This window comes from Synchiropus splendidus, chromosome 3 (assembly GCF_027744825.2).
Source record: "Synchiropus splendidus isolate RoL2022-P1 chromosome 3, RoL_Sspl_1.0, whole genome shotgun sequence".
NCBI lineage: Eukaryota > Metazoa > Chordata > Actinopteri > Syngnathiformes > Callionymidae > Synchiropus > Synchiropus splendidus.
Genome location: NC_071336.1, coordinates 29,709,212 through 29,778,706, shown reverse-complemented (window position 1 = coordinate 29,778,706; position 69,495 = coordinate 29,709,212). Strand labels below are relative to the sequence as shown.

The window sequence follows — 69,495 nt, the reverse complement described above, 5'->3', positions numbered from 1 at the left end:
CTGAAGCAGATGAAGCAGTGACTCATGAGTTAATGTTGATTTAATGACTAAACTCTGAGAGTAATTTGTAGCGTCACACATCGGTTCGATTCCAGCCATTTCCAGCCGGACTGTGGCGGTGGATGTAGTTTACTGACTTGCTCCTGACAGCAGAGTGAGGCTCTCTGATCCCCCACTTTCTGTCTGAGGTTGGCAGACTATTCTGAGCGCCAGTGTTTTGTCTCTTCATTTGACTGAAGCCTCGAGCGGAGTTTCTGCCATCATCAGGAGGCCGGTGTTGACTGTGAGTGGCTGGTTTGAGACAAGGCTCCAGGGGTCCTTTGAGCTCCTGTGGAAACATCAAAGACCATCTTGCTTCCCACTCAGACAAGCAGACGACTCATCACCGCGGCTGCTCGTGTGTCTGTGAGCTTAAAGACAGACGCAGTAATTTGACTTCTGCTACACCTTCTTGCTTGGCTTTTGATTACTAATGTGGAACTCTCAGTCTCAACTACAACCCCCGCGGACTGGGGAAGAGAAAGATGACAGTGATGAATTGCTTTCCATAAGCTTACTAGAAATTTGGATCTCACTGTTCTCACCTGAAAGATCCATCACTGCTCCCTGGAGCTGTCGCCGCCTCAAGGGTGGTCGGTATCTTCACTCTCATTACATGTGTTGAGTTCCCAAAGATCAAGGAGGATTTTGCTTCTGTTATTGTGCAGTCTTAGAGCCAACTTTCAACGGACACTCTGGTTTCTTCCCACTTACATAGGTACTCAACTCTTTTATATTGACTGTGTGAGTGTATGACTGTGACCCGCGATGCACTGTGTGGCTGGGACTGGTCTAAGCCCCATTCACATTTTAAAGCATGTATCCAACTCAAGGCCCCAGGGCCAAATCTGGTCTCCTGAATCATTCCACGTGGCCCGCAAAGAACCAAGCCAGATCACCCACCAATGCATGGCCATATCATGACTCTCGATGGTCACAAGCTTCACTATTTGATGGGCTGAGATAAAAGGCAAACACGTATCTGAAAGTAATGCAAACAGAAGGGAGTTTGATTTGCGGTGGGAAAGCAGATGTTTGTTTTTGTCAGAGCGTGAGCACAGTTAATGGATTTTGAAACTAAGCAGATCAAAGTTGTTCAATTAAATAAGAGTCCGCTCTGACATTAGATTTAGCTCAAATATTTCTCCTTCCTTTTATAACTGAGTTTGACACCAGTGCTGTAACGGAATAAGCGAATAAGAAAAAAAAAATGAAATGATCATTCAAGTTTTGCTGAACCTCTTACATGGCAAAACCTCTTACAGACAAACTCGAGCATTGAAAAAGTAACATTTTAGAAAAGGTTACTTTGTCAGCTGTTTTGTTTTTAACGCTAGCATACCTCAAACGAGTGTTTCCTTATCGTCAGTGGTGGTGTGTGAGAACGAGACGGGTTGAGTTAAATAGGGGGGAAAAAAAGCTGAGAGTTTGTGTTTGAGCTGTGTACTGCTACTGTTTTTGGAGCAGCTTTTCTGTTCTGGTGATGTCCAAGAGGGAAAATGCCTTGAGACAGCCCCATGATGTGCTGGAGAAATATATGTGAGAACACCGTGATACTCCCTCCAGAAGAGCTGCCTTAGGTTTCAGGGACTTCAACAGCTGTACCTGCAACCCATTCTTGTAGCAAACTTGTCCGAAAGTTTTTGATGGCACATATGAGACAGTTTAAAAGGGACCAAATTCCTGGATGCGTCTTTTTTGTTTGACTGTGCCAACGTATAAGCTTATGCTAAAGGCTCTGCTAAGATAAATGTTATGCTAATTGTTTGGCCCAAAGGAGCTGGGTTCACAGATTGAATAATACATCAAAAGCGATTCATCTTCCATTTCAGCAGTCGCATCTCAGTCTGCTGGAGTCAATCCACAGCAGCATAAAGAGTTGGTCACGTAAGGCTTAGTCCTGAAAAGATGTCGCTGACTTGTCCTCCTGAGTCACTGGTGACTTTTCTCTCCTTGGATATCACCTTCTCCTACTCCTCCCTTCATGTCCCAATAATGCTGAAGAATGTGTAGACAACAGATGGTATCCAAAGACACCTGATTCGACAGATGGGCCCATTAACACTAAGCGAACGGTAGTTAGATCGTCTAGAGACATGAGTGGTGGTTGTCGGGTGAAGAAGACGAATGAGTGAACGGCGGAAGCAAAGGACAAGAGGATCATCAAACCTTGCCGCAGTCCATGGCTCTTTTACACATTTGTCTGCCAAAGTTTCAGGACATCCATCCTTCATATGGGGAGCAGAGAGGTGGTCCAATCCAGTTCAGGATGCTCCCATCCTGGCACCTGTTCATAGGATCCCAGAAACCCCCTGCTGTGTGCATATCCCAACGTAAGGTAAGGGGCTTATGGGACACTGGGAAAAAGACCCCTGCTGTAGCAACAGATTCAGCTGAGTCATTGCTAAGTATTTTTGCCGTTACATACATTGCTATAACTAGAATGTAGAGCTTGAGCTTTCAGTAGGCCAAACAGTTTTGCTCAAAGTAACTGCGACCTTTCAGAGCCATCGTTTAAAATGAGCGTAAATACATATTATGGATGAAAGATGGTGAAGTCAGTAGGTCCTGATGGGTCATGTTTGGTTCAGACAAATCTATTTACATCCAGAGCTGGTGATCTGAGCTGGTGAGCAAGTTGTTCATTCAGTTGAAGGTCAATAATGGGCAGATTAGTCCAACAGGAAAACCAGTTAAAACAGATAGATGGTTCTCAGAATCTGGGTCACACGCAAGAGGGTAAACAAGACCAGCTCAAGGGTCTGAACCAGACAGGGACGGGGCAGAAGATGGGGTTAAGAGGTCAGAGTACTGCAAGGCAGGACAACAAATGCTACATAATCGAAACATGATCTTCTGGGCCGTGTTTCTAAGGAGTGAATCAGGAACAGGCGTGGAAAAACCGGTGAGAGGAAACATACATTAGGTGAGCAGTGTGCATTAGAGAGGAAAAGAATAGCATGAAAACATTTATCGCCAGGGTGGGTTATAAATTTTCCATTTGGTTGACATATTCCAACACATTCAAGAGGGCAAGTAAAAAAAATCAGAAACAAAACACACTAGTTTTTTTCTTTTTTCTTTCATTTTTGTGTTGTCGTTATTTAAAAAAAAAATTTAAAAATCAATATAATATATATAATATATACAGCTGTCGATATAATTCAGCAATATGGAAAAGGTAATGTGCTACTAAGGATAAAAATTAGATATAGCATTAGAATATATCTGGGCGAAATATTAAAAAGGAAGTTTATATGTAAACTGTTGCTCATTGTTTCTTATTATATTCTTATTATATACAGTATATATTATGTATATATATATATATATATATATATATATATATATATATATACGAGTCCATTTCTGTACTACCTTTGCGAAGTCACCTGCCTTTGCCTGCAGCTCATCTTGTTTTCTTCTCTTTGTCAGTCACGCTGACCTCCAATGCCTTACCTTGCCTACCTTCAATAAAAGGCATTTTCCCAGACCCTCTGCTTCTTCTCAGAGTATGTCTGTGAAGTCAGGCTAATATCGCTAATATCGCTAATATCATCAGTTTCTGTCAACCGATGCCAATATCACCCAACTGCCATCAGCCTAATCTACTGTAATACACCACTAGGTGATAGTAACTGCTGCCTCGCTGAGGTAATGTTTCTGAGCGGAGAAGTCTAAACAGGCGTGTCAGAGTCAGATCACGCCTCGTGGCCTGAACCCATACTGTAAGAGCTTGTTTCATTATTTTCTCCCATTTGGCCGTCGTTATAATTAGAACGCTTCAGCAAGTGCGTCATTACAGTGTTTAAGATGCTGAGGGACACTGTCGCCGCCGGTGGAGGTGAAGGGATTATTGTAATCTGCAGTATATGATGCAATTGCTGGGTGGGCGTAAAAGATTCAAGATATATGTTGTCCCTCTCCTGCATGCCTTACAGGACAAGAAAACCCTCTTCTCCGTAACACACAATAAAGCAGATAAGAAACGCTGTTTGCATAAACAGTGTAAGCCACAAACCCGTCTACTGTACGTACAGTAGTGAGTGAGGACAAGGCTGGTGGTGGAGGAGTTGCTGTGCCCCTGCTGGTAACTGAGATGGAATCTGTGTTTATGGGGTGAGCACTCAAGAGTCCCAGGGCAGGTAGTGGACCAAGCTTCTCAATGTCTGCCACTGACTGAGGAGTTGAAATTTCCTCCTGATCTGCTCGTATGGTCTACACTTCCTGCCGTTTGGGTCCTGGAGTGTCTCTAGAAGAAATGTAACCAAATGATGGAGGACATCATGTCGTTTTGACAGTGGTGGAGCAACCACCACAAATGGCATCTCCTCAAAACCATGATCCATCCTGATCCTCTGGATGTCTCAGATTACTCCCTTCTTATTTTCTTTTCTTTATCTTCTTCCTTAGGACAATACTGGAGTGTTTCTTGTCGTTAGGTTCCTTCAGTATCTTCATGCCTCATATGTGTCATACTCTCGGACAAGAAATCTTCATGTTCTGTTCTGTCCACACCCACTCCTCGTGCCTGATGTCCTAAAATCCAGCAGACGTTTGAAGGTTCTTCACATCCCCACCTTCTGCTGTTCCCCTCATATGGCTGAGCTTTGAGATAAGGTAAGAATTTCAAACCTCCTCATAATTTCTGAGCATCACAGTCACACAGACAATAAAAGGAATCAGACTGTTTAGCCTAGTGGCTAAGTGAGCCCAGGATAGAGGCTACGATGACAAGCTAGACCTTGTCATAGTGCGGCACATGAGCCCCATGTATAGCTCTTTGCCCGTGGTTATACAGCCATCAGATGACCAGCGTGAAACAAACGGTTTAGAATCCATGTGAAACGTCTTTTTCTTTTTTATCATCTGAAGCACATGTGCCAAACGTCTGGAGGCCTACTCATTTGATGTGGCTTGAAGGAACATGTATAAATTGACTTTTGCGCTACAGAAGTCAGCCGCACGTCGATGCATAAGGCGTTCAATGGAACCATGTGTTTCCTGACGCCATTGGCGGCGGTCATGCAGTGTCACTCCTTTTGCACTTGAATTTCAAGTTTATGTTTCTTGGTAGTGATGGGTAGATGAGGTTTCATGAAACAGTGTCTTAATTTTCAGAGGCCACTAGATGGCACTTGGTTTAGCAATGATGTGAGGTTTCATTGAACTAGTTGTTTTTACAGCAGACAGTGCCATCTGGTGGCCTCTGAAAATCAGTACACTGTTTCATGAAACCTCATCTCATCACTATTGCTTGGTAACTACTGTACCTCATATGATCATGCGCTTCACTCATGGTGCGGACTTAAGTGAAGCACATGTCCAACTCCTCCCCTGAGTGTAACACAGTAGGGAAACATTTCACTCCATTGATATGTCAACATGCAACTCTTTTGCATCAGGAATGGCTGCAAAGTTCCACTTACAACGCTCGATATGTGACACTTTAGGAGTGAGAAGAACACAGTGGTCACCCTTATCCGATGGGCAGCTACTTAATAGAAATGTCAAACAGAAACTCCAGAATCTGAAAAATGATGCGCATACGGGGGAATATAAGGAGGATTCATGTTTGTGCTTCAAGGAGAGAATTTCTGGTGACATGAGAGCAGATCAAATAATGTATTCATTTTGAAACTAACCTTGTGGCTGATATAAAATAATAAAAGTCGCCTCCACCGGTTGGAACTTTTGGTCCTTTTCATGCCTCTGGTTTAGCACCAATGAACATTCACAAATATCTATCACCAGGAACTGGACTGTATTTTTCAGACCTGGTTTGAAGGACCAACATCGACACTGAATACCTCCTTCAAAGTCACACTAGTGTTAGCATGAGTGGATACATATGAAGAGGTTGCATATGTTTGCTCTTAATTCAGCGTTTATCATGCACCAAAGCAGATTTTAAATATACTTGCATTTTGATTTCCCGGCCTCTGAGACGTGTTAGCTTTTTCACTGCATTTAAAACACATCTGGAGGCTTTGACGCGACCGCGCCTTGCTGTTTTCGTCTCTCTTTAATGAATGACGGCAACATCTCCATCTTTCGGAGCAGCAATTACTCGCCTTTGTGAGGCTTCAGATTCCTTTTATTCAGGTTTAGGACTTTAACAAGCAAACGATAAGAGATGAGGAAGCTGTGACAAAATCCATCTGGAGGCCATGGAGCATGTGCAGGTCCATGTTGGGCTTGATCACAAACAGAGGAAAGTTCAAACTGATGTCTGTCCAGATTTTGCATTTTTGGTTTTGATCAAAATTGGCATTTGAGTGCGGCATCTGTTTATCGGGTGCCTGTCCATCCATCGCCATTTGATGGACTACAGGTCCCATTTTTCTAAATTCATGCATGTCAGATCAGTCCTGCCGTCTCTGCTGTGAGCCGGTGTGTGTGAAGGTGCGCTCAAATGAAGAGTCTGTGAGGAGTGAATTTTTGCTATCTCTGTGTGTGAGTGACTGGTTCGCTGCACTGGTTTGAAGCCTGTCTGTTTGGATTGCTGAACTCAGGATCTAAACTAAACTGTGGCTCTCTTGGCTTCTTGCTGAGTCTCATTTCTAGGGTGAAATTCTGAATTACCTAGTCAGAATTACTCAAATGTTTTTTACCTTTTGACCTCCGACACCAATGTTTTATGTGCACCAAAAAACAAACACAAAATAGTCATTTTTTATGTAAAATGTACCTGTGATTTTTTTCACTTGTCACAAATATTAACTGGCGTATCAAAACTGGAATATGAACGGCGAAATGTGATTGACGGTTTGGTCCTTTTGAGCAGGGCGGAGCCTGTCCCAGCCACAAAGGGCAAGACGACCTCATCCATCATTAGCTCATCGCAACTTCTTCCATCGTTGAGGCTCAAATCAAAACAAGAACGAGCCCTTTCTACCAGGACACCGCGACTTTGAAATAGACTGTCAGTGTCCTTTCTAGACAGACATAAAGCTTTATGGTGATGATACCTTATTTAGGTACTTTTTATTTTATTTTACTGTCTTTTCATTTTTCCCCTGCGTGTGCTGTGATTAATTTTTGTTGTGCTATTAAAGTGTGTGTGCATTAATCTGGTCTCAGAAACTACTGTAGGGGGCTGAAGGGAACTGCAGGGAGAATTATTATTATTATTATTATCATTATTATATTTCCTCTTCTATACGTTGTGTTTGTCCCGCACTGCTGGTCAATGTGAGGGCGTGTTCAGGCCATCTATATTAATGACCAGACGAGCAACAGCCACAGCGCTGTCTGAATTATTTACTCACTTCATTTTGAAGATCTACAGTGCTGACGGAGTTGGTTTCTATGGCAAAAGTGCTTACTTCACTTTTGTCACTGCTTCTTCTCAGTCAAGGACAAGATGATAGAAAACATTTAAAGGACAAGAATGTGTGCTTGTGGCTGTCACATTAGACTCATGTCTGCTAATGGTGGGTTCAAATGCGCCTGAGGGGGGGGTTGGTGGGCGGGTGAAAGCCACTCCCGAGCAAAATTAGGCATGAAATTTCAAAATGAAATACAGTGTGTGACGCGTCCGGGTCACTTGTCCGGAACATTTTGGTCATCCTACCCTACATGAAACGCCGCTCTGTCCAGATGCTTGTGTATTTTTAGTGCTTCTGGAGCTATTCTTGTTGAAGGCCAGACATATCAGAGGAAATAAAACATGATCCAGGAGATATGATTGTCATGCTGCAGAAAGCAGGGAGGAAAATATTCTCGGAATGAGTTGTCAGGGACCTTTTAAAATCCCAATTGGAAAACTCAGGTGCTCAATTTTGGGGTTTTAAAGAGGCTGCTTCATAATGGAAGCATGGAACATATGATTAAATATGTAAAGTAGTTGATGATAAATAGAACATATCACTGTTATTTTGTTGTGGATCAGCCGATATAGCACGAGCAAAAATAGAATGGAAATGGATTTTTTTTTTTCTATTTAAATTATTTCATGTTTTTAATGGTTTGTTTTGACTAGATAAAAATATGAAACATATTCCTGAGGAGCTGCAAAACATTTCGTCTTGACAAATTCATGTCAGTGTCACCATCAACCCACTTTTTCCCACCACAAAACAGTCCTCACTTTTGAAGACAGTCTATTTAAAGGATGAAAGGCTGCAAGTGTTATGATCTACTTTTTTGTCCTCATATCTATCTGCAGTTTGTTGCTGACCGTCTGGATTTATATACAGTATTTAGTGGGTAATTTTGAATATGATCACATTGTTTTCATGTCACTTTATTACATCCATGTCTTGCTATTTTATGAAATGTCTGATTTAAGTGTTAATAGTGTATGAAAACACTTTGTGACTTGTGGCTATATTATCCTACATGCTCCAACAAACACGGGTTCATATTTTTCAACCTATTTCCAACAATCTGTGACGAAAACAATTGCACTATAAATAAATAAATATATTTATTTATTTTATGTGATCTTGTTCACTGCTGTTTCCTCATAACATATAACATAATTTTTACTATATTCAATTTGTAGCTTTTTATGTCTATTATACATTGTCCTTTTAAAAAGTTGAATTCCACAACTTGGTCTTGTTTTTTTTCTTTTGAAATGACGCGCCAAACACCATGTATAAATACTAGTTATTCACACTGATCCTAAGCTTAATAAAGTCCTCATATGTAATGTAAGAATTTTTTAATTCTTATCCTCTGATTTACTTAGAATAATTAACAGTGTAGGCTGTTTTCATGTCTGAAGAAATGAAAGAAATGTCTTTATTTAAATCCCACCATTTTAAACAAATAGGATAAATAAATAAATTCATCGGGAATAATAAAAAATAAATAAAATTGACTTGATAAACTAATAAATATCAAACAGGTAAATATGTTTAGTGAGGTCTTATTAAAAAAAATCTTGAAATGTATTTGAACAATACTATTTGCAGTAGACTTAGCATCGCTTGACTGATGTTTTACAAGTGTTAATGTGACTATTGTTCATCGTTTATATAATATTATCGCTTTTTCACAGTGGAAATGAGCGTGAAGAGCAAACATTAATCTGGTGGGTAAATGAAATCTTTGTCTGGTTTGTTTACAGCCACGGTAGAGTGATTCCATCAGGGAGGGGTGTGGGACGCGCCTCGGCCAATCAGAACCGCCCATTGGCCAAACCACCGCTGATTGGGCGGGACTAAAGTCTCACTCGGCCAATCAACTCCGACCCTTCACTGAGCCATAGAGAAGTTCAACAATCGGCAGCTAGTCAGTTCCCTAGCCACGATGAATGCAATACCATACCTGCTGTTCGGACTCCTGTTCGGCTTAAGGATACAAGAAAACACCGGTAAGTGTTTTTCGCGGACAAAGGACGTGTGTGTTTGGTTCTCTTCTGGCCTTTTCCCATGGAGTTGGAGTGTTTGGTCCGGCCAGAAAAGCTCTTTGTTGAGGAAGCCCGAGGAAGCAGTGTGTCCAACTAAGATGGCGCGGGGGTCGGCGCTAGCCTGCTGCTGCCTGTCTGTGGAATGTTTATTGTCTTGGAAAAAGAGAAGCCAAAAGTCACCGCGAGCTGAACGGTCAGCAGGGTGTTGGTCAGAGCTGTCTAGTCTTACAACCGTGACTTTTTGCTCCCTCCCCGGAGAGCACGGAAAAGTCTGACGGTGGCTCCTGGCTGGTCAAACAAAAAAAAAAAGTTGGAATCACTCGTTTGTTTGTTCGGCTGTGTGGGAATATTTGCTTTTTTGTCTCTTTCCTCTTCCATTTCGAGTTGGAAGTTGCCGTTATCAACTCATGTCACCGCTGCGAGGGCTCTCCGTGCGAGCGTTGTTGGGGAAACAAGTGATTATTCACTCTTTGTGATGTTTCGTTTGACATGTCTCGTAGTCTTTGACAGCGCTAGTCTCTGCCTGGGTCGCACTGCACCATCGCCGTGCACAAGTTGAGCGAATATCCGCGATAGTACCAGCTGCTACTACTACAACAAGGTGTCAGTCATTTGGAGACTTTAAATGAGCATTCACATCGTAAACGCTGATGTCAAGTATTTTTATTCAAGCCCAAGCAGCCGGAGGAGTCGGCGGATTTCAGTGTGAAATCTAGTGCTGCGATTTGTGCATCCTGACAAAGTGGGCTGTTGCAGGTGGCATAGAAATGCATTTTCTACTGATGGATCAGACTGACCTTTTTCCTCAATCCAGTCATCTTCAATTCCACTCGAGCCCCCCGAACCTGACTCCCTAATGGTTTCAGATACACCGAATTGTCAATGGAAATCACCATTCACTCCCTCTCACAGAATGGAATGTCCACAGTGTTCCACTCTGTCTTTGTGATTGCATGTGCAGCAGAAGCGTGCTGGTATTCTTTTGTCTCATTACCCACCATGTGATGACAAAAGAGAGACACGGCTCTTCTCACTGAAACGGGGGGATGTATGTTTTATTTTGGATGTGTATGTTCCGATTTTTTTTTAAATCTTTTCTTTTGTGTAGCAGGACAGCACACTGCATGCATTACACAGAGGCATCAGAAGCTCCCCGTAGCAAACGAACAGCCGTGTCCTCATATACACCCCTGCAACCCTGGAATCAGGCGACTCGTTCAATTGATACATTGGCTTTGAGACACGAGCGTTTTGAATTCCTCTTTCTTTGTCTGGCAATGGGATTGTCATGGCGGGGCTCCACGGTGGCAAAAGCTGCATCATTTGCACCAGAAAAGAATCCAATACTTTTGAGGCGATATGTATAAAGGGAGATGATCGGTCCGTCAGTGTGCGCTTGCATAATGGCAGTGGCATGAGTGTCCCTCTCTTGCAATAGGCTTCGCCTAGCATGGTGTAATATGTGATTATAGTACTCCTTCAGTGATGCGTTTACATGTCACATGTAGCTAGAGGTGCTGCACCACATCCGTGCAGCTTGCACGTGTCCTCAGCCGCATACAGAGTTGTACGAGTTTGAACGGTAGTAGACTGAATTAGGCGGTGTCACGACGGCACAATAGCCACTGCCCAATCTACGCCGTCACCCCACAGCACCCCCACCTCACATAACCCCACCCCCCTTAGTCGTTTGTCTGCGCTGAAAATTATTGGCAGGGATTAGGAAGCAAAGCCGACCTGAATGCTGAGTGTGGTCAACGGCAGTGATGTCAAAACGAGGAAACAGATCTTCCGAGTACGTGGCACATCAGGCGGCTGTAGTTTTACTTGTAGATTTCCTAATCTGTCTCAGGACAGAGCCTCTGTTCCCTGATGTGACGCTTAACTGTAAATGAGCAGGGGGGAAGGCTCAAGGTGTGTGTCAGCATGTCCAACGGGCTGCACTACTCCAACGATACACGTTTTCACAGCAACTCGACAGCAGTTCTGTACGGCGTCAAGACATTATTTCATATCTGAAATCATACATGAGTCTACACTCCTGTTCGTGAAGGCAGGTTATTTAATACATACCAACCTTGAATGTGATAATGATTACATAACATATCAGCCACAGCGTGTCAACTTCTCAATGTGATAAGGTGTATTGTGATGTGTTGTTCAGTATTAATCCACACAGAAGTGCTCGGCATTGCCATCTTCCATACCGCTGTTTGATCGGTAAAAAAGCACAGATTATACATTTTTGACTAAAAATAGCTTAGTTGACCAATGATCCTTGTCAGAATGAATGTCATGAGATCTGTGTATGGTCATATTTTTTTTTTCTGCTGTGTGTTGAATGACCTTTAGTTTGACTAACAACGCTGCCTTTATTACAGTGTTGGTTTCCTAAGAATCTTGTCCCTATTTAAGCAAAATAGTTAAAAAATGACAAATACCCCGAGCCAAATTGAACTCAAATTCAATTGTGATTCAGATCTATTTGGGAAATCTGAATCAATACCCTTCTGTATATTCTCACGACACCATACCCCTCTGGGTATTGATCCTATCACAAAAAATGTCTGAAGGTCTCTGCCGTATGAAAAGCAACCTTTGAGCGATAAACAAAAGTTTCTGCTGACAGAAATCCTTGGAACAAAACACATAAACAATGTAGACGGCAAAATGATTCACTACATGCTCAGTAGTGAGGCTACTGATGAAGCTCTTTTTATTATACAGCAAAACCTAAGGGATGCTTCAACGGCCAGCTCATTTAAAATTAGGCCTGGAAGCGTTATTTTCTCGTAAATAATAACACTGAGTTCTTATTTATTCTTTTCTCTCAGTATATGTAGTATTGCTATAATTGTTTTGCCTCAATGTATTTCTAAGCCCATGTGATGCTTGAACGGTTCTACCTCTACCCCATCTGTGACTATACATAAATGCATCATACAGAAGTATGTTTGCCTCGACAGGAGCAACGTGTTTATCTTCCCTTTATTTGATTCAGTATTCTATCAGTACTACTGTTCAGTGTCCATGACAGATTATTCTCATCCAGCTGCTGTACAATCCTATTTGATAAGAATGTCAGGGCTATAAGATACACAATTTTGTTAGAAATCCACTGTGATTTTTGTCGTGCTAAGTGGTTCTACATGGAGTAGGGACAAAGTATGATTGTCAACAACATCCCAGAGGGACAGGAAGATTATACATAATGGCCCAGCGTACCAAACAACAATGGCTTCAGATTGGGATTAATTGACTAATATTCTGCTTCTTCAATGAGTTTGAAAATCATTCTGGTCGTTTTCCCATTTATATTTGATATTTATAATGGCCACTGGTTTTTAAGGGTCATTTGCGCTTCTATTACTCATGGCTTGTTTTGCTTTTGAGACTTTTCTGTTTGTAAGATGCGTCAGCAATAAGTTTCACTCTGTGAATCCGTTTTACTCCCAGTTGGAGGTGAAATATCTATATCCACACAATTGCCACACAAGTGGTGGATGCAAACATTTCCAGTGCCTTCCACCTTTCCTCAAGCACCAACTCTGCCAGAACACACCCTCTCTGCATCTGAAGGGAACCAAAACCACCGTATTTGTTGCACAATTCCTAATATTCTGAAAAACAACACAACACTGCGACCAATATGTTGTTGCAAAACCCAGCCTTCAATTGGCATTTACTTCCTTGAAGCCAGATGGAAGGGAGAAAAAAATGTTTTTCTATTTTATTTTAGATGGTTATCACTTTTCTTCAGTGCAAGCCATTTCTGTTTGTCCAGTGTATTTTGTGTAGTTGAGACACCCACATTGGTCAATGAAAACAGACTTAATGGTTCCATGAATTTGCCTGTGAGAATGTCCTGGTGGCACAAATATGCTACATAACTGAGATTGTTGGAAACAGAAAGTATTGTTTTGTCAGTTTTCTAGTGTGAGCTGATGGACACCGCCTTTGGTACATAATCATAGACAGTGACAGACAGATTCAGTATATGCTGCTACTATCTATATGCTGTACATACAGCACCCTTGTCTGTTTGGGAAGGCCAGACGCACAGTTCATGTGCACTCGCTGTCAGGTCCGGCGTTGAATAAATGCAAAGCATTTGGGTGACCTTGGACACCCGTTGTCCCAGCTCAAGGAACCACAACTAATTTAAAAGGTTGCCGCCAAGCCACTGACGGCCCGATTCAGAGGCACCAATGCGTTAACGAATGGCCTCCCACTCTCTATTTGATGGGGCCTTATGGGTTAACGGATGACCTCCCACCTTGTCGCCATCACGGGGAGTCCTACATCTATATCCTTTTGGATGCCGTGATTATATATAGATATGTTTTTTGGTGTTGACTTGGTGTTTGAATTAGACAAATTAAAATAAAAACCTGCTCTTGGGTTGCAACAATGTCCTCTGCAGTGGAGAACACTCTGCTGCAAAATGTTTACCATGTATGCATTACACCAGTTACGTTTCTATCACATTTTCTTTTTTTATGCAAAATAAAAAGCACTATTTTTTACATTTAATTTTGAATACTTATATTGGCGTGAAACTGTGGGAAACCATGTGCATGAGTGGCTTTGCGCCCATGTAGTCAATATCTTAAGAGATTCCTACTGAATATCTCGACCAATTGCCACAAGAGCGCTGGGTTACACAATTAGGCTGATATGTCCTCAGGAGCTGATGCTAACTTCTATCCCTGCTCTTGTAGTCAGGCTTTTAGCTTGAGAGCAAAGCGAAAAACGTGAAATTGGTTGCCCTTTTTTCAGTGCGACGTCTTAAATTTCCCATCACGAGTGCCTCTCTAGTGTCCATATTGTAGAGCCATCATCAAAATGGCATTTCTCCCCAGTTATTTCATTGAATTCCCATACCTTCATGGACACTCAGTTTTCCAAGTGAAATCTTGCAGTTATCCTCATCTCGCAAGACTATTTGTTTGATGCGGCATAGATGCACACAGTTGTTGGTGGGATGTCTGGTGCTGTTGCGAGTCTTAGTAGTGATATTTTCATCCATTCTCTTCGCGTGTGAGCCCTCAAATTGCTTATGTTGATGCTGTGCTTAAGCTTAAGTGTAGTCTTGCCGTGGTACACTAGCTCTGACCTCTGCTGCTTACATTCTGCATCAGCGCATCACATGACGTCCAACCTATGGCGGCCGTGGGATAACCATTTTGAAAATGCCAAAAAAAAAAAGAAAAGCCCAATTGCATGTTCTTAAATGAGTGTGTAATACAAAATGATAATGAAGATGACAAAATGACTTGGTATTACTGCATATTTTTTTTCCATCGTATTATCAGTCAAACAAACATCTGCCTGTGAGGTAAATATTAAGTTGCTCTAAAAGTCTTGTGCATTGCATTATTTTTTTGCCCCATCTGCCCAACTGTATTTTTGTTCTTGGTCAGATCAGGACAAGTTGAATACATTTGTGGTAAAACTTCCATCTTTCAAAGTTATTGTATTGTTGTGAAATTTAGGGAATCTGTATTGGTACCTGATTGGCCAGCGCCCATGTTCAAGCAAATGTGTGTGATATTCCAGGTTGTACGAAAAAGGCCTAATGATTACAATAAGGATGTCAAAAGGCTTGATGGAAATCCACATCCTTTTTTGAAGCTTAAAAACATTCCCATCATCTGGAGCTTAAACTCCTGTTCGATCATGTGACAAGGCTTATGGCTTCTGGAAATGTGGCATGAACATGTTTCGTGGAACAAATGAAATTATTTTAAGAAGATTTAGTTTTATCCCATCATTTCCACAACAAGTCACAGTAACTTATGTTCAATGCTTTGAATGAATCGCTCTGACATTTACCAGTTGTTGTGTTGCACATGTTTTGCCCTCATTGTTTATTCATGGATTTCCATATGACGCAACTATGTCAGTAGATGAAAGCGCGGTGCTACAAGGACATTGTCAATGTGGGTGAGACTGCACTGATGTATAAATCAGTGTGTCACTGTTGCGTTATGTGGAGCTGAATTTCTGTGACAAACTGTTGCTGTTGTTCACACCCCAGGGCAGTAATTGTGTATGTTAGTGCATGTTTCTGCCTGATTATTTAATCTAGGTTGTTCTCTTGATTTCTTCTTGTCATGTGTGTCTGGGTGTGAGCAGCTGCCAGGGTTATAGTTCTCTGAACTTTGGATCAAACTGCTGCATATTTATAAGATGGCCGCTCCAAACAGATGTACGGCTAGCCTCCCCTTCCATTCTCAATCTGTGTGACCCCCGAAACCTTCCCTTTTGTTTTGTCCCACACACACTTGAGCTGGTCCCTTGCATTGTGGATCAATTGTCATTTCTTTTGAGGCACGTCTGCAAAGCTTAATGTAGCCGTTCTGTTTGAAAGGTTATCTGAACTGCCTGTGTATGTTAGTTATTAGTTAAGTAAGTAATTAGTAATTAAGTAATTTGTCTGTTATTAATATGTAGGCGACATCGAGAAACCTGTACATTTTTAATGATATTCTTTCCTATCATGCGTGCCATTAAATGGTATATTTCAATATGATGCTGTTGCGAGAAAAGAAAACAGCTGACAGCTTACTCTTAACATTTTAAATGCCTTAGTGCTTTTCATTTTATTTACTATTATTTTATTATTATTATTCATTGTGTGCCTGGTTTATACTTATCTTTGGGGACCAGTTCTTGACAAAACACCTGACCAGTTCTTGACAAAACACCTGCAGTGAGGCCTTTGTGAGGACCGTTTGGCCGGACCCCACATGATGATTAAATTTAGGTTTGGTTTAGAGTCCTTGTTAAGGTTAGCCATGTGTTAGGTTTAGAGTGAGAGGCCAGGGAAAGCATCGTACCATTGAGAGGTCTCCACAAAGAGAGATACAAACGTGTGTGTGAGTCTTGTGTCTGATGTGATTTATAGGATGACATAACACATTGCCTACAGACAGCTTGTTGGTCATGTCTCTTAGTCTAATTAATTGTCTAATTTAGAATTTGCTCAGACTGTCATTGTGTGAGCTCCAGAATAAAGCAAGATCGTTCTCAGTGTTGTCTGTTGTTGCATTGCTGGATGCAGTGTGCAGTGATGTCTTGACTTCGCGGGGTCAATCCTTACCTTTTGTTCTTTTTATCTTGTTCAATCAGAGTGTTGATTGTTTGGCACGTTGTTTATCTCCCCTGCCTCGAGCCGCCTTTTTTCCAATATCAAATACGCTATTCTGAATCTCTCTTTTTCCCACTGAGTGGGCATAACATTGCCCAGCTTTGGCTTCACATTCAACATGCAAGGCCTCAAAAATGTATCTGCCAGACGGCCGGCCTTCTACATCTTAACCTTCCATTAATATATAGAGAGCACATCTGGTACTCACAAAAGGCTGGACATAATGGAATAGGGGGGTAGGGAGGTTTGGCTGCGTCGGGGGCCGTGACCCATGGAAATGACTTGAAGCTAAAGATCCTGGACAAAAAAAGACAATCCTCTGAGGAACACTCAGAATGATAGAGTTGAGTTGGGGGCAGGGCAAGTGCACAGCGTGGTGAGTGTGATCAGAGCTTTGTAGTATTTACACATATCTGGCAGCATAGACATCAGACACCTACTGATGGTTCTTCTTATTCACTGCAGTTTTTATGAAATCTGATGGCAGTTGAATTGTACAAATCTCTTGGCGTTTTCCCTCCTTGGGACCTAATCTTTTTGAAGTCAGGTCCCCGAGTGGATACATTTGAAAGTTCTGGTTTTGTGTCTTTGTCTTAACAGCCAAGCAACAATGACAACAGGGTGTCGCTCATTCAATAATTCAATATATTGTCGTATCTATATCGTGATATGATAAATAAAAACATTTACAAACCCAACCCGCCCCTTCATGTGCAACTATGGCCAGCCAACCACAGCCTCCTCTCAAGTTTGCTGTTGATTGACAGCTGAACGCAACCAGTGACAGTCACCTGGGAAGCAGTGCAGCTCGAGAGACACTTACACATACATAGTGGAGAGCATGAACATGAGTGCAGTGTGTACTGTTGTGCGGAGTCTGCACATTCATCTGATATAGTGGCCAAACAAGTCCTCCTCCATAATATGGAGATTTTTTTTTAAATTAAAGAACGGTGACACTGAGCAGAGCAAGGTGTTGTACAGATGTTGCTTCGTAAAAATGGCGGCGATGCAAAGTGGAGCAACAAACTAGTTCCATCACCTGAAACAATTCCACTGCCCACAGCAGACATGCAGGAGAGGGTTTGTGTAATTGTGTTGTTGGGTAGAGGAACATCAGCTTCATTCCTAGTTGCGCTGTTGAGTTGAGTTGATCGCGCCAACTGTGACTGCTCCGTGTGTGTGGGAGGATTGGCCCGGCACTGGTGACTTCAATGAAGCATTGAAGCACTGTCTCTCACATGCGCACAGTAATATAATATAACTGCAGTAACTGTAATATACTGTTGTCCCCTTCCAAAATCATTTAGGAACACCTTTGTGTTTGAACACTGGTTATATTAATGACACTCACTCATATGCCTGCTACTTTGCGGACAGGTTAGGTCCTCCGGAAATGCTGCGTGACATACCTTGATTACTGCTACTGCGCATGTGGGTCAAGGACTGAAAGGCAGACAAGACAGCGGACAGTGTGGCAGCACTGCTGATAGTAAAACTAAACTTAAAAGAAATTCATTAAATCGCTTTTGTTTGTTGATGTCATTGTCATGTGTCATTTGATCTTGGCAGTCCTGTATCGTCTCGATATTGAAATATATTACATGTAATATGGAGATTTTAAATGTTGTCCATATCGTTCACACTTTTTTATTTTTGCAAATGTTTTTTTTCTTTTATTTAATTGCTATTGATTTGAAATTTTTCATCCCCAGCCGGCGTCAATGGCACTTGTTGAGGTCTATTTCAGGTCTGCAAAGCTTTGGTTCTTCTGTAGCTTCCTAATGCCGATGCTTCATGCCGATTAGGTTTGCTACGGGAGAATTGCAATGCCACATATGGGCCTGGCGTGTACACTACACAGGCTTTGCAATAGAAAATTGGTGCATCAAGGTGGTGTCTGGGGTGTGGTACTTCTGTTTTTTAATTGTCTGTCTGCAATAAGAGGTAAAATATTTTGAGTTAAATTGCAATGTGCAATAACGTGTCTAGGATGCCTGCCTTTGGCGGGAAACCCAGCTAGAGAATATTTGGTCGTTTTTGGCATTTCGAGTGGAAATGGTTCAATTTTTAGTCTTTTGTCTGGTTTTCAAAACAAGACAGATTCAGAGAAACCATTCACACACATCTTTGTTACTTCTAAATTTTGGGTTGTTCATGGAACCGAAGTGCGTATGCATCAGGTTGGTGGTCCCTTGACTTCATCTCGATGGCATAATCTTTTTGACCCGGACAGGAAATTGTAATTTAAATTGGACAACAGCTGCACCACCTGATTCTTAAAGGGATAATTTGATTTTAGAGTTTGTCATTCTACAACCATGTCTTTCCAATGCTGAGCCATGTCCACAGGGGACTGCTAGGTAGGGGACAATTAGATTGACAGAAAGGAAGCTGGAGTGTTATTCTGCTTGGCAGCAACACTGTTCAATTTCCAGGTGCAGATGTACACTATAGTGTGAAATTCTCTTAGCAGCTGGAGGGCTAGCGTTTAACATAAATGATCAGCACAGAGCTATCAGCGAAAAAGCATTAGTATTCGACTGACCTGTTTGCGATATGTTATGTTGGTTGACACCTAGAGGCCAATGATGAGTACCTTGAACTATATCTCATGATCCGGCTGGTGTGTGTGTCTGGGTTTTGTTTTTGCTTTTTATGGAGGACTGATGCCGAATCAAAGGTTGTGCTCAGGTTCTGTAAATTGTAATGCATTATCACAAAATTGGCATGTTGCGCTAAGATTCACCGACAAGATTTTTTTTTCCTTTGATGGAAGAACAGGCGCCGGTGATGACAGAGTCTGCAAAATAGTCGACCTTCTGCAGCCCCCATTCTTACGGCCTTAAATGGTTTCATCATAAAGACAATGTTTCTTAAACTAAATGTGCAGAGAAAAGATCAAAAAGCCACGTCTTGATGTATTCCTCCTTCGTGATTGAATCTCACATTACGATTTAATTAATTATTGATGTTAGCTTGATCCTCCTGATTAATTTTGCTCACTCTGCCTCCAGCGGTTTTCGACATCTTGGTGTTGAATGAGCAGCAGAAGAGCGTGAAGCCATCTCAATTATCAAATTATATTTAAACTGCTCCTTTACATTCGCCGATAGGGATAATAAAAGGGGGTCGAAAGGGAGGTGCCGTTGACGTGAGTTGAGGACAAAGGTGAGCTGAGGACAGCTCTTCATCACATTCTTCCAGTCCCCACCGCGTCCAAGTGAAGTTAAGAACTAAATGAAGCTCCGTGGTTGGTGGATTGGTCAATTTTCTCCTGATAAGTGCCGCTTTTTGTGTTTTCTTTTTTCCTCGTGCATTGAAGCTGTGTTTCTATGACAACAACATCTTTCCGTCTTTTCTTTTTTACAGCCTTACGCTTCTTTATGATTTATTCAGACCCTGCAGGGCTTCACGATCAGCTCTCACCTTAAAGCTACCTGAATACTAACTCAAACACGCTTGTGGACTTGGAATGTGCTCCGACCACATGCCTCTTAATTGAAGCAACTTGGAAAAAATCTTTTTACAGGAGAGCAACAACGGGACACTGTTGTGTGCCACCATGTAGTTTCACCTTTCATTTAACCTAATTAAGGTATCAATGTTTACCTTTTAAATCCTCTCCACAATTTTGAGATCCAGATCAGTAGTTTTGGGGTGACAGCTTTGTACGTCTGAATGTCCTGCCTCATGTGAAGGATTTCCCCCTGTTCTGTGACACTTGAGATTCCCTCACCCTGCTCCTTCTTGGAGCTTTATATCGACCCACCCACTGCAAAAATTAGCAAGACTGTTGCATAAGCAAAGTGCAGATCTAAATCGGCACAGAGAACCACATTGTCAGCTTTATTTTTTATTTACTTTACATTGCAATGTTTTTTTTCACTATGCCATTTGACCACATTAAGGTGGTATGCTACTTTCCACACTGTCATTTTACTGCTGCTAACAAACAGCTCTGTTTATGAAATTGGCCAGTTTTTAATGAAGTCCTTTTGATGGATTACATTTGTGTGGACCCAGAAGTGGTTGAAATTCATTTTACGCTTGCATTCTCTTGTATAAGGTTGCATGTCCTAGCAGTGCTGATCTGTCAGCTGTTTTCCCTCCATTGTTGGACGTTTGCCGGTTGGGGGTTCTTTGCAGCTGGTGTATGTCAAAAAGAAAAAGGGCGAGTGTAAATGTTGTGACTGAATATGGTGTAATTATGGATAATCTGAGAAATGAGGAAGAATTGATGGTAATAAACAGGGCCTTGTCTTGCAACAGATAAGCAATAGATGGGGGAAAATAAAATGACAGGCTTCTTGCTCCACTGGCAATTAGTGGGATCTCTGCTTCAGACTGTTGAAGTTTGATGCTTGATCTTAATGATGATGGGTAGTAATTGATGAATAGCTGCACTTGGCATCAGTGTTCCATAATGTAACTATATATTGTTTTAGCCTGATGAGAAAAAGATCAAAGTAGCATGCTGTAGCTGCTGTGTATGCATGAGTGGTTCAATTTGTATTTGAGTTTAAAGCATTTTTGGTGGATGTAAGCATGGTGAAGAGATGTATAGGAGCTGTACCATTTAAATCAGTGTTTTTTTTTCTACTAAAAATATGTTTTCGAGTGTACCGCCGCCCTACTTGGTCTTCAAATACACTCATGAAGGCAAATCATTTACTTCATAGTGTTGTGACTACACAGGACCTAAAACGGTATATTACCAAGATCGTCTATGATTATGTGTGTGGCAGCATTTGACTTTGTCATGCAGTCTACTCTCACTCTGTCTGGTGATGAACTTGTGACCTGGGTTGGTCTGCAATCCCATTATTAATCTCACCTTTGCAATAAATTCTGTTACTAATTGTGAAAGTTCCCAAAAATCAAGAGACAAGAGACGTCTTTGTTTGTCAAGGATCTCATTTTTAACAGCCTTGAGGAGCGTTGAAGTGCTCCGACCCATGCAGCCTAAAATAGCATTTTTTTTGTTGCTTAAGACTTGAAAGATTCACAGATAAAGTGAAAATACTTACTTTCATCAAAAATATTTGTCGGTGCCTAATTTAGAAGCCAGCAATAAACCAGTGCCCTACTTTATCTTCCTCCCACTCTTTCACATCCTTCGATTTTTATAGGCACCAGACTGAAGTGAGAACGCAGCAAGTGTTAAATGATAGAGAATTCAAATGTGACCCATGTAACCCAACAGTTGCGCACAACTTGGCCAGTCCATCAGGTCTTGTCAAATTGTTCCACCAGACGTAATCACACAGACATTTATGTCATGTCACAAAAGTGACAGCCTTGGGGGCAGTACGTCAGATCGGTGTTCTGTTTGTTTAGTCTGGCACCCTGCCTGGCGTCATCCAATGCATTATCTAAGATTAGTCAATCACATTTTGTCTGTTCACTGTACAATCCTGTCCTTGCCTTTCCTCTATCTTCGTAAATGTAGTGCTTTGTGTCTCTTGAACTGTAATTGAGCCATTCCATCAAAAGCCATCCTCCGTCGAGGATCGTGGTTCCCAAGAGGCAAATGGAAGGTGAAAATAGAAAAACACATATGAAGCGTCTCAAACATTTCAGTTATAAAAGCATGAGTAAATAATGCCTGCACTTGTCACCGTAAAGTGAGAGTGGCATATGTGATACGTTCCATGCAGCAGGGTTGTTTCGTGATTTGTCAAGACAGTTATTCTGGTTCAAAGCATTGAATGTTTCTGGTAAAAGCCCCTCTGAAAGGCAGGGGCACTGCATAACTGGTCGGTGAACATATCTGCAGATTGCCTTCACTTGGTCAACAGCTTAACAGTCATGATGGTGATGGTAACAATCATTGCTCATTGTGGAAGATATATTTTAATGAAACAGCAATGAAATTGAGAACTATGCCCTTAACTCACTTTGGACTTAAACGGCTTGCATCCACACGCCACCACGTACCTCTTCAGTTCGTCTTGTATTATGGCAGAGTAAGACAAGGTACAGAAAGTGGGTTGTACATGACAATGTATTTATGAGGAAAGTTGTCTCCTGGAGACCGTATGACCTGAGTTGTATGCCAGCAAAGTTGATTGCTCTATATCGGTCCAACTGGAGAGCAGCAGTGTGACCCACTTAATGCCGTTAATATTTTAAGATTTTCAGTAATATTAGCCTCTTTTTGCTGTAGTTGTGATGTGAGGATTATTTATATTAAGTCGTGGAGGATTTTTTTCTGGATTTCTTTTCCTGATCATTTAAATTTGTGAGGTCAGAGAAAAAATGTCTTCTGTTGAATTCACTTGGTTTTAAATAACATCCATTACATTTCTGCTTTCACCCACTGACTGCCAGCTCAACCAAATTTTCAGACCTTTGAACTCCAAGTCAGGAGGTGAAAACTTGAATCTTTATGAGCTCTCTCTGGCATTCATGGTATATAAAAGACAAATGTGGATCATCTTGAAATACGTGTCAGATGTATTAAAGAATATATTTCCTGGTGCAGTAATTTAAAACTTGGGTTCTATTCCAGTGAGAGTGCTTAAAAGAGTTTGCTCGCTCAATTTGTAATATCCAAATGTGATTTGTTATTGGTGATTTCATTATTATTATTATTATTATCATTATCATTATTATTATTATTATTATCACAACTGTTTTCTGTTCATGGGATAGGAAATTTTCATTTTGTGATTGGATCACTTTGTTGCAGACGAGTTATTTTAATCTTTGCATTCAGTTGCTTCACTTCAGTGGGTTCAACACAGTCATTTAAAGGGTACATGCACAATGTGTGTTCTTTTGGTCCTACTAAAGAGTAATACGTTTTGAAGGGAAGGTATTGCTCATTATGAGCCGATGCTACAATTGTCCCTGCATTTGATAAAGCTGTCAAAGCAAGAAACAAGATCAGTTAAAGGACACTGTTGTGTATAGATTTGCTGCTTATTGAGCCAGTTTGGAAAGTCTGAAACTTGTCATGTTGAATTGCTTTTCATTTCTGCATTAAAAAGCCCTTTGAGTAACAGAATTTGCACTTTTTCTCTTGATCTTATATTATATGTGCGCTTCCTACAGAGTTTTTTCAGAGTTACTAAGACTCACATTCATATTATTATGATCATAGCTTAACAATCTAACACTTCTTCACAATGTGGCAATGCTCATGTTGTCAACAAGTGAAGGGGGAAAAAAAAATAACTGCACCAGCTCTGCTCCACTTCTGATGGGCGTCTGAGCCCGGCTTGCTCTTTTCAATGCTCAGAGCAGAGATCTGACTGACTCTAAAGCCAGGAGTTCAAGAGTACTTCAACCCAACGATACAATACACATTGTAAGATCTCAACAAGAAAAAAAAACTTTTTGGACAGCTAAGTCACAAAATTCTGACATGCAGCATTGTAACATTTAGAACAGCTAATGTGTAAATACGATGCCTGATGTTGTAGTTACTACTTTACAGATGATGGACACCTATACCTTCAGTCTGAGAAACCTCTGAGGGTGTGGTCCTGTGAATGTTTTATCATAAAAAAGTTTGAAGACAGACCTCGGCTACGAAGACGCTGACAGTTTTTGGGGCTACTGTGGGTTTTGCCTCGGGTGGCACGAGTCTGATTCGCACCATGCTGTGCAGCATCGCACCTCTCATGATGTCCCAATAATGCGAGATATAATAAAATCTAAATAATCGTTTTACGTAAACTTGATCGGAAAAGTGGATGTGATAAGTAGAAACGAAATATGAAATAAATATAATTATGTAGCTTCTGAATTATGTTTTTGTCTGTACCTTTTAAATATATCATTTCTCTGTATGCAGTATAGTCTGCCTTCAGTGGACCGTTTCACAGGCAGGTGCTCTTCACCTCTGTGCATCTTGAGTTATTCTTGTTGTCGAGACAGTTGAAACTGTTGGCTGGCGTGGCGCCCCAACTGCAAGACTGTGGTTGAGTCAGAGCTGGCATTTATTCCTCACCCGTCTTCCTCAGCTCGATCTGTCATCTTTCCTACTTCTGCAGACGCCACCCAAACATGCAGCCCACATACACACTCTCAAGCTGTTGTGATTTATTCAAGCTTGAGACTTAGCCTGTCTGGAATTTACCTTCAGGCGGTGTCGTGAGATCCAGGAGCAGGAAGTGTGCTTCGACATCAAAAACATTCTCAGACTGTCTATGTCTTTTGTCATGCCTCATCTGTTTTTCTTCTCATATGTGTAAAGTGGTTGTAAGATTCTTGTTGGACGTAGTCATTAGTCAGCAAGTAAAATGTTTTGGGATGTCCCATGACACATTCTCACATGTTTTACATATGTTTCTGATTCAGGCGTTGCACTTTTTTTGTCTTGGTGCTTACTTGGTACTGGAAAAGCAATTTTGCCCTCATAGCTGTGTGGTGGCCATTAGCATAAAGTGGATCTATCATTTCTGTTTTCTGCCGCACAGTAAAATTAGTGATGATAAACTGATCTGCAGGAAGAATCCACAGCTTTATCTAATAGATAATATATAAATCCTCTTTGACTTAAACTGTGAATTAACTAATTTCACATTCTGCGACATTGGCCTCATTAACATGCTTGATATATCAGTGCCACTTTGAGTTCATTGAAGCTTGATCCATCGGACACGATTATTCTAGTTCCGCTGTTATCTGCCGGCTCAGAGTCACCGTGATATTATTTTCACGATGTTGTGCAACAGTATGTTAACCCTGCTCAAGTGTTTTCCGCATTTGTCCTTGTCAGATACTCTGCCGCCTGGAAGCCTGTGCCTTTAATTATTTAAGGTCTGTGTTCTGGATGGTGTGTAGTGTTGCTTTAGCTCGGCCAGGCGTACGTGATGCGTTACTGAGCTCCTCCACACAACTGTTTTGCTGCTGCAGTGGGAGAAATAAAGAAAAGTATTGCTCAGCAGAGATCCTCTGTGCAAATGCTTAACTCTGCCAGACCCCATGCCGCTCTGTGCCGGTGTTGAAGTGCATGTTATGTTTCTGTGGTATGTAGCTGCAAAATAAAGAGATTCTTGATGGCCTATTGAAACAGGCTGTTTTCCGTGATATATTGACCCACTCATTCGCGTGTCCTCCGTAGATGAGGTTAAGGAACGTGCGACCAAAGTGGTCATTCTCCAGAGCGCAGTTATTGATAGGATTTTTAGTCTGGGGGGGAAGTGTAGCATATGTTTCTGCTGCTGTGAGCTCACTCAGCACAAAATCTCCATACAGAGATTCAAATTGTGTGAGCTGGGCGGGAGGAAGTCCTGCGAGCAAATGTGTAGTCTTTCAATTTAAATCTGTTATTTCACATCACGTTTCCTGAGACCATTGCAAAAAAAAAAATGCAATGATTTGACATTCAGTATGTCGCTCTGGTGGTTGGGTAAGCGTATAGATAAAGCGTTGAGGCGAATAATATCCATCAGAATGATCTAAATTGAGCTAAAGCTGTCAATATTACCAATCAAATAATTTTTACCATTGTGCTTTTAACACTGACTGCGAATCTTGTCTCACTCTGCAGCTGTTCTCCAGATGTGTTTGCTGGTGCAAGAGCAACACACAATTGACTTGCAGAGGAAAATGAAGTTGTGTTTTTCCACAGTTAACTGATGTAACGTCTCATTTCAAACCACACAAACACGTTCTCACAGGCAATTGGAAGCAATTTGACTGGACCAGAGTTACATCTCCATCGTAATTTTGTTTTTTACAGTTATTTTCTGCCCTTCTTTTTTAGTATTAAACCCAATAAGTTACCTGAGCTGTACAGGTCAATGGATAATTTGGGATAGAGAACCTACACATCGTACAAGAAGCACAATGAGAACACATGATGACAAGCTTCATCATTCTGCTTCAAATTATTTTCCTTCTTAAATTTTGGTTGTCTTCATAGTACAGTTCTCATTCTGCTGGTATTTGTTGAGTGAAGCATGAGGCACGTGAGAAACATTCGAGTATGATTCTTTGTCAATGCTGAATTTCTACAACGATATGTAATCTGAATCTGGTGGTTAGTTTTCATCTATCTCTGATGGTGACCAAGTGCGTAAAGAGTGAATATCCTCAAGTGTACATATACAGTACATTCTTCTTGACAAATATTCTTTAGTTTACTGCATTACATCAGTGTCACAGGATAAAGTGCATAACTGATCATTATCATCCCCAACTGAATTAGAGAAAGTGACGTTGCTTAGTTCATTAAAATGTTGAGAGTGGGAAGCCTCAGATGTCATTTTGTGTCTTTCAATTTACTGTAAATAGGATTTACTGAAGTTTTATTTCAGGTATTGCTCATATTTTTGAAGACTGTTTAGTAATTGGTTCACATTATTTTACTTTAACACTGTAAGATAAGATGTGAGAATATTTCAGAACAGAAGTTTTTTTGTGGGCAGAGTGGCACTTTGGCTGTCCAGCTCGACAGAATACTTCGAGGCCTTGGGTGAAGTAGTTCTTTTAAGTGCACTTTCTGAACTGGCTTCCTCCCTGAAACTTTCATAAACCGACTGATACTTATATCACTGTTTTGTCCTTCCCCTTTGTGTCCAGCCCTCCAGTGTTACTGTGATCGCTGCAGTGCCAACTCCAGCTGCACCACCGATGGAGTCTGCTACGTTGCAATCAGCGAGTCGGGCGGACGGCAGTCAACTGAACGCCGCCAGTGTGTGCGTGAGGTTGAACTCATTCCCAGAGACCGGCCGTTCATCTGTGCCCCATCCACAAAAGGTGACACGGGCATTTATCCACTGTGCTGTACCACCGACTTCTGCAACAAGGAGCCCAATATCACACTCTTCCCTGGTAAAGACACACAAACACACACACACACACACACACATACACATGGTTCAAATGTAAATCAACTAAAGGAGTTTCAGATTTAGAGTTCACTGCTTTTCAAGTTTATGTAACTGATGTGCTTATGAAACTTCATATTGCCTCTCAAGTTCAGTTTTAAGTGAGTTTATGTGATCAGTTATTTGAATTTCATTTCATCCCCTCTTTCACTTATTGCTAGAGCCGCTAAGCAGATTTACTAGTGAAAGCGGTCTGTACTGCATCACAATACTATCTTCTGAGATTCTTAAATATTCCGTTCTCTGCCAGTGCTTCAGGCATGTGTTGCGTCTTACAAACGCAATATTAGGAGTTGTTGCAGCAGATGGAATAAAAACTCTCTCAGCACTTCATATCAAAAACCAAGGTTTCACCGCTAATAAAATTACTGGCACATACTTTCAAGAACTCACTGACCAGAAAAATGTATTAAAAAAAACTTGGAATATGAGATCACAGCTTACAAATCAGAACCTCAGAAACATCTTAGCGTCCCAGCCAAGTGCCTGCTCAGCTCCAAATATTGTCTCCTGTCTCCACTGTTCAGTGGTGCCCTACCATTCACGATCCTGTTAGAACAATGTAAAAGATAGGTCCCCATTGAAGTTTGGACACCCCACAGACCCCACACAGTTTGGCTGTTAAGGGGAATGAAGAGTGCAAGATCTTGGTCCAGTAGTGCTAACTTGCTCTGTAAAATATGAGGTCTCCAGTCAACCAATTCATTGTCCTCCACATTGGGTATATAAATTGTGAGCCGTGATTTCATGTCATACATGATTTAGTTGTCGTCTGAGCTGGTGTTTACTTAAATCAAAGGCCTTGTCCTGATTGAAGCATCATGCATGGATCTGTTGTCTCCTTTGCTTTTATTTACTGATCATTTTCCTACAACTGCGCACCTAACTGAAAAATGTATTGCCATCTGCTGCTTCATAGAGTTTCAGACAATTGGTCAGCTGCAGAATGCTAATAGATGTAGTATTATTATCACTAATTTTCCAAGGAGGAAACTTGGTGTCTCTCCGAGCTACCTTCTCACATGACAAATAGTCACAGCGGAACCGTTAGCGGCAGCCCAGGCAGATATTTCCCTCAGGAGGGGACAGACGGCAAATACAAATCTAAAAGTGGAATATTAAAAGGTAGAGGAGCACTGCTGATGAATAGGAATGTTGGGAGTTTGTATAGATGTACAAGGGATTTTTGCTTAAATGGTCTTCCCTCGGAGCTTCTTTTATTGAAAAAGGTAGTGCAATAACTGTATACACCTCTACAGTGGGGGGAGTTATTGAAACCATTTTGTTTTAATTCTGAGTCCAGTATTCTTTCTTTGTAGACTACACTTTCTATTTCACTGGTGTGTAATTGTTTTCGACACAGGCTGCACTCACTATTGTAAGCATTGTCATTGGATATAAGATTTTGCCGAAAACTTTGTGTCGCATCATTTGTGAGGCTTGTTGATATTCGAATCTGTTGCACATCTGCCAATCCTGATCTCCTCCTCCTCCTCCTCCTCCTCTCTGATTAACCTAACAATCCACAAGCACCATTTCATTGACACTCACTATCCCACTAGTCTGACTCGTTTGTCCCACTACAAATGAAAAGCGGACATTAGCCACTCATCTGTCAAACGTTTGCTTTGTCCAGCGGTTCACACAAAGAAGACCCCGTCTCTTGGCCCAGTGGCTCTGGCTGCAGTAATCGCAGGGCCAGTCTGTGTTCTTTGCCTGCTGCTTGTTTTGGCATTCTACATTTGCCATAGCCACCGGGGTCTTGGCGCCGGGGGCGCAGGGGCCCACCATCATCACCACCATCGGGTACCCAACGAAGAAGACCCCTCAATGGACCACCCCTTCATCACTGCCGGCACGACACTGAAGGACCTGATCTTTGACATGACCACTTCAGGCTCTGGATCAGGTATGCCACATTTTTTTTCAACATATCCTGACTCAATTGTTGTACAAACGTTTTTTATGCTAACAAACTAATGCATTTTTTCCCTTTATATTAAAATAAATATAGGTGTATTGACAGGTATATTGCGATACGGTGCGTATACCGATACAGGAGTGGTAATACAATACATTGCGATATATTGTGATACTGTAAGTTCAGCAACATATTGTAATATTCTTCATTTTAAGGGCAAAAATCAGCTAATATATGATCCGGTTGAAAAAAAACATTGATATGAAATAAGTGTAGTTAGACTTTCAGTTAAATTTCACAGTCCGACAGTGGAATGATCAGTTCCCTTGGTCAACAAAGCAACGCCAGTGCTTATTAGTATGTAGCACACCACAAATGCAGCAGCATATCTGAGTATATATGTATATTAAATATCTACATAGCCATCTACAAGGCCATCTAATCTAAAATATGAGGACAACGTCACAGAATTAAGTATCATGATATTTTTCACTGAGCAATATTTTCTTACACCCCTAAAAATAAATGGCTCTTAGTGACAAAATTGTTGTTTATCCTAGTGTCCTGTTTGGGTCTCTGCTGCTGCCACATTTGTGTGTTTAGGTCAAGAAACTAATTTATTTTGGTCCACATTTGGCCCCGACTATATTTCTCCAGAGATTTTACAGACAAAACCAGGACGCCCATTCCTCTTTTGAAAACACAATATGAGCTTTGCAACGTACCTAAAAATATAAGTCGACCCAGGTGCAGTGTATTGCTGCTTCTCATGTGTCGCTATATTTATGACTTGGTGTTTGCAGAAAATGTCTCATTTTGGAGCCGCCTGCATGTGCTGTTGTCCACTCTCATGACAAATGTGCATCCTAATGCAAGAGTAGATGTGTACCTGTCAAAAGAATGTGCTAAAAATACCCTCTATCCCCAATTAGGGCACTTTTAGACTGAGAGTACCCGGACGCTACTCGTCTCTAAAGAGGTCTAACCTGATTATGCACATTCAGAGACTGGGCTGGGAAAGCTGTTGTATACGAGAGACATCAATTGGCACAGATAATGTCTGTGGGCAGACTAGCACCTCCAGCCTGTTGCCAAGAAAGCACTTGGATTCATTGTGTAGCTTTTTGCACATGCTGCACGATGCTCACAGTGTGTGACTGTGTCAGTTTCCTCATAAGTGTGAGTAACACAGCTTCGTCAAAACCAAGTGTATCAGAATTCAGTGCAGGATTCAAACTTGGTCTTTTCAGTCCTGTGGAGAAGCAGGAGAGGCATATTCGTCCATTTTAATTTAACTCCCAGGCCCATGTTGCTGTTGTACATCAGAAAAAAGCGTGGTGTTAAAGCGGTGTCCGAGTCCTGACATCAGCGCTTCACTTCTGGGAAAGAGGCTCCTTGATGTGCCAGGAGAGAGTGTGCTGGATCTTCCTGTGGGATCATAATAGATTAAATCTCAGACACAGAAAAATGAGCTGAGAAGGAAGGACCAAATTGTATGTGTCTAGAGAGTCAAACAAACAATCGCAAAATATCATTTTGCATCCGCCAATGTATTCATTGTTGCTTCGAATGGATGAGTTTTGATTTGTTTACTGTTCTCTGCGAAGTTTTCATTCCAGACCTTGTGACTGTTTTCGGAGAAAAAGGGTGCGCTTCCTCCATTCATCATCTGCTCCGTTGAAAAGATTTCTGTGGTTTAATGTCGTAATACGCAAAGTGGAGACACTTCAATTACATCTTAATGATTTATGAATGATCACTTTGAGCCAAGCCGCCTGTCTGTTGCCAGGTCACCATGGCAACTGTTCCGTCAGAGATTTTCTGACTTGCCTTTATCAGGATACACCAGTCTGCTCTCCACGAGACATTCCATCTCAAGACATTCCAAAGTTAGAACGGGGATGTTGTCTGTCGGGTTGGTTTAGAGTCTCTCCTGTTTTGGCCTGCTGGGAATTGGCACCTAGTGACTCAACTAAAGATGAGAACAGTATGGTCTAATTGATTAGGTCTTAGAGCTGCGTGATTGTTGCCTGATGATAATCACAATTATTTTGCTCAATAGTGTAATCATCGGTGTTAAGCATCATGGTTTTTTTCATGATGCTTAAGAAAACATTTCTGTTTTTATTTCCCTGCTATAAAAAAAACGTCTGGCTAACATTCAATGCAAAATGAAACTTTAGATGTGAATAAATTCATAATAAGTAACATACAGGAATTTGGAATTTACCAAAAACGAGTGGAATCAATTTGCTCTTACAGTTGCAATTGCCATGTGCTTCTCGCTAGAAGACTAGGAATGAATACAGTACAAATGTCCATCCTTAATAAGCATCTCACACTTGCATGACCATTTAGCCTGTGAATTTGTGAGCATCAATGTTGCCTGTAATCTGTTCCACGTGAGTTTGGGACTCTTTCTATTTAGCTAACACTGTGGCTGCGTACCGACATGTTTTCTATTGTCAGACAGGTGTGGGTCGCATGTCAAAAGTCGCAGCAAGATGCTCTTTTTCTCTCTTAAATTTGAAACTCTGCGAAATGTACAGGTTTATTAAAAAGTAATTACATGACTCCACAGTACAGATACAAGTGTGGTTTGGTTTCCTCACAAAGTCACCAAGTGTCTTTGCTAAAGTGTGAGCATTTGGTCTGGAGCCCAGAAAATTTAGATATGACTGATGATCTGTCTAGTTTAAATCGTGATCACAATGAAAATTCACTGGCTCGTAAATGCCCTATTAGGTCTTACTTAAGTTGACTTCACACCTGGTCAGCGAACAATCATTCGAATTCCAAAAAGATCTTACCTTGGCACGTGTCCCATTCAGCTTTCTGAAAGATTCTATTCGCCTGGTCATTAGCATATACTTGGCTTATCTGTCATTTCCTTTTCCAGGCCTCCCACTGTTGGTGCAGAGGACAATTGCCAGGACCATTATTCTTCAGGAGAGCATCGGCAAGGGGCGCTTTGGGGAGGTGTGGCGAGGTAAATGGCGGGGCGAGGAAGTTGCTGTGAAGATCTTCTCATCCCGAGAGGAGCGCTCCTGGTTCCGCGAAGCTGAGATCTATCAGACAGTAATGCTGCGCCACGAAAACATCCTGGGATTCATCGCTGCAGACAACAAGGGTGAGCGAGTGTAAACGGTGATTCAATCTGCTGTAGCAGGTATTCAATGTTCAGCTTTCTTTCTGCCTCTGTCCCTAATTTAATGAATTAATGGAGCGTTTATGTTCTCTTGGATAGCAGGGAAAAAGATTGTTTTAATTCAGTCTGGTCCTTCGGAGACATAACACACCATGCATTAATGTATAAGGCTAATTCTCTGAGGCTATATTAACGTAGCCTCGTATCTGGCTACTTATCTTGAATTCAACTCAGTGGCTGTGTGTGTTGAGGAGAGTTTGAGTTCTCGCAGGGCATATCGACATTTTTTTTTAGGTATAAAGCTGACTGAGATTACTGACTAAGCCTGAAGTGAGACACGAGTGAATGCGAAAACCTACACACTTCATGCATTAAAATCTGTATTACTAATTGCAGGCAAAGCCTGAAGATCTGACATGGAGTTTCCTGCTCTGATTGTTAAGAAATATTGGGTAGAGAAATCTGTGTAGTCGTTGCTCATTTGTCGTTTTACAGGAGCAGGTTTAAGGAGCTCTCCTCTAATGACTTCGGGAACCTCTTGAGCTGCTCCTCTTCTTAATGACAATTATATAACAACGCAGTACATGCTGTTAATGTCTCCGTTTATCACATGTCAGAGTGACGGTGTGTTCCTGTTGCCAGCTTTCATACACCGTGTTATACAGTTTTGTACCTGCTGCGATTCTCATCATTATTATTATGAGAATATTTAGCTCTGTTAATCTTGAATGGCATCTTGTGATATTGCGTCAGACATTGCCTTGTGACTACACTAGTCTCCTGCATTCACTTTAACAAAGAATAAAGCTCACTTATTCCAGTATAAATGACCAAACATCTGTGACTGATGTTTCCTCATTGCAAATTTCTCCAGTGTTAGCATGACTGAAAATGTAGTCTTACACAGTTGAATTCAAATTTACACACTTAAAGTTGGTTGACCTGTAAGTGGTCACGGCGTCTTGTCTAGTCTGTCTGTTTATCTCGCATTTTCAACACCCATAGTTGGTGCTTTTTCAGAGGATTACTTAAACTGCCTTTTAGAGAGGCATGTGCTGATCCACTTCTTTGTTACTCCCATTTTAGTTAGCAATCTGATGCATAGGAAGACAGCAAACAAACAAGCTACTTCAGTCTGTGCACTTGTATTCCCTCTCTCTCTATATATATATATATCTATATCTATATCTATCTATCTATCTATCTATCTATCTATATATATATATATATATATATATATATATATATATATATATATATATATATATATATATATATATATATGAATATGAAAGAAACATAGTGTGACGTAGTGTGGTAGAAACGTGCAAACAAGATGAAAATCCCTTTGAAATGGTTCAGTCTGTGAAAACTCCACTGGAAATTAAATGATGAACAGAAATCATCTCTTCCAAATGGTTTAGCACAATTGTGAGATAAATGAAAGCCTTTATGAAAGCTGACTAAATCAGTTCAAATCTGTTCCACCTACATTTGACATCCTTCTGCAGCCGTTTGGTAGCATTTTCTGCGGCAGCTGGATATTTTGCAGATGCTCCAGGGGTGAATGTTTTAAGTGCCTCTGAGTCCTCATGCGACATGAGGCAGCGCGCTGTGAGAGAAGTCCTTCATTAATGACTATTCACTCCTCTGATCATGTTGACAGCATTATACCTCCCAATCACATGGACTTCATGCAGTTAGCTGTTTGAGCTGCAGTCGCGTTGCTTGTGTGTAACTTAACCCTGCAGTCCAGGCTGAGCCACCATCAATGTTTTTGGCTTACCATGTTGTGCCATGGCTCTCGGTGGTTAATTAGCTGCCGCTTCCTTTTGGCTTATACCGCTCAATGAACCCAGCATGCTCTTTAGGGTGTCATTTCTGGAGATGCTTGATTAAGTTCCACATGAGTGATCGCTTCCCTCGCTCCTTTTTGCTCTTTGCTTGGTGCTTGTCATTAATCTACACTGAATGGAGCTGCGTCTGTGGATCAGGCCCATTGTCACTGATGCCCAGGCTAGAATTTTCGTCAATATCGGTACCTGTTCAAATATCGAGTCGGTGCACCTCTATTTCAGCAAAAGTTTAGTGTTTATTGTAGTATGGCTGCTGTTTTCAAAAGGAATGCTAACTTTAGTTTAGGTAGTTTAGCAAAATGATCCAATATACAGACAGGTAATTTCACAGATATTTAGCACGTGCGTCTTTTTAAAATTTTGGGAAAACCTTTTTGGATCACCAGCAGCTTGTCACCCACACACATCTCCACTCTGACTAAATGACATGAGGGTGCGTCTTTCTGTGGCACCATAATGGACAATTCATGTCAGCGCGAACTGCACCTCTGACCCTAAATGATTAAGGATAGTTTAATTGGATCTGTCTCTGTCTGTGTAGATAACGGGACGTGGACTCAGCTGTGGCTCGTGTCTGACTACCATGAACATGGCTCGCTGTTCGACTACCTTAACCGCTATACTGTTACTGTGGAAGGAATGATCAAGCTGTCACTGTCCACTGCCAGTGGCCTCGCCCATCTGCACATGGAAATTGTTGGGACACAAGGTAAGATCTAAAATAGCGGACTAGTTGTGCCTTCTTTTTTTAGCTATCATGTCCTTAGCTTTGGAGTCCTCACTTAAGGTGACAGAACTTTCTGAGGAAAATCCTCTTGAGAGATGTGAATCTCTCAAGTTTCAATTCTCTTTTGACATGACTTAAAATACTTTGTGATTTAAGAGGGTATTTATAATTGTCTTAAAAACAGTGAAAGTTGACAAAAAAAAGCAAGATGTCAAGTCTTTGTCAAGTCTGTGCAGTGTCAGATTATTGAGCAGTTTGTGTAAGCTGTGCTTTGTGACTCATGTCGCTGAGAACAAAACAAAAAGACATTATAAATAACTTGATGACAGTGACCTTCCTTTGATGATATATGTACACGTCTATTATTATTTTTTTTATCCATTTACCTGTATCTGCTTTTGCTTCAGAATGCTTCTTCAGAATTGAGTGTTCTTGCCTGAATAGGACTAAACTCTTTGAACTATTTAATTTACATGACATTCCTTTTAAAAAGGAACTTTTTAAGTGGCACCTGTGACTGACCTAAGACTGTATCTTCAGGGAAGCCAGCTATTGCTCACAGGGATCTGAAGTCGAAGAACATTTTGGTGAAGAAGAACGGGACCTGCTGCATCGCTGACCTGGGTCTCGCCGTGCGTCACGACTCAGCCACGGACACAATTGATATTGCTCCTAACCACAGAGTGGGAACCAAAAGGTTTGTGATTTAAACTATTACATTGGATTTAACTGTGCTGGTTAGTGGTGGGCGGGATGGCAAAAAGTTGGCAACATGTACAAAGAAGATAGTCATGGTTTTTCAATTAGCATGTGCAAACTTAACAATTTTGATTTAGAAAAAAAAAAGATCAATCGTCAATTTCTGGTTATTGAGTCTGATTATGCAGCAGCTTTAGAACATATTACTTATCTATTCTTATCACCTGACTCCGGATAAGTGGCAGAAGAAAGTGAAGGTATTCTTATCACATGTTGTTAGCCAGGGATACCATCTGGCCAACTTTATCTTAGTTGCACAGTTATGGTTGACCTACAGTTCCTAATTTTTATTCCAGTTCGGGGGAAATTACAGCTACATCTTTAACATGCATTTGCTCGGTTTGCTTCATAACAGTAACAACTCTTGAGTGTTTTGATTTCGTGGCACATTCATTTAAGCACTGCGTTTAGTTTTAAGTATGTTCTGAGAGTTGGCAGCTGAGCGTCCGCATCTATCCATTAATAGTGTATAGAATGTGCCATTTTGACTGACTGACACGCTCTAGTCATTCACAATCTAATATTGTCATATCACACACCCTCATACTGGTACTTGTTTTTTTTAACAAATGGTATTTTTCTCTTTAGTGTATGAAGTGAAGAAAAGTTGTCAAGTACGATTCAAGTGAAGTGCGTGATTCTTGACAGAACATTGAAGGTCAACCACTGCATTCAGATTTCCTACCTCTTTGATGCGTGGTATTTTCTCGCTCTACAAGAGCATTGTACTTCTGAATTCTTGTTGTATTTGCCTTTATGCCCCCTCAGTTCCTGAATCTCTTGTGAGATCCCTGAAAGCAAGCAGTTGTGGTCAGTGCTTTGTGTGAAAATGGTTTGGATTGGTTGTGTAATAGCTGGTAAATGTGTGTTTTTTGGAGACAACGTGGCTCCTTGTATATCAGGTAAATCTCTATGAAATGGTAAGATATTAAGACATTTTTATCTGGCTGACGGTACCCTTTAGTCTTCCTTCAGTTGGTAGTGTCGTATTTAACAGCAAACTAACCCTCTATTACATGCAGGGAAGAGTCTTAGGCTTAGGTTGCTGTGGTTACATTATGTCTCCTCCGTGACAAAGGGTGGCACTGTGATGTCTCCAACCATTCCATTTCAACTGCAGGACCGATGCTATTGGAGTGACATTTGAATTAGTACAGAGCGATTGCGCTGGACTATCCTCTGAGCACATTCTAGTGGTCGTACCTGAACACAGGCAATAATTCTGGCCTGTCATGTGAACACAGTCATTGCAGCATACGGCTGGTCTTGTTTGAATTAATAAATTATTCTCATCCAGCAATCATTAAATGTTTTTGTTTCACCCTTGCTGAAATGTATGCATAGCAATGGGGTACCACTTGTTGATGCTGCTGTCTACTGGTTTTGTTTCCCCTCCCCTCCACTCTGTGTGCAATGTTGCAGCACTGCAGGGAAGTTGGACTGTAACTCAATGATTTGGTGAGCCTCTGGGCAAACAGGAGCCCTGGCCTTGGCAGCATGAACCTCCAGCTGTCTCCATTTTGCACTTTCCAAAGTGTCAAAATCCAAATTTTCATATGTCCGTTATTTAGATATGTGGTTGTTTAATTTTGCACGGGAAGTCTGTGGAAGGGTTTATTGACCACAGCATGTCTGGATTCCGATCACTCACGAGTTGGACTCGTGCTGGTTTGTAAGTTTTCCAGTCATGTAAATTCACTTGGCCGGTTTGTCAGTTCCACGTTGGTTCAGTAAATGTAGCCTCAAGCTGAGAAATGAAGTTGGCAAATTATTTCAGTTGGTAGCTCTGTCTTTGCATTCAGCAAACTCCATTCATTCTCCGGAGAAGAACAGAAGGACATTGCTTGTCCACAAGATCTCTTTGACCTAGTAGTTTTTCATCTTATCCCTTTATAAAGGCAACTATTCTTTGTCTACAAGTGACTTGAAAAGTTTGGTCTCTTTACCAGACTTTTCTATAGGCGACAGCTGCTTCTTTTGAAGACTGAATATATAACCTTGGTGTCAAAATGGGAAATAAAAATTCTGGTTCCTTATTAAAGATGATAAATCAGGCTATTACCACCTAATGCAGTAGAGAGCAACCTTCTGAAGGGCTTGTAGGTGCCGGATTCAATGAAGTGCAAGCAGGAATGCTTCCTGCTTCTGTTTTTGTTTGAAGAGAGCAAATGAGTGGAGGAGTTCTGAGCTAATGCTCGGATATTACTTTGAAGAAAACTGCACAGCTGCATACTCCTTGAATACCAGAGGGTTCCAGCTGTTTTACATTTGGACCCTGCTGAGTCAGATGTGTCAGAATCAAGACAGCTCATCCACCATGGCTTTATGGCAAACTAAGCCTGGAACATACTGAGACTGCTTTGTGACATAAACATCGTCTAACATTGTCTAACTTATGTAATAAAAAAATAAAATGGTAAGTAAATAAACTTTAAAAATAAGTCAAGAAGTGGGTGGAGTGTGAACCAGCTCTTTTTACTCTCAAGATGGAACAGATGACCAAATTTCACATTCATTTACCAGGGAAGAGCTGTCTATCTCTTTATATCGTGCCATCTAAATCTCTTTTTTTTCCAAGGCTATATGACATATTTGCTTTTCAGCCAGGCCTTAATGAAAAGCTAGAGATTGAAGCTTGGTGAGTTTTTCTTTCTCGTCTCATTGTATTAAAAATATGAATAGGATTTTAATTAAGGACATCTTGTTTTTCAGCGCATAATTTCATTTGCCACACTTGCTGTAACAACATGCTGTAGGCTTTTTTGAAAATCAATGCTTGCAGTGTAGGACTGCACACAAGGTCTATCCGCACTCTTGCAGACAATGAGTTGAAAGGATTCAATTAAGACTGGGTCTCTCTTGCCTCATGTGGGAGTCTATAGAGTGCACTGTTGAAGCCTTCCCGTCTCACTTGCAGGCAGTGGCGCTGGCTCCTCACGCTCGCTCACAGGTTGATGGTAATAAGTGGATGGTGTCAAAGTAAGCCAAAGGTGTGAAGGACTCACTCACGATTTCAAGTAGGGCTGCCACAAATGATTATTTTCGTAGTTGTCCTAGTCATTGATCAATGTTCCGATTGGTCCTCTAATGAAATCATTCATAAAGTGCAGCTTTCTGCACCAGCATGCCGCTGCCCTCACATAACCCTCATTAGTCAGTGCTTTATTCACTCTATAGAAATCTGCTGCACATAGCAGCATTTTGCCACGTGGTGCTGGGAAGTATGAAGGCACAACATTTAAAATGCGTATAGTGGTAGTCTGTAAATAAGGGGTATCAAACCTTTTTAGAAAGGAGCTCTGGCTTCAATGTCATCCGTCCAACTTCATCATCCGCCTGCCGTTCAATGATGGATCACAAGCGTGATAGAGCTTCATATCCGGTGTCTCTTGGAAGCTAATTTTTCTTTTTATTTACCTTCTACTGCATCATTTTGTCTTTTGGGGAGTCTCCACACAATTAACATCCATGATCTTGCTCCTTAACAGTAATTATTCTTATTTTTGTGTATTTTAACACATTTATTTGGTGCTGCATTAATTTTCAACCGAGCTATTTAACATATCGGCTTTTCTGAAATTGATTTTTATGATTATTTTATTTCAGAGGTAATGAAATCCTTTATAGATGCGAGGAAAAGAGACTGTTAAAGTGTGTGGGGGTGGCGAGAGAAACATGCTTGGTCCACTTCATGTGTGACTGCACTTCTGATTTGCTGCTATAATAATAATGTAAAGGGCAGTTGCCGTAGATGTTTTCATCCTCGCTCTGCAGGATTTCATGATGAATTCTGGACACGAACAACACACACTTGATCTGTTACTACTTTTCTTTTTTTGTTGATTTTATATGGTGTCGCTGCTCTCTCTATTGTTTTTGGCACCATTGATTTTTAATCATGAATCAAAACAGAAGACAACATTTTCAGGGTTGAAAGATAAGATTATTTTAATGACTTTAAACAAACTCTGGCAGCTTTTATTATCTCCCTTGCTATTGTCGTGTTTGGAATCGCAGTAACAGTTCTTAATGAGGGTTTAAGTAAAATTTAACGTTTTGTTTGTCTCTTCCACTTCATCCTCTGGTGTCTGTCAGTGCTGAACATTTGTTCACTTTCATACCGTGGTGTCTGACCATGACAGGCCTCCTAGGTTGCATTACATTTGTGAGGCTGCTCCGTCCACATCCATGTATAAAACATTAGTTCCAGCTCTTTCCGCTGAGAGACATTTCTGCTGAGTCGGAACAATCTTTCTGACTTTGCCTAGCTTGACGGACAGCTCTTATTTCTGGCGGTATGTTTCTCACAAATCTGTTTCCTTCTTTGTGTCATAATTAAACCAACAACATCAATCCCTGCATTTAAAAATGTTTATGGCTTTCTGAACATTTTTAGTTTGAGGGATGAATGTGACATCAAGTCTCTGCATATTTAACACTAGAGATCCTTCATCCAGACGCTGTTAAAGCTAATAACCTCAACGAAGCCATTGGGATTCCGGAGACAAAACAAGAGGACGTATAACAAGCTCTGCACCTCACGATTCATAACTATGTTATTTATAACCCTTTAGGATTTTTTTTTTTTTTCAATTAAATAGTCAACTTTGATATCACTATTTAAAAATGCTGTAGTTTGGAAGCTGCTAGAGATGAAGCCAAACTGTAGAAGAGAAACATATTTTAAAATAAATATTACAGATGTTTATCTGATCCCTAGTGACACTCGACACGACGACGACGATGATGATGATGATGATGATGATGATGATGATAGCAGGACGTCATCATTGTTGTTAACGGCAGGACAGTGAACACCACTGCTTCTTCGCAGATAATCCCGCGGCTTCTTTTCCCCTCTTCTTTCTTTCTTCCGCCCCCACAGGCAGGCTACCTCCAACATGCTCAGACAATGTGAAGCGCTGGCTTCTTCAAACTCTATTTACTCCACTTCTTTCAGTAGAAATGCTCATATGGAAGTTGCAGGTGACTGCCATATGCTTGTGTAAGATTGGAACAGTATCAGGTACCATATTTACATGATCCCAAGCTTTTCATTCAAGTCATACTGCTGGGGTGACATCCTCAAATGTTCTGTAATGACCTTGTTAATTGAGTTGTTTGCCTTTGAATTCTGTCACTGCAAATTTATAGTTCATAAATTATTTCCCCAGGCAATAATGACTGTTTTGAGGCAACAGGAATGTGTTTATTCTTTGCCACGTCTCTTTCCTGCTGCCAACTATGACAAAATGAATTTGCTTAATTATGCTGACAAAATGTCGCTCAGAACGAGCTCTTCCAGCACTAATATAAATGACAGTAAAAAACCCATTAGACTTTGATGACAATATGTCCTTGACGAAGATGAGGAGCGCAAGTGCAAGGAGCGCAAACTCCTCACATCCAGCATGTCACTCTTCTATGGCATAACCAAGGTTTCTGGTGGAGTTTTCATTTCTGTTTTTTTTTTTTCAATTCATACAAACAAATAATATTCTCACTTGTCACGCATCAGAATTCTGTCATTGAATTGGCATTTTAAAAGTATTTAGAACGCGTTATATCATTTATGGGACATGATGTAGAAGGGAATGATGAGCTTCCCTTCAGCAAGATTAAGTCCAGTGTAAATATTAGCACGCGTGTTTATTTTTAACTCTGTCCACACACTGGAGAGCAGAGAAAATCTTGTTGATTTATACATGATGGCTCAGTAACAGTCATGTCTCCAACTGATTCACGGAAAATAAGGACGCAGGTTCTTGCAAATCTCTCAGTAACTAAAAGCATTTATTTAGTTATAGACCGCTTGGGATGCAACAACTAGTCGACATAGTATACGACATAATCAACAAATGAGTTGCCCCTGTGGCCTCATGTTCCGACGAGTCGTGGCGTCATAGCTGTCTTTCTGCGCATGCAGAGCACCATCCACAGCAATACAGTAGATGGCTGTGGGACCATCATGTCAAAAGTATGGCAACACTTCATCCATAAGACTAAAGTGGGATGCAACATTTGCCAAATCAACTTATCATATCATCACATCGCGACTCTTTTCCAAGTGACTTCACTCCGAGCCACTTGTGAGTGTATGTCAAACTCAAAGCCTGGGGGCCAATTCTCGCCTGCCATGGAATTCTTTGTGGCTGGCAACAGCTTTTAATATGTGCTTGTCTTACAATTAAATCATGACTAATTTGTAGTTCAATAAAAAACTAGATTACGAACTTTAACTTAAACCTGTTGTTATTTCATCAGTGGTATAGCGGGTTGCTTGATGAATATTTTGTAGCTCTATGGGAGCCAAGACAAACTTAAAACATGTTCAGATGTGTCCAATAGCATGTAGAGCAGACCTGGGCAAGGCACGGCCCGGGGGCCACAAGCAGTTCTTTATCTTTATTTACTCGGCCCTCATGATGCCGCAGCCAAAACTTTCAAACGTATATTACTAATTAAAGTCTAACCCATTAATTATTTTTTAGGTTTTTGAAAATACAGATGTTAAATAACTGAGTGTATTTTAGCCTTTTTTTTCCCTTTTTCCATTTCCATTTATATTATAATTACACTGGAATAAAATGGCCTTGCATTGTTATTTACCTGTTTTACCCATAATTCTGCAGCCGTGATATTCACACTTCAAATGATCTTCCAGAATTTATGATCTATGTTGACAATAAAATGTATATTTACCAGAAAATATATCATCAAATCCTTTGTAATACATAATAATTCTGGCTGTGTCTGTCGGCCCGCTTGCGACAGTCATAGTATATAATGTGGCCCTTTAGGGAATTGAATTGCGCACCCCTGATGTTGAGGAACAGCATCCTTCGTAGTCACCTTTACATTCTGGTAATGCCCATATCAATGCATTGTAACATTTCTTGCAAACACATCCAGACATTATTCCAATGAGTGTTTGAGGCTGTTTAAGACATCATGACAAATTTGCAATTCAGAAGAGAGCACAGCAGCAGGAAGGACTAGAAAGAACAATATCAGAAATACGTTCTGATCAGTGGGATATGAAGAAGATGGACTACGTATGAGAAAGGTGAGACGGTGTCAAACCAAGATGAAGAAGAGGAAGACAACCAATGAGGTTCATGATGAAAAAGGGGCAGGTGTCAGTAGGGAGGAAGGTCCTCCAACACCTGACAGAAAATGCATGTTTTAATATGTGGCTGAAAATAGGTGTGCTTGCAAGACCCATGTTGCCCTCAAAACTGAGGCTGGCTTGTGACACACGGTGGCACAATGGTGCCAGTGGTAGATCGACGCATATGTCAAGGTTTATGATGCCTCGAAAAAGAGAACAGACTCGGACATTCTGCCGAGGTCAAAAATGAAAGGCAACCTGCCGGATGCGTGTTGGTTAAACCTGCCTGGCAGACTCGATGAATTTGTGCTTGAGAGCACAAAGCACCCGACCAACCCACTGACCTCCCGCTTCCTCCATCAAGTTGCTGCAGTAATTACTGTGATTACTGCTCACTGCTGGTTGTGTTCAAGGGAGGACGGGTCTGTTGACAGAAACCAACTGATCAAAATTACTTTGGTGGAAAATGCGCAATTTTAAGCAGCCACGTGGCTCAATAGTGGGAAAGGCCATTTTACATTAGAGGATTTCTTGGTGAAAATAATTTCACAACTCGCTTCATACTGTCAGTGTAGCTTCAGTGTCTGACATTACTGCTTGAAAACCTTTTTATAAAATCGACCACTGCTGAGTGAAACGGCAAAGTTTTGTTTTGTGTAGTTGCTGTTCACATGTATTGAAGGTTGATTGGCGAAGGCTTAACTTCACAGCATGTAAAAATGCTCATGCTCTGTTTATGCTTAGGCTAAAGCTCTGCATACTAGTGATGATAGCTTCATGGCAGAATATTCTCTCTGAAAGGCTCAGTAGTTGAATTGAGCTGCCTGTATGTGGTATGGGAAAAAGTGGAACTGAGGTGAAGGCATATGGCAGCTGGTGTTTGAAATATGTGGCACTAAGAGAAGGATGTCTGCTTGCTGAAGGGCAGGAGCGCTGTACACTGACTTGTGGAGGCCAAAGTGAAGAATGGTGATACAGCTCCACCAGCAGAAGAGAGCCATTTCCTCAGGATGGCTTTCAATGTGGGGTGTGCTCTCAGCGTCTTAGAAACAGTTAGATGCGTGCAAGATCGAGTCAGCTCAAGACACACTCATGAGTGTTGCCACTGGGAGGAAGGCGATGGAGAAATGTGCCAGAAGTGGTGGTTCTGTCTCTCTCATTCTTGCAAGTGTTGTGCACACGATTAAGCAACAGGTGACTTTTTTTTCCCGAAAAAGTGTGCCCTGAAAATTGAGGCGCTTAAATTGGACAAAGGTCTTGTAGTACATATGCCTTGCCTGTATTTACCGGTGTAATACTGCGGCAACATATGGATGAGGACGACTGAGAGCATTGTACATCCTTGCCAAGGCCTTCCTGAAAAGGTGGAGTCCTCCTTGACTTACTGAGAGAGCGCTGATATTGAATTTGGCCACATGTTGGGTCGGGAAGTAAACTACACACTTGTGGCAGACAATGCTAGCTGCAGCCTACAGTGGCATACATGTGTTAATCTTACGCAAAGTCAAGAGCTTGGGCAAAAATATCAGTTTGATAAACATCCCAAAAAAGCGCCCAAGATTTTGTGTTAATATTTTTTATGTTAAATCTTAGCCAGCAGCCAGCAGACTGATGCATGCGTGTCTCGTCTTTGTCTGAGGCAGAAACGTAACCTTTTGTTATCTCCTTCAGGTACATGGCCCCAGAAGTCCTGGATGACTCAATAAACATGAAACACTTTGAGTCCTTCAAGAGAGCAGACATCTATGCCATGGGCCTGGTTTTCTGGGAGATTGCCAGCCGATGCTCGATGGGAGGTAAGGACTCTCAGCGCCTGGGTTCATTGAATGAATGAATGAGTGAGTGAGCTGTTTGGGATTAATGGCTGGAGACATTGATGAAAGGTGCCTGAGAAGAACGAAAAGACGTATTGTTATTACCCAATCAGGTGATGGATTGAGATTCTGACCTTGCATTTCCTCTCAGGCATTCATGAAGACTACCAACTGCCATACTATGACCTGGTTCAGTCAGATCCATCAGTGGAGGAGATGAAACGGGTGGTGTGTGAACAGAAGCTCCGGCCCAACATTCCTAATCGCTGGCAGAGTTGTGAGGTGAGTCCTGTAGCAATAGGAACGCCGTGCTGATTCTGAATATTGGATTTATGAAATGGACTTCCATGCTCATGTTAGGAGGCATTATGTTGTGTAAATGTAGATGACTGGCGGTTGTAATCCAAAACTGTGACTCTGTGCAGTAAGAGAATAGTAGTAGCAAGTAAAATAGGTCCTCTGCAAATAGAGTGCTGCACAAGTGTTTGGAGACGTCACCATCACATCATATTTTTCTTGTTTCTCCCTGTACAATTTACATTTTTGGAAGTCCTCATAGACTAAAAGAGATGCATTTGGTTCTGTTATTCAAAACACTCTTGAAACAACTCTTTATAATGGCATGTCGACCTATTCTAAATAATCTATAGAACTCCTTTTTTTTTTTTTTAGCTCCTACTGTGGAGCAGAATATTTTCCATCATTCCCCCAGAACAGAAACTTCCATCTCATCTCAGCACTACAACGCTGAAGCAAAGCACTCTGATGAATGAGTCTGAAACTGAGGGTTCATTGTCAGGGCGTTGAAAGCATTTTAGTTCTCTCAGTGATGATACAAGTCGTGGCGGAGACTCCGGTTCATGGTTGGGTTTATTAGGTCGAGCGGTGCTTGGTACAGATGAGTGTCAGATATTCAAGATTTAGTGATGGTCACATGACTGAAATTGAACTTTTAACCTCATGATGTAAACTTAACTTTGTTTGTTAAATTATCAATGGAGTGAACAGTGAACAAACGCCTCGCTGTTATTACCTCCTCCAACGAGGTCATGTCTTTGACACCTTGTTTGTTTTCAAAATGACATTTGGATGAAATTTTTGTGAAATGGGACATAGAACAAGTGACTCCATTTTGGAAATGATCCCGGTCATACTGAAGTATTGTCATTGGGAGATTGTGTTGCTTCTTGGCGGAGGTTTTCACTCTCTGAGTGCTTCTCTAGTTGGTTTGTGAGTCAGTTGTTACCCAAAATATTAAAGGTAAATTGTATTATTTGTTGACGTCACTTTGTAAGGTGGAACGAGTTGAGGGGAAAAAATCACAAATGCATGTATAGCTATTGTGATTTGATTCAATTTCAGTCAAGTATTAAATGTTGTTTTACTAAGGCCAGAATGAAAACTTACCCTAAGAAATGTCATTATTAGAAACTTGGATTCACATTCTGTACCACTGAAGAACTGGGAGTGGCGTTTTCATAACTTAAATCAAAGTGACTGAAGTTGTCGTGGGAGGAACTCACCTGCTTCTGATGCAGGTCTCCTGCCTCATAGTTTCTGGCATTAAATCCCCATGTGGCTTCTGATCCAGCCAATCCAGAAATCAAGTTCTTCCAATTGTTGGTGCAAGCAAAGCGGCAAAAGCCTAGCATAGCGACTGACAACCCGCACAGGTCTCGCAATGCATTGTGGGGCATGGTTGTTATTGTTGATATGTGGTTGTGCTGTGAGAAAGACGCACAACATGCACTTGGCAATAGGGTTTTACAGTTAGATATGTATCACAATAATGAAGTTTTATTCATACAGCACCTTTCAGAACACTGTTCCAGATGGGCATTTAAAGTAGTCAACAAAATCTTAAAGTGGATTCTAAAGTGGACGGGGAGCCGGTGAAGTGATGTTCAGGCCAGTTAGAAGCCTTGCTGCTGAGTTCTGAATCAGCTGGAGGCGTGATTTCTCTATTGTGGCTGTTGCAAGGAACTAGAGCAGTTGGAAGAGCACATGGATTTAACTAGCTTCTGTCATGTATTCGCTTCTGCCTCACAGGCAAGTTACATTTTTAATGAAGTCACTCTGGATTGGCCCCAGTGGAAAACAGTGTTATTTCTGCTCTAATCACAACCTGTTTGTTTTCTACAATGTTAACCTTCCACAGTCTGATCAAGTGTCTGGCTCCCTCTCTCTCTCCGTCCCTCCCTCCCTCCCTCTCTCTCTCCCACAGGCTTTACGTGTGATGGCCAAGATCATGAGGGAGTGCTGGTATGCCAGTGGTGCTGCTCGGCTCACGGCGCTCCGGATCAAGAAGACCCTGTCTCAACTTAGCCAACAGGAGGGAATCAAAATGTAGACGTCACCAAAAAACTCGCGCACACACACACACACACACACATACTCACACACACACACACAAACCTTTGACGGGCATCCGTATTGTTAGCATTACGCCATGTGCAGTTTTCATTCTTCATTTACCCCTCGCCCCCTGCTAATTTGGAAGAGAGAGGGGGACCATGGCTCCTCTTGCTTTATATTGAAGTCCACTTTAAGGGGACGGAGTGGTGAGGTGCTTACAGAACTGAACCGGTGTGTATGTGTGGCGAGGCAGGTGAGGGAGCAGGAGATGGTTCTGATGTGGAGGAAAGGGTTCCTCACCGTCCCCTGCTCCTCTGTGCACCACTCTCGTAGGGCTGTGAGCTGATTCGTGCTAAAAGGTTAGCATTACAAAAGGCTTTTAATCTGGACAAGACGACGCCGGTAGCAGTTCAAAGGTCACAAAACACACCCACAGAGAGATACTAAAATCACCTGAGATTAGCTTGTTAGCACCGAAGCAATTCGCTTTCATGTAGAAGTGGACTGGCTGCAGAGTCTGTGGACCAACGGCGGTGTTGCAAGCTGCAGCCCTACTCCAGAGTAGCGTCGCAGTCACGCTGGTGATCTGGTTAAATCTCATCTCACCTGATTTCTTAGACTGTTCACCACCTCCTGTTGCATCATCAGGGATCTGGACAAGTCCCATTAATTTATTGCATTTCTGTCCGGTGGCAGGGGACTTTTTGTTTTTTGTTTTTTCTCTCGCTAAACTGAACTGGACATGATGACCTCAGTCATTTTTTTTAGCAAACATGCTGCAACATATGCAATATACAGTAGATGTGTGTTTATTTTCTATATCCGGCTAAAGCAAACCGCAAGATCTAACACCGATCAGCTGCCATCATGCCTTCCAAGCCAGCTGTTGCAGGAAAGTGCCAGTGCTTTAAAACCGAACGCCTCTCATGTTCGCTGCTGTGGGGTGCGTTTGTTTTTTCCCGAGTATGCAGCCCTGAGCGTGCAGGCGCGTGTCCGCCGAGCCCCACCGAGCGCACCCACGCTCAAACTATGCACACCCAAGCCAGTGGGTCCAGGAGAGCAAGAAGAGACACCCTGCACCTCAGCGACAACCCAGCCCACACTCTGGTGCCATTTCACCCACCACCCCCCACCCCACCCACATTCTCCACTGGAGCTTCAGAACCTCAGAAAAAAAAATGCCACTCTGGCTCATGGCACTTTTCAAGAAGAGACACACGCAGACTGATTCCATACATTCAACTTTTGCGGATTTTACTTTATTTTTTAATCTGTGCAGCAACATTTTGACAAAGTGTTTCCTTCTCTGTAGGATAATCAACAACAAAAAACAAGCGGTGAGGTACATTTATTTAATTCTAGCAAGCTGATGTCTACTAAGCCATAGGTCGTTCCACTTGTGGATTCTCTCCTTATTCTTTGTGGCTACTGTTTTTTTTTCTACTAGAATGTACATGTATGTAAAACACACGATGACAAACAAGCGTTACAAAAAAAAAAAAAGTTTTTGTCATTTCAGCTTAGCAAGCCTTAAGGGACCAACATAATATTTGATATCATGTCTCCCTGTCTCATTTGCTTTATTAACTAGTGGTTATCTAAAGTTTCTATTGTATATATGATGTTGGTGTGTGTACACAGAAGTATGTGTACGCCGTATTAATGTTGAATTGAAGTGTTTTTTCTTGTTGCCAATCTCGCCATACGTGTTGATCTCACTGAACTGCCGGCATTTCAAACAAGACTGAAACAAAGCTGTTGGTCATTTCCTTCAATAATTTCGCGGCTTAATGTGATTATTAAGCAATAACCACCAGGCCAATCGTGTTCCTCCCCCCTCCCCTCGTGGCAGTTTTCGTCAGTGAATCTGTCCTGTATGTCGCTATGGTTACATGATGTATTGATGTGCTGCTATCTGGTCGTCCACCTAGCTATCGTTGAGAAGGTGAGAGCTGCCGCTGGATGTGAAAATCCGCCGATTGCCTGAATCTGATCGTTCTGTGCCATGTTTCGATGCCACATATCAAGCTGAACTAAATCTGAGAGCTCTGTGCTCCATGCTGAAGGATCGACTCGTAATTTGTCAGCGTTCGCTTCAGCGGCCGCCGCAGCTGCCGGGGTGTGCGCTCGCTCGCGCCGCATCGATTTCACAGCGCTGCGCCGATCCACCTCCGAGCATCTGCTTGTCGTGCCGCACCTCTTCTTGTCGATCGTTTTTTTTTGTTTCATCCTTCAAAGGTTGTGATTAACGCCGCAGCGAGCCATCACAACTCTTCAGCAATATCACAGATTTATCGACACGTGGTGAACAAGTCTCGGGAAATGATGTCATCAGGGATAAATTCAGCTCAAAATGTAGAATGTTCTATGTGATCCACTCTCTGGGAAGCTCTGACCATGTGAATTAACCAACCTATGCTAGAAGTGACATATGAAGCCTTGTAAATACGGAGAGAATGTTTTCCTAACATTTGTAGAAAGTATTAAAGTATTACCGATGCTCTTGAATTGAAAAGCCGGTGACTGAATAAGATGTAAAAAAATGTTCGAAGAAGTGGTGAAACTTTGCAGCTTCATGAGGTTCGCTTTTGGTGTCAAACTCTAAAATTGCTCGATATCAAAGTCCTGCTGGGCATATGGGGGTACGCGAAACAGGCTCGTCTGTTCGTCTCATCAGCAACCTCATTCTCTGGGACTAGAACAACCACAAAAAACTCAACTCAGCAGCACCTCGGGTCCGCCTCGACCTTCATTCTGTCTTAAACTCACCAGCAGCCTTGTACTCTTCTTGTCCAAAAGCAAGATGACTTAAATGTACAGATGTTTCCGAGCTATTTCTCTCATGTGGTCTTGATACAACGACGAGTTCTTTGCCTTTTTCTTTTTCTTCTCATTCCATGTTTGGGTTAGTGATCTGCCAGCCACAAGGGGGAGACTTCACTGCAACCACTTCTAGACGAGCGCAGCCCTTGTGTTAGCCTTTTCCAGTCGCAAGTCTTGCTTGAAACAAACATGCCGCTAGCTGAGGGTGAAGGATCCTTGCGGAAGGCAGAGGATTGACACCTCGCTGTTGCCTGAAAGTTGTCTTCTGCGAGACTCTGGGTCTTTTCCCTGGCCACTCGCGATGATGTCGTTTGGAGGGGCGCCTTCCTCTTTGACTTCTATATTGACTGCTTCTTTTTTTGCTTTCAAACGCCTCCTCCCCTGTGCCTCCTGGCCTCAATAGCCTCCTAGCTGTTGGGTGTATTCCTCCAGACTCCACGTACCTGTCGACATGCTGGAGCTGCTCTCCCCCCCATTAAGGGATCGATACTGCGCGACCTTTCTTTCCTTGCGTCGACATCCCAAGATCTTTACTTCCACATACAGTAGTTTGTGGAATCCATTACTGAAATCGCTGAGTTGCGTACAAGTATTTCCGGGAGAGGTGGAGGAGCATGTTTGTTTCAAGCAGAGCTGTGTTTGCAGAATGCAGGAGAGGCCTCTACAGTAGCGTTTCTATCAGTGCCATCCTTTCCTGCCACGCTCATGACTGGACTTCTCGATCGCTGCCTTGGCTCTGAAGTGGTTATACACACGCTCTAGTGCGGCCCAGGTCCCGCTTTTTTGGCAGTAGTTCCAACAGAAACCAAGAGATCTGGCCGTATATGCATCCTCACTCATCTCTGAGCCAGACACCGCGCCGAGAGAGGACCAGCGTAACCGAGCAAAGGTCGACTCTGCCAGCAGCTCTCTCTCTCTCTGGCTTGCACTGAGAAACATCAGCAGCTGTGAATGTATCGGCCCCTCAACCCGAGCACAAATCCGCGTAACTAGTTATGCAAATTAGAACGGAGGCTCGGCCTCCGATTCAGGGTGAACAGCCGCCAGTTATGCTATCAGGATCCAGACACTGTGATGAGATCTGTGTCGACTCAGCCATCAGGGGTTGTGCCGCAGTGTTCGCCGTGGCCACGTTTGGGTCGTGGAAGGGCAGCGTTTCTCTCTCTCCAGGTGGCGCTGCAGTGAACCTTTTGTGGCATCAAGAGTAGCAGAAAGCTTTATCATGTTTCATTTGGTGCCTAAGTTGGACGAGACGTCTTTTACTTTTCCGATGACAAGACTGCATGTGATGGTGTGTCTGCATTCTCTGCTTTACCGTCGTCATCCAAAAGTCTCTTAAAAAGGTTAAATTAACATATTAAAAAAGGTCATTTAATGTAAAAGAAAATACCTCCTTTTTAAAAGAAAAAAGACCAATGTGTTTTTACCTCACTGTAAATAGATTTTCAATTTGTTTACTTCAAATTTGCAATGATCTTTCTCTTTAATTTCTATGAAATGCTTAAAATAGTTATTTTTCTTCAACATGTTTTTTGTCAAATGACATTGTACTGTGTTTGTGTTGTACCCAAGCAGTATGCTGGTCCTCTTTTGCAAATGCTCTGTGTATGACCTGTTGGTTGTGATCTGCGTGAGCTGTACAGTCGAAGCGCTTTACAAATGTCTGCGCCCCTTCAGAGCTCTGCTACAAATGCCTTGTTCGATATGTTGTTTGGTTTAACTACAAAGAAAAAAAAGAAAAAAAGACAGAGGCGAGCAAGGCGGGATGTGGAAGTAACGGACTGAAAAGCCGCCACGCCTCTCCACGACTTTTTTTTTTTTTTTTTTTTTTTAAATACAATAATCTTGACTCTTTTTTTATATACGAGTGGAGATGAATGACGACAGCATAGGAACTAGCCTGACACTTCTGTTAACTTCATAGCTGGTGTAGAAAAGTGTGAATAAATAATTGAAGTTTCACTACAAACGTTTGTCTGTATTTCATGGACTGGGCTGCCCAACAGATCTCGGGCTGAGGATTCAACTTGCTTAGCATATTTGACGTGCAATTTTAAACTCAGGTTTACATGTGGGCCGCTGGAGGTAGAGTCGGGGTGAGGCTGGCCCACCCCCAGAAAAGGTTTTCAAGTGTTGCAGTTTTGTGTTTCCAAAACAGCTCGTGCTCCACTTGAGCTCAGGGAAGCGGTGCAGTAATTCTCTCAATTGCTCTCCCAGTGTTTAACTTGGCCTCCCTCATCTTGCCACTGCAAGTCCTCCAGCGCACCCCAACCTGGGCTGCCTCCCGGGTCACACCTGTCCACCCACCCAAGTCACTGACTGTCACTGGAAATAATAGATTCAGCAGAATGGGGCAACATCTTTGAGCAGTTTTTTCAGTGGTCCAGTTTTCCTCATGTTTTGGGGAAAACTCAATGTGACTTGCTGGGCTGGATTTGGGTCCTGGGGCTTGAGTTTGGCACATGATTTACAGCACTCATGATTGTTACTGGTTGTCTCCCAGTGACGTCAGTATAACGTTGTATTAATGAGCTCATTCTGATCTGATTTAAGAAGAAAAAAAAAACAAGTGAAAGGCGGGTTGCACTTCAGTTGGGACAAGAACGACAGTGCTAGTGCTAGTGCTGGGTAGATGAGGTATCATGAAACAGTACTGCTGGGTTGATGAAACGGTGTCCTCATTTTCAGAGGCCACTAGATGGCGCTGTTTGTTTAGATGCGATTGTTTCATTAGAAATGAGTGGTTTTACAGCAGACAGCGCCATCTGGTGGCCTTTGAAAATTTAGGACACTGGTTTACCCCTTCAATACTGTCGTGAACCTATTCAGATAAGGACCACCTAGACTCAAGTGTTACTTTGACTCTTAAAATAAAATTTTCTGTGTATTGGCAACCAAGATGCACAATTGAATTGAAAACAAACAAACTTGCTTTTCAAATAGAAGGTGAAACAAAGGTGGAAATAAATGCAATGTTGTGCAAAGATGAATGTAGACATAAAAAGCTGAACTAAAGAAAGGCGAGCGTGGGACCCCTGGAGCCAGGAACCAGATCTGGTGGTATGGCAACAGTCTGCAGTCCTGACCCCACCACCGAACTGAAACTGGGGTCACAGAGGTGGTGGGAGTTTTCCTTATTTTTTATTGAGTTCAGAATTTTTAAAAAAGTCTGTTTCGAGGTTTTAATTAGTTTTTAGAGTTGGTTCGATAGTTTTAATTACTTTTAGTGTTTGAAAATTCATTTCTATTCGTTTGGGTGGGTCAGTTTTCTCGTGTATATGGTATATTAGAACAAGATTTACAATTGAAACAGGTCGCAAATAAAAACAAAAGAAAGAACTACCTTCTAACTTCCTCCATGGCACTAGTCGGCGTGAACACATGTGAAGTCACGGACCTGGACACGCCGCGGCTGACTGACCCTGAAGCAAAACCAGCCGAACCGTAATACTGTAATTCCTTTTATTAGTTTATTTACGCTTATTTCAGTATCTGTTTTTTATTTCAGCAAGCAAAAATTGCTTGCTTATTTCTATCTCTTGTTTTCGTGAGTTATTATGACCTTGGTTATGAGGATGGTGTTGACTGAGTCCGAGGGGAGGGGGAAGGCGAGAGCGAGTCATATGTCGGTCTGGAGTCAGGGCCAGACAGGTCTGACTGCGGTTTTGGGGTCCCTTGGAATACAACATGTTTTTACTGGCCTGGTGTGAAGCATGGAAATGCTGCTGAATCATGATCGCTTCCTGCTTTTAAGGTAATGACTGACAGAAGCACATTCTCTGTCTTTGGTGGTTTATTTGCCTGTAGTTACATGAGCAAGTTAGAGGGGCAAATTGGGTAAAGTATTATATGACAATCATGACTCCAGCATGGACTCCTTCGAACATGAAGTTGTGGAGGTCCAGGGACACAACTGAGACGGTCGTGACCCTCACGATTTAGCAGATGGACTCACCGACCTCTCGGTCTGGAGTTTGGTTTCCTCCTGAGCGAGAGCCTGGATCTAGTCTGTATTCTTAAGAATTCCCTTCATAAAGTCACTCCCACTTCTCAGATGGTAAAACCTAAATGAGCTGTTCATGCTCCGTGATCACGTGGGGAGAAGAGAGGCACATAAATCTCCCTTCCCGTCTCGCATTTCTACCATTGTTCTCAGAGGCATTGTGTTTGGGGCGATCAATGGATCTGTCTAAACCTATTCACGCCCATTTTAGACCCAGAATACAAACACAAAAGTTTCATTTCTGTGTTGCCTGGACAAAACCTGGTGAAGAGAATCCAAAATCTTAAATAAGCTGCAGCATGAGGCAGGCACTTGGGTCCAATGCTTCCACGGTCCTTCGACGTCCTCCATCGTCTCATTGTGTCCCAGCTGTTACACAACCTCATTGAACTGCCATGAGATGATTTAAAACGACCTAATTGCCTGCAGAACCCCCCCCAACAAATGCGTCCTCACAAGGATGTGACCTCGTCTGTGGCGGTGGTAAGAGAGGCTGAGAATTCCGAGCGCTCATTTGTTGTCTTGAACTTCCGGAGAGAGGCACAAATGGAGCGCTCGACCTGCCAGCAGCCCGTGCACTCATCTCCTCCGCCGAAGCATTATGTTTTGGAGCGCTGCCGGGAGCGAAGGCTCATTTCCTGATCTACATTCTGACCTACACGGCAACACAGCCACCAGCCAGAAGGGTTTTTTCAGATAAGTGAACCAACAAGCTGGTCCAACTCAAGATTGGAAGATGAGTTTGCTGTCTGTAGGTTAAATGTTTAATCTCAGTTGATCGCACTAAAGCTGAGTTAACTTGCGATGAATGCAAACTAACTTCAAGGAAGATATTATCAACACAAGAGTGAGCGTTGTTGCTCACTCAACGCTGTGCTGTTAGCATGTTGTTGAGCCTCTTCAGAGCCTCTGTAGAATGTTCTGGAGGGTAGCTGTTCTGTTTGGGTGTTGGAGTCAACAAATGTTGGCGTGAGGAAAACATTATGGTTCACTCTGGGGTTGAGAACTGCTTCCTTGAAGTTACATTTAGAACAGACACAAATTGTGTTGTCATTTTGACATTAATCGCGAGTTAACTCAGCTTTAGTGCGATGAATTGAGAGTAATAATTGAATGTATTGACAGCCTTAAAGATCATTTTCATGGGCTCTACTACAAGTCTCAAGTCACGCAAGTGTACTGTGACTTTCAGCCGTATATGTTGAGTCCTGCGTCACGTCGTGGATGTGTCGATGACGTCACATTTCCCAAGTTACTCTGGATATACACGGCCTATAGGACATGCTGAATTCACATTCAAAAGATCAGAACTGGAATACAAATCAGACCTAGTCATTTTCACCTATCAGTGTCGCGGTCAGTCCTTTTGTCGGACGATTCCGATCGTCCAGCTGAATGACAAAGTTTCTTCACGTCAGAAATCAGTCCAGTTTCCCCTTCTGAAGAAACTCCACGCCTCTTAAAAGGTGCCTCTGTCAGACAAATTGTCTTCAATGTGGGACCAGTTCTAAAAATGGAGTGTCGTAAAGTCAAACTATTGTACGTTGGAACTCGCCTGGTAATTTGAAGATGCACTGCGACCATCCCGCTTCTGATGCCATATGCTGTTTATGGTAAATATCAATGGACATGTTCCTGCGAGACTTTTACATTTCTAATACGGAAAAGCAAAATTCCAGATGGTTGCGTCACGCTGGTCGTGTGCACACGTGATGTGCACTGGTCGAAATATGGTATTTAGAATCAACACAACTGTGAGTACAATCAACATATTTGATTCGTAAACACAATCTGTGTTTACTAGAAGTAAAATGTCTCATAGACTGTGATGATGAGTGCTAGAAGTTTTGAGCAAGTAACTTTCTCGAGATTTGTCTGATGTTGTGGTGGCATGGGCTACTCTTTATTTAAAGGTCTCATTTGTCATGGATCACTCGTAAATTCATAAGCCATAAGGCTTGACAAAGGATGTTATGAATGTTTAGAATCACGTACGACAACTTACGTTTTCACTATTTCAAAGTGCAGAACTTGAAAGAATTGTGTTTTTGTAATAACATCGTACAGTCAGTTCAAGACTATGGTTAGATTCTTTATCTCTGTTGAATTCTGACAACCTCTATAAAGCTTTATAAAAACATTATCTCTTGTGAATATACTAATAATGCACGAGACCTTCAAGTCAAGTGCTGCCACGACGACGATCCTACTCTGGCAGGAGTGTCACTCACAGAGCTAGAGTCGGACGGCAGATGACTGGGATGGTGTCGGGAGTCTGGTGAGCGAGAAGAGGCGCTGTATATCGTGAGTGTAAATGTTGTGCCACCTCTCATCCAGAAGTCCCTCGCGGAGCAACGTTCTGTTGCTCCGGACGGGATTGTTCCAGTTTGTCAGTTTCAGAATGCACTCTGCTGTGGTTAAAGCTCCCAAATGGACCTGCTTTTAGTTCAGAGCCATTAACCGTGTGGCAGCTGGACAGACTGGTCATTTTCAAGCTTTCACCTGCTGCCAAACAGACTTCCCCGTCTCTTCTGCGGCGTGGGCCGCTTCCTGTTTTTCTCCAGGTCTTCCTGCTGCTAATTCCACTCTTCAGCGTCTGCTTCTATTTTCGAACTGCTCCTCCGGTCGGTCGCTCAGGTCAGGTCGGAACAGGAAATCTTCTGACTCATAAGAGTGATCACACAAGAGATGTGAGGCTACGTTTCGGGAGGTTTCTGCTGAGGAGCGTCGGACTCTGTGGTGTTTTGTATTCATTCATCATGGTTCTCCTGTTGTGTGTGTTTGTGGACTCCAACACCGGCATCAGCAGGAACTCACCTCCATCCGTGTCCAGCAGAGAAACATAGCTCATAGCTCAATGTGCCCTGAAGAAGCATCACAAGCTGAAATCCTGACAAGCCTGGAAGAACCCTGCAGCGTTCAATTCTTCTGCTCGGGTTGCTCCTCAGAAGAAATAAAACAATCTCCAGCACAGATCGCTGGATGAAGAAGGGTGTTGGCTTCTTGAAAATGTTTCCACCCTCAATGTGTTTTTTAACTCACCGCAACACCAAAGACCTCAAAGTCATATGAGAAAGTCAATGAGTTGGATTGTTAACCTGAAGCTTCAGCTCTCACTGCAGCTGTGATGCAACACGCTGCGAAGCTTTGCAGCCAGGATGAGTGAGAGAACTACACACACACACACACACGCCCATGTTTTGTGGGGACTTTTCAGTGCTGTCATGCTTGGATTCAATTGTAATGACCCAGTTATTTTGACCTTTTAGTCCTCAAATTGAAGTTTAACCTTAGACCGGCAAAAGGTCCCCACAAAGAGGTGTGTTTACAGGTTTGCACACACACATTCTGTATTTTCACTTTTTTAAAGTTTAATACCTCCTTTTACTCATTTATGTATTATTTATATCTGTATTTGATGTATTTTTGTGCCTGTTTTATGTACATATTTAGATTTATTTGCCTTTTTAGTACTTTGTTCTGCTCATTTGAAATTCTAAAAATTAAATTATATTATTTTCCTGTACATGTAACGATGGACAATTCTATATCAATATTGTGTTTTTTTCACTTTTGTTTTCATTCATTTCATACCAACATATTTTTTCACCTTTTTTTTAACTCATCAAATACTTAATATTTATTTATTTATTTCCTGCTCAAGGCAACTGAGAGAGTGCAGCCGTCACTCTTAGCTTGATTTCCTCATCTCTTCTGCCACTCTGGTTTCCTCCCACTGCTCAAAAACCGCATTTATAATAAATTGTAAACATTCCTTCTTTTCTTTTTACCCTCTCCTGCTCTGAGTCAAAAAATATAAATCCACACACCAGATTGATTTCCATCATCAATTTCTCTCAAGTTATGAAACAACACAGTGAAGTATTCTCTGTATGAACTTTTCTAAAGCGGCCTCAGACACCACAAAGCCTTCAAATACTTCCATTCAAGGCGAACAAACTTCACTCTGAGAATTTTAAAATATGATTTATTCAGAGCCTTTTTTCCCTCTCAGCTGCTGAGCTGTTTGTCTGCAACGTAAATATTTTAGTCCTCCGCAGCCTCTCTTCTAAGAGATTCCTTAATATTAGTGAGATTTAAACATCAGGTCCAGCAACTGAGATCTAAAGTCTTTGCTTTCAGTTTCCTATCTCAACCAAACATGACCATCTGGTCTTAACCTTTATCTCCTTCTTTCACCATCATGATTCAGACTGACCAAAAGGAATATCATTGACCCACGTGACTTTTAGCAATATTTTTCTTGCTAAATATTCAGTGTAATGAGCTTCAACAGACAACAGATGGCAGTGGCGCTACGCACAAGAGTGACGTGAAGAAGAGGCTGTGCTGCTGGAATGGGTGAGAGACCTTCAAAACATTGGTGAATTTACATTTTCTTCCTCCACAGTCACATGAGAAATGATTTCGCTGAAGTGAATACGTTGTATTTCGTGTTTTATAAACTCAAAATGTCACTTGTCAAATGGTTTCAACCGGAGCTGGTCACATGACCAATTGCACTGCCTGGCCCATTGAAAATCACTGGGGAAACTACGAAAATTACAGTTACTTGAGAGCGCTCTCTGCCTTGTGCCACTTTTCTATGGTTTTTGGTCTTGATACATGATAATGATAAAATAAGATAGTAATGGATGATAGGCTGAATATGGTAATGATTCCTCAAAAACTGCCTCAGTTTAAACCTCAAAAGTACAGAACATCTTTCCTGAGTCAAGACCAGACTTTGACTTTCTTTCACGAAGCCTTCAACTGACCTCATCTTTGCTGACGTCGGAGCATTTTTTCGAGTGACTGCTGCGATCAGGGGCGACTGTGACCTCAGTGGGTCAGAGTCAAAGGCTCAGAAACAAGTGTCTGGAGTTTAAAAAAGCTCCCACATGAAGATGAACAATTGGAGCTGAGTCAGCCCGCGTCACCTCAGCGGGTGGTTTGGCACCCAATGTGCTCTGAAACTGGGCTTTTCCGTTGACTCCAGAGAGATGGAAACATGTTTGGCGTGGAATGGGGAAGTCAGACTGCAGACCAGGCCGTGGACAGCTGGCTGGTTTCTGATCCAACAGAATCTCATATTGAACATTTTGTTTCCGTGACGTACCGACCTGGACTTGGACTTGGACTTCGATTGGACGTAGGTGTTGGAAGGTGAGCGTCTCTGATCCCTCTGATTTCGCCACTGCTTGTTGTGCTGTTACTTTCAATAACTGAGTAGCTGGATATTTTCCCGGGCAACTGAGCTCATCTTCAGCTTCTTCTACCTTCTGCTTGTATGCTGCCAAATCAGAGTCTTTTGGCTCAGCTCTATCTGCACCACAGCGTTCTCACAAAACGTCCTCATCTATCCACTGGTCAAATCTACTCTTCAACTCCTCAACGGATCTTCTGGATGAGGACCTCATTGTGACTTCTGGAGCTTCTTATGCGGTTCTGTTGGACGATGAGGATCATCTCCTCCAGGTCCGAGACCGTACTTCTCAGTGACCTTGGGTGGGAATGACCTTGGCCACGGTGGAGAGCAGAGGTGGAGGAGTTCAAGTACCTTGGAGTCTTGCTCAGGAGTGAGGGGAGACGAACCTAAGGAGCATCTTCTATCATGAGCACACAGTCCAGTGGACCTTCCACTCACCTGGTGGTTTTAGGAAGTGTCTGAAAGAACTTACAAGTGGTTCATACGTCGTGAGAAGCAAGGTCACCAGGACCTTCAAAGTACAACTCTGTCCAGTCCTGGTGCCACCTGAGGCCTTCTGAAGTGATGTCATGCGAACATCTTGGCTACTGAAGCGAGTTCATCCAGAAGAGACTCGGAGTAAAAGCGCTGCTCCTCCACTCACTTATTTTCTCTTTAAAAACCATGATGCAGTTCAACCGTTTCACAACTAGGTGGCAGTATATTATCCCCTATCACGAGGTAACGGAACTTTCTTAGACATTTTTTTTTATTCTTATGACGGAGGAGTTTTTAAATAAATAAAAAAACAATAAGTTGATTGTAAAAAGTGACTTTTGAATGACTGAACACACAGTGGTGCGATGATAAAAATATCGGCGCTGGGATTTAAGCGTCTACTTTGCATTTCTAAACAGCTCCGGAAATAGCTGCGCACATCAGCACCGGTGACAGGTCGCACGGTAACCATGGCGACGGGGATCATCGAGAGGAAACTTTGTGGGATTTCGGGTTCCAAACGTGACGGGAGAAGAAAGCAGATCGTCTCCTTCCTCCGCCAGAGGAGTGAGGACTCGCTTAAACGCACCCGACACCCGCGCCTCAGACGTCCCGCGCGCTGACAAGTCTGAAGCCCTGCGAGTCGAATCGGACCGGAGAGGTGGAGGAGGAACTGTCGAAGGCTGCGCACGGAAACCAAGTCGCAGAAAATGGTTTATGTCAGGAAGGAAAAAAGGGCACCAGAAACACGAGCAATATTTCACTCATTTTTGCTTTTTGACGTCATAAGAAGAAGTCAGAGGTTCTCTCGAGTTGCCTCGTGAATGAGACTTCACAAGAAAACTGTAAAATCACCGGAATGAGCTTCGATGTCAACTCGTTTTTGTTCCTGCGGACGTACAGGAGTGGCTGCAGTGATACATGTCGAACACACGGGGGCAGCAGAGTGTCATTTAATAGCGTCAATCGTGACACTAATTTAAAACTAAAGACAACTACGGATCCCTGGAAGGGACATACATGTGTTTATTTTTTTGGAGGTGACATGCATGACTTTATTTATTTTTTTGCCCGAGATAACAGTTATCTCGAGATAATTTGTATCTCGGGATAAAAGAAATAAAGTCATGAATGTCGCTTCCATTGACGCGTAATACGTATAGCTTAGCCACACATGGTATTATTTTGAGTAGAAGGCACTTGATCAGAGTGTTAAAAGCGCACAGACTTGCAGGCAGTGACCGACAATGTTGACGAACAGTTACGAAGCCATGGGAGACAGCACGCGCTAACATTTACGATTGTATCTTGAGATAAATATTATCTCGAGATAACTGTTATCTCGAGATACGCATTACATACATACATACATGCACATATACACGAACAGCCTTTGTTGTTTATTTTATTTTTTAAATTTATTATGATGATGATGATTATTATTGTTGTTGTTGTTGTTGTTGTTATTCTTTATTTATTTATATTTTATTTTATTTATATTTTATTTTATTGATTTCTTTTTTGTCTGCACTTTATTCCAAAACACTTTCCTAGTTGGTGGGCTCCCCACTGACCATGGCAATAAATTTGATTCTGATTCTGATTCTGATCACGGGAAAAAAAAGGAAAAAAAAGGCAAAAAATAAATAAATAAAGTCATGCACGCCACATCCAAAAAAAAACAGAACAAAAAACACATGCATGTCACTTCCAGGGCTCCGTAGAGAAACATTGACACCCCAAATATCTTCAGGACACTTGTAACACTCAATAGGAGACTGGACTGGCGAGATAGAAGGCAGCTGACCTTGGTTTTCAGGAAACAAATATTGCTCGCATTTATGAACTGCGCTTGAGTGTCTCTGTTTAACTTGGTGGAATCTAGCTTTTTATTTTTATTTCTTCATGATGAAGACAACTTTCTTTTTCACTAAACCATAAGTGGAGTTCAAAGTTTCTCAGCGGTGCAACAGTTTCATTGGACTTCTTTGTTGAGTCGGTGGCCATTAAACATTGTTCTGAGGGCTTCAACTGGTCTGCAGGCCCTGAGTTTGAGGACGGTGCTTCGGATAATGACATGCTAGTTATAGTGCCACCACAACACTATGCACTTCCACATGTGGGCTTCAGAACAATGGCTGTTCTGTTGTAAATGCATGGATCAGTTTGTGTGTGGATCAGTCTTTGACAAGACACTGATCTTATGAGGGCATTTTGCTTGAGGGTTAAAACATCAGTAAGTTCCTGGTTAAGTTGAGCCATTTGTTTTGGATGGTTAGTTTTAGGGTGAGAGGCTGGGGAAAGGGTTTTGGCTATGAAAGGTCCTCACAAAAATATCGTGTGTGGGCTTGTTTATCCTACTTTGTGGGGACAGATTATTGATTAAACACTATCCTTGGGAGGGCCATATGACTTTGTGGGGACATTTGGATGGACCCCGCGAGGTTAAGGAGGATGAAGGCTTCAAAATAACTGGTCTTTATAACTGGGTTTCAGTTTGGTTCAGAGTCCTGGTTCAGGTGAACCATGTGTTTTGGAGGGTTAGGTTTAGGGTGAGAGGCTGGGGAAAGGGTTATGGCGACGAGAAACTTCACCATGTCCCCAGAAGGATAGAAATACAAACATATGTCAGTGTGTGTGTACATGTATTAATATTCTTATGTGGCTCAATCGTTGACAAGACGCTGATCTTATGAGGACATTTTGGCCAGTGCACATGGAGTTCTGAGGGTGAAAACAACAAGACGTAACAACAGTATCATAATACATGGTTTTAAGTTTGTTTCAGAGGTTAATGTGAGCGATTTGTTCTGGTTTGGTTAGGTTTAGGGTGAGCGTGTGGGTTGACATATATGTCCATATATGATTTATATCCATGAATTTAGCAGGTAACCCAGAGTGAGGAGACCAACTGGACGGGAGGAGCCGTAACTTAGCAACACCTGAAACCAGTTCACCTGCTCCGGGGCTCACCGAGAAATCTAAGACTGTGCTGCTCACAAGAATTCCCTGTTGTCTCACACACACACACACACACACGATAACAGGTGGATCAGAAGAGGAGGGCGGGCCGGATCCTGCCCACACACCTGAGCTTTTCCCAGGTGAGAGAACTCATTGTATCATTGCCCCTCTCCTCCTCCTCTCCCAGCCCGCGAGGACACACTCTCATAACATGGACCTGCTGCTGTTGCTGTTGGCGGCTGCGGCTCCCGGGGTTCTGGGGTACAGCTCGGGTCAGGTGACGGACAGCTGTCAGGACCTGCTGCCGCGTCACCGTGGCCAAAGCCCCAGCACGGACTCCTCGCCTTTCTCCGTCACGACCGACCAGAGCAGCTTCAGTCCCGGAGAGGAGCTCACAGGTGACGTACCTCACACGACCACCCAGAGAACCCTCCTCTCACGTGTCGTCTTCTCTCAGTCTGGCTTCGAGCGCCCGGTTCAGAGCCCTTCACCGGCTTCCTGTTACAAGCCAGAGAGGTGGGGGGGCAGACCCCAGTGGGCTCCTTCTTCCTCTCCACGCAGGGGGCCCGGCTCCTCCACTGCAGCCTCCAGCCTGTGAGCCCACACTCACCTCTGCACTCACAGATACACCCTCTGAAACATGGACTGCTTTTCACTTGTTTGTCCCAATGGAGTCAGGACTCTAGTGAATCGATGAGGCTTCATGAAACAGTGTGCTGATTTTCAGAGGCCACGAGGTGGCGCTGTCTGTTATTTCTAAACCATGAGTGCCATCTAGTGGCCTCTGAAAATCAGGACATTGTTTCTTCAACCCTGCAACACTGTTTCATGATACCTCATGTACCCATCACCACTAAATTCCACTTTTAAATATTCATGTCACAAGCAGAGGTTCTGTTCGTCTCCCTCTAGTTGGGCATCCTCAGAGCACTCTGTTTTCCTCCCACATTCCAAGGACATACAGATGAGTTGTTGACTCCTCCACTGGTGTGTGAGGGTGTGTGTGTTCTATACGTGACTTGGCTGTCAGACATGTTTTCAATTCAACAGGAACTTCATTCCATCAGGTTCACCCTTGCGAGCCCCTGGTGCCACTTGTAAGGTGTTGTGTTGCAGCTTCCTGCCATCGGTGTATGAACGTGTGAATGAATGGGTGGCTCAGCAGCTGGGGTGAACCGGACCACTGGGCCCAGGGAGGGAGTATTTCTGGAATGTCCCAGCTGTAGTTTCAGTTTCCAAAGTTGGCGGAGCATCATCGGAATTAATAAATGAAAAAAAAGCCAGCAACTTTTAAGCTCATGCAGCACAACTTTTATTATATCTATAGCCATATCTATATGTAAACACATCAAAAGATGCATATATGGATACATCTATATATACATATATATATTTTTTTGGGTGGGGGGGTGAGAATTGTATTATCACAAGAAACGATAATTTTTGTAAACAAAAAAAACATGTATACACTCACACACACACACACACACACACACACACACACACACACACACACACACACACACACACACACACACACACACACACACACACTATGGTTCACGGTATTTGTGATGGAACGAAGTCAAATATAGGTCATCTACAGAGCCACTAGTGGCATTATAAAATGGCGTCATTCACCAACATGATCTGTTCTGTTTGCAACAACAGCAACTGCAAATCTGTGCAATCCAACCTTCAATTCAGGGGAAAAAAAATCCCACTAAAAATGAATAAAAATAAAAGTGGCACAATTGGCAACTTTTGCACATTATTTATTTATTTATTTTTTTTATTGAATGAATGAAAATAAAGTGCTCCTGCAAAACTGTATTAGCACTTTAAATAGGATGCAATGCACCTTCAAAAACCCCATCAAATACTACGTGCTGTTCTCTTCATGTGGAAGTCATCAGCTGTGGAGGACACCCTGGACAGCTGGCCGGCTGAACACATGTAGACAGCCCCTCACACTCTGCTCAACTCTCAGCGCAGACAACCCTGAAGCATCCGTGTATTGACAGAAGTCTCTTGGTCCGTCCGCAGAACTCCTCGGTGTCTCACACCTCCAGCAGTCCTAAGACCTTCATCCAGGTGTCGTGGACGGCCTCGGAGGTCACAGAACCCGTCCAGTTCCAGTGAGTTCCCCAGATGATGGCACCACCCTGAGACCTGAAGTGACTCTGGTGTTCCTGCAGCGCCACCTTTGTGAAGGACTACAGGACCTTCTGGGTGGACGTGACCAGTCCAGTTGTGGCTCTGAACTCCAGCCAGGAGAGCACCAACACGACTGCCTCGCCGGCGGCGACCTCCAGCCCGCAGCCTGCACCGTCACCTGTGAGATCCACGTGTCAGCAGATGGAGCCTGGCGCCGCAGTGTCTTAAAGGCTGTGCTCCCTCCTGCAGGACTCCATCTCCAGCGAGGACTGTGGCACCAGCAAGGTTTGCTTCAGTCATCCGTCGCGCTGCAACCCTGACGCCAGCAGGGAGTGTTTCTTCATGTCGGCGAAGGTCGTCACTGATGCCGAGGTCCACTACGAGGTGACCGGACCTTCTGAGGGATACGTCTCCTTTGGCTTTTCAGATGATCAGATGATGGTAAAGACCAACACGTTTTGGGTCTGACTCGGGGTGAAACGTCACTGAAGTGTGGATCAGAAGCCCTCTATGGTTTGCTTCACCACACTGTCACCTCTGATCTTATCGAACTCTCCAGGGGAACGACGACATCTACATCTGTGGCTCATCTCCAGACGGTCAGCTGTGGCTTCGACACGCCTTCTCAACGGGACGCAGACCTCCACAGACGCTCCCCCTGGTACTGACAGAACCTCTGCATGTGTCCATGTGATGTGAAACCCCCTGCTTGTTGTCTGTCAGGGGGACGTCTCTGGTGTCAGAGTGTCTCTGAAGGATGGAGTCATCAGCTGCTCCTTCACCTCCAGGAACCCCATATCCATCCAGCGCAGCGCTGGACTCGAGGCTTCCTACCATCTCATGCTTGCTTCTGGACCTACAGACAGCAGCGGTGAAGATGAGTTGCTTGACCGTGGTCATCAGGTCGGGTCTTGGCAGCATCTCTGTCTTTTTTAGGACAAATCCGCATCCACACGCAGACGTCTGTCAGCACTGAGAAGGTGGACATCTCCAAGCCTGGAGTGGTGGGGAGAGCAGGATGGCCACACATCATCAAAGCTCACGGTGAGAGACACTTGAGGAAGTGACGGGTATGAACGTTATTCGAACTGAAGCCCCGCCACCAGCTCAGTGACCTGCTTGTTCTCACGTGACTCGAGAGGTGGGCGGAGTCGCATTGGTGGCTGCAAACCAGTGGGCACCCAGTACTGACTCTTGTAAGCCCCTGTGCACCTGATGTGTTGCTCCGATTCGTCCCTCACAAATACAGAACCCTACAGTTTTCAAGCCTGTCGAGTCTTTGTGACTTGTTTGACTTGATTTTCATCACGAGTAGTAGAGGTGAATTTGACTGAAAATGACCTCAAGTCTGGTGATATGACTCGTGAAACCCCTGAAAAAAGACTCGTAATGTTACCAACTTCTGTTCTAAAAGCTACAAGTTCTATCAACATGATCGGTTACGTCTTGTGTGGTACAAACCGGACGTTAATTCAAAATATTTCCAGAGGTTTTGTTCTTCAGAAACCAAAAAAAAGGTTTGCTCAGCTCCTGCTTCATTCGTGATTGAAGCTCAAGTGAGATGTCATGCGCAGGAGCTCTGATGTTGATCGCCTGGATGACCACCGGTTCCCTGGGAATGATGGTGGCCAGGTTCCTGAAGGGGTCTGCGGCCGGACGGAAGCTGTGGGGAAGAGACGCCTGGTTTTCGGTGAGACGTCCATAAAGAAAAAGCCACTGTAATTTCCGGACTATAAGCCGCTACTTTTCTTTCACGCGGTCTGAACCCCGCAACTTATACAACAATATATATAATGTATGGATTTTTATTGGCTAAAGAGCCTCATGCTGCCAAAATACTGAGCCTCCTCACATCAGACCAATGAAATCACAGGTGTTTTATTGACCTTAAAGTGCTGAAAATGTGCTGTTTTCACCTGCGTGTCTGCAGTCCGCCCACAGAGCCGATCTACTGGAGGACTGTAGAGGAGAAGCAGCAGCGGAGACCAGCTGTGGTGTCGGAACTTAGGACACGCAGGCGAAAACAGAGCATTTTTAGCGCTTTAAAGTCGATAAAAGATGTGAGGAGTTTGTGATTCAAGTTCAGAACATTGCCAAGTTTGTTTCACGAGTCAGTCTCCATGCTAGAGCCTGTTTTCAAAACTAGTTAGAAGTGATCCTCATGCATTTTTAAGCCTGGTGCACCACTGACCTTTCTGCAGCACAGACAGCACCACTGCATCCGCGGCTTATAGTCCAGTGCGGCTTATGTAGGAACAAGATCTATTATTCTTCTTACATTTAGTGGGTGGAGATAACATTCCTGTGCCCTCTGTAGTCCGGAATTTACGGTAAAGACTTTGCATCCAAGTTGTGTGCAGAGGAGGTAGTCCGCCCCCTACCTGCCGCAGCTGGTACTGCACTGTTCCCTGAAACTCTCTGCAGGTCCACGTGGCAGTGATGAGTCTGACGGTGATCCTCACTGCCATCGGCTTCATCCTCTCCTTCGCTCACGTCAGAGTCTGGTCTGGGGTCTGTACGGCACGTGCGCTCACCATCACCACACAGACACAGTGACCGCGGCTTCTGTGCAGGGTGCTCATCCGGTCTTGGGCTGCCTGGTGCTGATCCTGTCCCTCATCCAGCCCACTCTGGCCCTGGTCCGCTGTGGACCCGATCATCAGCTGTGAGTAGCCGAGCATGAGAATGTGAGGGAAGCAACAGTCACAGCACTAGACTTAGTTATTCTTAATATGGTTTTGCTTTTTTAATGCACAGATTTATTGTTGGCATTGTAGCGTCTGCTGTGTCACGAGTTATACATGCTGTTTTGGGGGAATTATTACATTTTACAATGCTTTAATAATAAAAAACAAGTGTCATTTATATATAACTTGGTGCGTGTGGGGGCATTCTTGTGAGGACATTTTGGTCTGTCCTCACAAGGTTGAGACGATTAAAACATCTGTAAAAGTAATTTATTCTTTGGTGCCAGTTTGTGTATGTGTTTTGAATAGTTAAGAGTGAGAGGAAAATTCAAAATCATGTCATCGGAAATACTGCAAATATAGTGTTCAGGAAGAAAACAAATGTCAAATGTGAGTGTTTTGTCTTTCTGTTTGTAACTTTTTCGCATTTGCATCACATTTCTACCTGTTTCATTCTGTTTTGTGTTGTATTTCTTTGCAATTACTTATTATTAATTATATTGAAATTATTATTACTATTCAATTATTACATGTGAATAATAAATAAAAAAATAGCAAATAAACAAAAAAGCAAAAGGCACTAAGGGCTGGTATCACTTTTTTTTCTCTCTAATAAAAACATGTTTTTACTTTTGAACTTTCTTAACGTTTTAAAAAAAAAAAGCAGCTCAACATCATTAGGCTTCAACATAAAAATTAATGAAGCATTGCCCATATAAGCCTCGATATCTCTCATTCATTATTCATTTGCAAGGTCATTTGCAGTAAAATAAAGTTCCACAAACCAACAAGTTTTGGATGCACTTGGAGTTTTAAAGAGGCACATGACTGTTTCGACAATTGTTGAACATGTTGAACAACCCACGGCACCTGAGCCACGGGCGGCTCTTTCCCCAGTTTCATGTGGCGCTTCACCAAAGGAGCCGCCGAACTGGCTGCGGTTTTGGTCAAGTTGCTGTTGAGATGATCGTTTATACAGGAAATAAGACGAAGAAGTCAGAGCTATTCCGGCGAAATATGAAAATATTGTTCCAAGACTTCGACTTGTGTTTAACTTTGAAACATAAACAATAAACTTCGCCGCACGTGGTGGGGGACTCACACATACAGACCGGGGCCACGTTATTGGTGAGAGTTATTGGCATTAGCCACATAAAAAAATATATAAGTAAATAGTTAGTATAGAAGTAAAATAAATGGCGCATACATTTCTATCTACGCCGCTTGATATTTCCAGGAGGATCACAGTAGAATGTGTGAATTTTAAAAATACATGCACGAGAGACATACGCCGGATGTGAACCAGCAACCTTGTGACACACAGGGATGAGCTTTAACCGCTATACTGCCACTAAGTCACATGACCAGCTGTTCAGGTGATTCTTCCAGCCTCACATGTTTCATGGCTCTTTTCAGCAACACAACGTGGCTCTAAGCCTCTGACTGGTTGGCCACCGCTGACGTATGTTTGTATTTGTTTGGAAAGCCATTCTTGAGTCTAAAGGTTTCCAGCGGAGGTAGAAGGGATTTTTGTGGCAGGCGTCCCTGGTGATATTTGATGTGTGTCTGTCCCCCCACAGTCGCTTCCTCTTCACCTGGTCCCACACTCTGACTGCAGTGGCCGTGAAGGCTCTTGCTGGTAACGTCTGCCTCCGCTCACGTGCTTCTCTCCTCCACGCCTCAATGACGTTTTTTTCTCTGCCAGTGTCGGCCATATTTACAGGGCTGAAGTTGATGGACAGCAGTCCGGGCCGGTGGCTGATGAAGGTGATGGGCGGCTTCGTGGGGTGGGAGGCCCTCTTCTTCCTCATGCTGGATCTGGACTTCAAGTGCAGACTGAACGGGAAAGGTGAGCGCAGAGTTTTGAGACGTTTCTTAGAGTGCTTCAGCTACGTTGGGGAATCAGAGCGACTTGGAATTAGTCAGATTAAGGACCCGTTTTTCAGTCTGTCGGTGAAAGAATCGAGTCAAGTGAGGACCCTCTCTTATTAAAACAGAGGTGTGAAAATGGGGCACTTTAAACTTATTAATTTCCTATTTGTTATTCCCATTAAAGCTTGAGGGGGAGGAGTTTCAGCTGGACA

General features: G+C 42.5%; 2 protein-coding genes across 2 annotated transcripts in view; both read left to right on the top strand.

Moving 5' to 3' along the window:
* The first annotated feature begins 9,264 nt into the window (after positions 1-9,264).
* tgfbr1b (transforming growth factor, beta receptor 1 b) lies at positions 9,265-51,741 on the top strand. The gene is made up of 9 exons (XM_053859047.1): positions 9,265-9,364; positions 27,093-27,344; positions 29,037-29,309; positions 32,221-32,451; positions 34,867-35,034; positions 35,593-35,749; positions 44,594-44,718; positions 44,888-45,018; positions 46,961-51,741. The coding sequence occupies exons 1-9, from the start codon at positions 9,301-9,303 to the stop codon at positions 47,084-47,086; spliced, it is 1,527 nt and encodes a 508-aa protein (XP_053715022.1). The 5' UTR covers positions 9,265-9,300; the 3' UTR covers positions 47,087-51,741.
* Positions 51,742-62,778: 11,037 nt separating this feature from the next.
* Positions 62,779-69,495, top strand: part of zgc:163022 (putative ferric-chelate reductase 1) — an 11,745-nt gene continuing 5,028 nt past the window's right edge. Inside the window, exons 1-13 of the mRNA XM_053860107.1 lie at positions 62,779-62,965; positions 63,025-63,161; positions 64,614-64,705; positions 64,766-64,904; positions 64,974-65,165; positions 65,284-65,385; positions 65,448-65,595; positions 65,661-65,768; positions 66,299-66,414; positions 67,149-67,235; positions 67,298-67,389; positions 68,992-69,050; positions 69,117-69,260. Coding sequence (XP_053716082.1) covers positions 62,779-62,965; positions 63,025-63,161; positions 64,614-64,705; positions 64,766-64,904; positions 64,974-65,165; positions 65,284-65,385; positions 65,448-65,595; positions 65,661-65,768; positions 66,299-66,414; positions 67,149-67,235; positions 67,298-67,389; positions 68,992-69,050; positions 69,117-69,260 — 1,603 coding nt within the window. The remainder of the gene's footprint in view (positions 62,966-63,024; positions 63,162-64,613; positions 64,706-64,765; positions 64,905-64,973; positions 65,166-65,283; positions 65,386-65,447; positions 65,596-65,660; positions 65,769-66,298; positions 66,415-67,148; positions 67,236-67,297; positions 67,390-68,991; positions 69,051-69,116; positions 69,261-69,495) is intronic.

Excerpts from the sequence above, each read along its gene's own strand:
- tgfbr1b (XM_053859047.1), top strand. The coding sequence starts at position 9,301 with ATGAATGCAATACCATACCTGCTGTTCGGACTCCTGTTCGGCTTAAGG. Across the intron at positions 27,345-29,036 it reads CAATATCACACTCTTCCCTG|CGGTTCACACAAAGAAGACC; the intron begins GTAAAGACACAC and ends TGCTTTGTCCAG. Across the intron at positions 29,310-32,220 it reads CACTTCAGGCTCTGGATCAG|GCCTCCCACTGTTGGTGCAG; the intron begins GTATGCCACATT and ends TTCCTTTTCCAG.